Here is a 72089-nt window from a genome sequence, read left to right as displayed (position 1 = left end):
CCAAGCCACATGCACTCCCTTTAATTAATTCATCCTAGCTGTCAAAGCACATGCACATTCACCCTAATCATTCACATACACAACCTGCACATTCTCCTTGCATTTCAGCCATTCCACATGCATTCATCATCATCACTCTAGCTTTAATTCACATGCACATTCAACATTCCAGAAATTCTCCCATGCCGTGCACATTCTCCTTTCATTTCTGTCAAAGCACATGCACTCCCACCCTTTAATCACATGCATAAATCAGCCACATGCATCTCCCATCACCATTTCAGATTTCCACCAAGTTCCTAGCTGTCATGTTCCCTCTTCTTCACCTATAAATAAGCATCCATTGCATTCATTCATATTCACTCTTCCATTTCAGAATGTAGACATCAAACCACCCTTGCCGTGCTCTCCCTTACAATCCAAACACCATCCTTCCATTTTCACCACTCCCCAAACCATTCACACCATCAAACTATCCTTAGACCTTGTGCTACAATGAAGAGGAAGATAAGAGGGCCTAAACGTTCATACAATTCAAGTTTGAGTTGTTGGAATGTTTAGGTGTTTCTTTGATTTCAATGTTTAAATTCAATTCTCTTTGTTTTGTACGTATGAGGAATGGAAGAGAAGAGTGCCTAAACGTTCATACAATTCAAGTTTGAGTTGTTGGAATGTTTAGGTGTTTCTTTGATTTCAAAGTTATGAGGAAATTCGAAATATATGTTTATGCTTGCATTTTGATTTGATTACTTCTAATTGCGTTTCATAAGTTGTGAATTCAATTTGTTTAACTATTTGATAGATAACTTATTTATGTATGTTTATTCAGAATGCGCGCTTAATTTTCATGCATGAATATGACGCTAGGATATAAGTGAGTTTCACCTAATCGTTACAAACTTATATTCACAAGTAGTGGAGGTTGCTTATAAACAATCGCGTTAAATGAATTCTTGGCAAGAGTTTCATGCAGTTCATAGTAACGAATGCTTCGTCAATGCTTATGGTTTTCAAAGAACGTAATGATTCTTGCTTGTATCTCTATTATGCAGTTCATATAGGGAACTTGTGGGGAATGTTTTGGGTTGTCGTATGCAATCATCCAATTCAATAACGTTAGGAAAATCTGAGGGTTAATTAGTGCAATTCACGGTTAACTTGGGGTGTTGAGAATTAATGGTTTATTGAAATGCAATTGGAAATCGTTTTATTATGCAAGTATAACATATGTGGAGATGAACCCCGTAGCTAACTTTCCATCCATTCAATTCCATCAATTTCGTTTGTACAATCTGTTTTGTTTCCAAGTTTCTGTTTTAGTTTTAAATTCGTCAAAACCAATCCCCCATTTATTTTAAAGTGTTAGATTAGTTAGAATTACATTTAGTTTGTGTTCTTAAGAGTCTTGAGTCAAGTCATAACTTAATTTCGTCCAAATTTGTGTTTGTACTCAAAACTACCCAGAAAGTGGTTTTTAGGCAGTTTTGAGTGTTTTGGGTGATGTTTGAGTCCTTTGGTTTGTTTTAGTGTTTTAAAGTTTAGTTTTACATTCTTTGAGTCTAGTTTAGTGTTTTATATTACGTTTTTACATTTTTGAAACAATTTCCAAGTGATTAACAATCCCTCCTAATCCCCGGTCCAGAATGATCCCTACTTATACTTATACTACAATTTGACAAAAAAGAGGGTTTAATTTGTGTGCGTATAAATCTCGCATCAAATTTTGGCGCCGTTGCCGGGGATTAGAAAATTTGCTAATCCTTTGGATTGTTTTATTTTCGTTTGTTTTTATTTTATTCCAGATTCTTAATCTTGTTTTGTTTCTTGTTCTAGGTACTAGTTTATGACTCGGAGTTCTCGTCCGATTCGTGAACATATCCTGGAGTGATTGGGTTCTTCGTCCGGCTGCAAGACGTAAAAGAAAGCGCTACTTGGGAGGCAACCCAATGCACTGAATAAAACAAAGCGTTTCATATAAAAAAATAAAAAAAATAAAAAATAAAATAAAATAATATTTATATATTAAATAAAATACTAAACATGGAGAAAGATGGAGCTTCACAAAGGTTGTTTACGTGAAGACCCACTACGAGGCGTCGGAGCGGAAGGCATCGGGGCGGAAGGCATCGGAGTGGGAGGCATCGGAGCTAGAGCATTCCAGGCCTCAATACTTGGCCAAACGCTGGATGACCCAGGAAAAAGGTGCCTCTGGAGATAAGCCGCAAGCCTTTGACGGTCACTTTGAATTCGACCCTCAGATTCTTGCAGCTCATCAAGCTTCCTCTTCATGCCCGACGAATAGTTATTTGCAAGCACATGCAAACTTCTATTCTCGTACTTAAGCTGCTGAATCTCTTGCTTAAGACGTTCCACCTCTGCCATCAATGATTCCACCTGACGGGAGCGGGCAAGCAGGCGTTGGCCCATGTTGGACACATAGCTCACACACTGAACACTAAGAGCGAGGGACTCTTGAACGGCCAACTCATCGGACCGTCTTGACAGCAACCTACTATCTTTTGGAGTGAGGAGGTTCCTAGCTACTATTGTAGCTGTTGTGGCGTCCTGCATCACGGAGTCTTCACCTGTAAGAGGACCGTTAGAAGATAAGAAAGAAGGGCGCCATACGTTACCTTGACGCGGAACGCCCGTATCACTGCTGAGACTCAATTCTAAGCTAAGGTTCGATGGTTTGCCATTTTTCAAAAGTGTTCAAAGAGAAGGAGCGGATGGAGTTAATTCTCAAAGGGCCGGAGTCGATTTTCAAGAATGGGAAATCTTCAGAGTGTGTATGTTGGCGGTGATCGATACCTCTATAAAAAGCCAAGGCGACGCGTCCACCGATTCAAAAAGCCGGAATTTCCGGCGTAAGTTAGGCGACGCTCTCTCGGCTTTTCAGAAAACGCGTTCAACTTTGTCAAAAGATCTCTGACAAAGCTGAAAACACATGGAGGCCATCATCGCAACTACACGTCTTTAGTCGACAAGCGCAAAGTTCGGCGATGCTTTCTCTGCTTTTCAGAAAACGCGTGCAGCTTTGTCAAAAGAGCCACATTCGCACTACTACGTGTCGTTCAGAAAGCGAAGGGGCGCCTGCTCAGAAATCGAAGGGGCGCCTCCTCAGAAATCGAAGGGGCGTCGTTCAGAAATCGAAGAGGCGCTACTATTTCAAAAAGCCGGATTTGCGGGATCAAAACGTTTGTCGACAAAGGTAAAAGAACAGTACCACCACTTGATATTATCTCTATATATGTCGACCTTCATCTTTTATGGCAAGGCAGACTTGAAGAAAATGCCCAACTCTTCCTCACCTCTGAGGGCGCACTCCCAGCAAAGCCTTTCGAATTACTCAATTTTTTCTTCTTCCCCAAAGATGATACCAGATGCCTGGAGTACAGATGACCCAGGAGGAAACGCTAGATTGAAGCATGTGCTGATTCATTCATCGCTTCTTCAAAAGCAAAGGTATCTCATATCATCAAGGTCAAAAGCAAAAGTATCTCATATCATGCTCTTTCCCTGTCTTTTTCTTTGTCCTTGTTCTTACTTGCATGGCAAAGTGAAAGAAGCAATCAGCCGGCACTTGGAGTCAGTCTTCCGAGTTGGAGCCAACTGCCTGGAATCTATTCCTGATTGCTTACCTAGCGTTGCTCTCGAGTAGTCATCTTCAACGGTTGATACACTTCCAGAGAAGGGACCACTTTTGCAAAAGGGAGCGAGTAAGGCAAGTGAAAATGATACATTGAAGCATGTAGAGACAAGCAAATGCTAAGCTATCCTCTAACCCTCTTCAATACGAATTGGAGAGATTGAACAAAGAAACAGACAAAAAGAGTAAGCCCAGACCTTCGGGGGAGACCAAAAGAATCCTGCTGCCTAGTTCAAGAGTAACACAAAGGAAAATCAACGATGAGCGGAAACCAGTTCAAGAGTAAGCCTGTGGAATCACCAAGATCATGCCTCAATACAATCACCAAGGAGAAGAGGGAATATACACTCCATAACCAGATTTGCGTCCCTAAACTCTTCTCTTTGTTAGTTACATTCTGCCATGTTTAGTATGTTTAGTTGCTTTTTGTGTGTTTACTTATGTTTTGTGTGAATCTATGCTTAAAACATTGAGGACAATGTTTGATTTAAGTGTGGGGGGGGGGGGGGGGTAACTAAGTATGTTGATGCAAATTCGTTGAATTTTATCACCCATACCTTCAAATGTTGTTCCTTGCTGTTTTAAGGTGTTTTTAAGTTGTTTTAGAGTGTTTTAGTATGTTTTGTTTTTATAACTCCGAAAATCACAATAAAAATTTGAAAAACATGTTTTGAAAAGCCTAAAAAGAGTGTTTTGAGTCGTTTTTGTGTGTTTGTGTCTTAGGGTACCTTCCAACACAATGATAAGGATTTGGTTTGTAATTGCATGACTGTTAAAAATAGTTATAAACATAGAGAAAAGTTTGATTTACTCTTGGTATATGCTTGGTTATGGTTATAATGTATGACTTCACATGCAATCATAAAAGAAAAATTCGTTTTTGTAACATGCTTGAAGGAAGGAACTCAAACAAACGCTACAACCCTGTGAGACTCGAGCCATTACCTTCTTTGGAGAGTTATATTCTGTGATTCTTTGTTTTCTAAAGTTGTTGCATGATCTCATTATTCCTTGCTTGGTTGCTACTTAGAATGCAATTGTATCATGATAGAACTAAATGCTAGAACTTATATCCGTTTCATTCAAAGCATGACATTGAATTGCATAACATATATCAAGATGAAGTTGTGTAGTTGCCACCATAGCCAAATAGCCTTATTTCCCATATTTCGTATATGTTGTAAGTTTTAACCCCGTTGAGCCTTGTTTAGCCTTTATTCTTTATTTACCCATATTATCCTTACCTAGCCTAGTGTAGGACAGTCCACACCCTTGTTCTTAAATGATAGTGAGCATGACTTAAATGAATTCCTTTTGAGTACATTATGAAAGAAAATAAGTGTGGGGGAGAATGTTTTGTTCTTAAGCATTTATGTATGTTTTGAGAGTCAAAAGAAAAGAAAAAAATTGTGAAAAACATATGAAAAAGAAAAACAGAAAAGAAAAGAAAGAAAGAAAGAAAAAAGAGCTTGTTCTTCCTTTTTGTTCAAAAGTTGAGTTTTCATTCAAAAGTGAATTCTAAGTTAATTCAAATGCTTTGCTCGCTATTTCTTTAAGAACCTTTGTTTTCCATATCCCTTCTTTGTTAGCCAAACACCTTTAGCCCCGTTACACCCCGTTGACTTCTATCTTGATCGTTATGTGTTCAATAATGTGGAGTTTGGAATTGATATGAGCTTATGGAATCACTGGTTCTCATTCTAAGTAGTAGCATTCCATTCATGAGATCATATTCATGTCATTATCGTAAATCCAGAAAATGCTTTCTTTGTTATAACATATGTGAGATACTAGTCTTTCATGTTTACATCAATCTCTCACATATAACTAGTGTAGGGTGTGTAGTCAGAAAATCTGTGTGAAAATAGAGTGCATTCTAGTAAGGAATTGAGGAAATTCTCTAAGGCATGTTACTACATTCAAATCATGGTTTTAAATGCTTAATTGTGAACTAGTATGTGGTGACTATGATTAAGAATGTACTTAAGTGTAAAGATGGCTAAAATCTGTGGGAATAATGATTTTTAACTTGTTATGTGCATTGGAAATCTGTGAGACGATTGTTGGAAGGTGTGGGTGGTGTTTTGTTCGTTTTGTCTAGTTTCGTGTTCTTTTGTTGTTTTGTTTTGCTCGAGGACTAGCAAAAGATATGTGTGGGGGTATTTGATAGGAGCATATTCATGCGACTTAAATGGCTTGTTCTTGTGCATTTACGTTATGTTTCTTTAGTTATTTTAGTACTTTAAGCTATTTTCGTGTGTTTGTAGGACCATAGGGCTAAAGGAGCAAAAAGATGCATTTTGGAGACTTTTGGAGCACTTTTGGGCTAAGGATGGATAGCTTATGCTTGGAGCCAAAGTGTTGGACGAAATTGAAGACCTAATTGAAGACCAAAGTGTTGGAACCTTGTTCTCTTTAGTTCTAGGACATTTAAACCTTTCCTATATCCATTGCACATGCATTCCTTTAATCCACATTCATCACCACTTCAACACATGAATCCATAATCATTTCTCCAACCTTGCCGTGCACATCATCATAAACAATCATGCACTCCACATGCATTTCCACCCTTACAAGACCCTAAACATATCATCCACACAAATCTGCCATCATTCACACAAACACTACCCATGCCGTGCATCCCCTCACCAAGTAATCATTCAACATTTCAGAAATGAAGCCATTCCACATGCATATTCAACCTAGTTGTCATTCCACTTCATTGCACATGCATCTTCATAAATCAACACATGCATTCACATGCTTTCACAACCTAATCCACATGCAATTGCATCACCCATTCACCACCAGAAATCACTCATTGCCGTGCACATTCCACATGCATTCATCAACATATCTAGTTGTCACTCACATGCATTTCCTTCATCATTTCCAACCCACATGTCCCTTTAATCATTCACACATACACCCATTCACCACCGGAAATCATCCTTGCCGTGAGTTCCCATCAGATTTCCATCATATTCACATGCATTCCATCCTTTAAAACATTGCACATGCATCCATAATCATTCATTCCAGCCAAGCCACATGCACTCCCTTTAATTAATTCATCCTAGCTGTCAAAGCACATGCACATTCACCCTAATCATTCACATACACAACCTGCACATTCTCCTTGCATTTCAGCCATTCCACATGCATTCATCATCATCACTCTAGCTTTAATTCACATGCACATTCAACATTCCAGAAATTCTACCATGCCGTGCACATTTTCCTTTCATTTCTGTCAAAGCACATGCACTCCCACCCTTTAATCACATGCATAAATCAGCCACATGCATCTCCCATCACCATTTCAGATTTCCGCCAAGTTCCTAGCTGTCATGTTCCCTCTTCTTCACCTATAAATAAGCATCCATTGCATTCATTCATATTCACTCTTCCATTTCAGAATGTAGACATCAAACCACCCTTGCCGTGCTCTCCCTTACAATCCAAACACCATCCTTCCATTTTCACCACTCCCCAAACCATTCACACCATCAAACTATCCTTAGACCTTGTGCTACAACGAAGAGGAAGATAAGAGGGCCTAAACGTTCATACAATTCAAGTTTGAGTTGTTGGAATGTTTAGGTGTTTCTTTGATTTCAATGTTTAAATTCAATTCTCTTTGTTTTGTACGTATGAGGAATGGAAGAGAAGAGTGCCTAAACGTTCATACAATTCAAGTTTGAGTTGTTGGAATGTTTAGGTGTTTCTTTGATTTCAAAGTTATGAGGAAATTCGAAATATATGTTTATGCTTGCATTTTGATTTGATTACTTCTAATTGCGTTTCATAAGTTGTGAATTCAATTTGTTTAACTATTTGATAGATAACTTATTTATGTATGTTTATTCAGAATGCGCGCTTAATTTTCATGCATGAATATGACGCTAGGATATAAGTGAGTTTCACCTAATCGTTACAAACTTATATTCACAAGTAGTGGAGGTTGCTTATAAACAATCGCGTTAAATGAATTCTTGGCAAGAGTTTCATGCAGTTCATAGTAACGAATGCTTCGTCAATGCTTATGGTTTTCAAAGAACGTAATGATTCTTGCTTGTATCTCTATTATGCAGTTCATATAGGGAACTTGTGGGGAATGTTTTGGGTTGTCGTATGCAATCATCCAATTCAATAACGTTAGGAAAATCTGAGGGTTAATTAGTGCAATTCACGGTTAACTTGGGGTGTTGAGAATTAATGGTTTATTGAAATGCAATAGGAAATCGTTTTATTATGCAAGTATAACATATGTGGAGATGAACCCCGTAGCTAACTTTCCATCCATTCAATTCCATCAATTTTGTTTGTACAATCTGTTTTGTTTCCAAGTTTCTGTTTTAGTTTTAAATTCGTCAAAACCAATCCCCCATTTATTTTAAAGTGTTAGATTAGTTAGAATTACATTTAGTTTGTGTTCTTAAGAGTCTTGAGTCAAGTCATAACTTAATTTCGTCCAAATTTGTGTTTGTACTCAAAACTGCCCAGAAAGTGGTTTGTAGGCAGTTTTGAGTGTTTTGGGTGATGTTTGAGTCTTTTGGTTTGTTTTAGTGTTTTAAAGTTTAGTTTTACATTCTTTGAGTCTAGTTTAGTGTTTTATATTACGTTTTTACGTTTTTGAAACAGTTTCCAAGTGATTAACAATCCCTCCTAATCCCCGGTCCAAAACGATCCCTACTTATACTTATACTACAATTTGACAAAAAAGAGGGTTTAATTTGAGTGCGTGTAAATCTCGCATCAATAAACTATACACTGAATATCCAGATATAGATTAGTCAGGTTGCCCTAGTGTAACTAGGTGCATGATGGCTTGTGTTAGGATTCCTAGAAATAACCATATTGGTATCTTTCAAGGCTTAGCTAACTGAAGGATTTTTGGTCTCTTGGCCTAATCCGCAGGGAACCAGGCCTCAGAGACGGATGAGGCATATTACCTAGTACGCCTTATGGACAGCTGCCCTGGAACCTTAAAACTGCCACTGAGTGCACTAAGGTAGCGTACAGTTTCCAGAAGACTGCCTACGGCTTGCCCTTTGAGCAGTAAGCCGCGTTAAACTTATAAAATCGCACATTTTTGTAAAAGGTTAAACGATTAGCATGCGTATACGAAGCTTTATCTACTATCAACATGTTATGCAGTCGATAAGCTTCATTTCTGCAAAGCGCGAAATGATCATTCAGATCTACACTAATTCCTAAAGTGTTGTGATATTGGCTACGCAACCCACTGAATTGGTTACATAAAGAGCAAGGAGTTCTTTTGAACCTTTGCCTATGAAATTCCATACAACCGTGTACTTTTCATGTAGGCCAAATATCTCAAAAGATTGAAGAAAGCTAAAGTTAATAGCAAAGTGGTCACAAGGACTCGTCTGCTTCTGTAATTAAAGCGTACGGCTGCTGACCTTATGGCTAACAAGTTTACAAATGTTCTACACCAAAACCTATGACTATATAGGCTACGGGGCCTATTTGCTTATAGAAAAGTAGCACGCCTGCCGTTGGTCTAAAGGTCAAAGGTTGGGTGTAAACAAAAGAAATGAAGATGAAGAAAAATGAAGAAAACAAGTTCATTAAATTTTCTAGCAAAATTTATAGACAAATAGCAAAGGCCAATAGAGTTCAAGCAAAGGCAAAAAGCAACAAGGAAAACAAAGAAAATCTTAAAGGCTACTTAGAAGGTTACTCTTCAGTAGCTTGGACATCCCACTATTACTCGATCGCCATACCTTCAGTAGCCACCACACTCTCAACAACGACAATATCCAACGCTTCACCTCCAACTGCCTTAGCCTGGGCAATGACTTCTCCGATTACTTCACCAATAGAAATAAAGAAGGTCTCCAAGTCTTTCTCAGCAAACTCAAAGTCAGACGATCTACCAAAGAGATGATCTACATAAACCAGCTTATAGAAATTGGCTTGACTCTAAACAAGTGAAGCTCCGAGTCTAGCCTTCTAACCCTTTAGCCGTTCATTATCCTCAAGCAGGCCAACACAGACGCGTTGCAGCTTATCTACTTCATTCTTTAAATTTTCATTGATCTTTAGCGCACTTTGGAGTTCCAACACTTTGGGTTCAAGCCTATCAACAATCTTCTTAAAGTGGATCACTTGATTATAAGTAGTAATCAACTCTTCATCCTTTGTGTAAGCAACAGAACGAAGCTTAGAAGTGACACGTTCAAGATCTTGAATCTGAGGTATGTAACGACCAATCTCATTCTTTGTACTTTCATACTTAACTTGGATCACGTTAAGTCTAGTCTTCAAGTCAATGATCTCCTCGCCAGCGGTCTCAAGTTGCAGAGAAGTGGGGGTAGAGATATTGGACCCCTTCAAAACGACGAGCTCAGACTCCAACTTTTTGATCTTCTTGGTAGAAGAATAAACTTCAGCTGCCATTTCCATTACCATCACCATGGCAGCCTTGGTATCCTCTTGGTCAAGGAATATAGACTCGGCTACCAGAATCGTCGTTTTCTGCATCATGGCAAACATAGCAGTCTTCCTATACTAGGTCTTATGCTTCGCAAAGGAACTTAGGCAAACAACCCCTCTGATGTCATCAATAAGTTTGGCACACGCATCCATGTCTTTAAGCAGATCAGGCTTCAAAAGTGCATAGATCTTAGCATACTCTCCAGAAGCAGGCTTAGTAGATTTCTCGCAACTGCCCATACGAGTAGTCTCTTTTTTCTCAGCAGGTGAATTAGTCCTAGCAACAAAATGAGTAAGCTTTGGCACCACTTTAGTAACAAAGTCCACCTTATCACTCTTCATAGTAGTAAGCATCTCTAAAGATGTACTGGACTTAGCTTTCAACGGACGTCTTAACACAGACTTCGGCACTGAGGGCACGCCGAAACTTCTACACTGAGCAATCATGACAGCAATCATACTAACTATCTTTGGCATGGCAGACGTCATAGGGTCAGATCTAGCAGCCTCATTTTTTTCCCCTTGGAAGAAGTCGGGTCAATCACAAATCTCTAGGCAGCAGGCGAACCCTCACGAGTAGCGGAGAAAGCCTTCAGTTTTTTCTCAACCGACATCTCTTAAGCAAGCAGGGAAGATCTTTTCTTTCCACCTTCATTCATAGCAGGCTCCACGATAACGATCAAAAGAACCAATGCATCCGCCTTAATCCTCTTTATCTCTTCTATAAGGGGCAACCCACATTTCTCTTAGCGAAGATGATCGATCAACCAATGCCATTCACGGTACTCAGTAGGATACCTAAACCAACATGCACTTTCTTCATATTTGGAGAAGTCATGAGAGTTGAGCCAAATTCTGAATCTACATATATAGAGGAAGACAATCAACAAATCAGATAACAGCTTAGCAAAATCACAAAGCAACCTAAAGACCAAGTAGTCTACTTACTGGTGATGAAAATCGTCAGAACACGCATATTAGAGGAAGAATCAGACACCCACTCTCTACTTATCTCCAAAGTCTGCTTGGCCCAATCAAGATCTCCCTTCTTCAAATGATCCAATAACCTATGGCGGGATCGTAGCTGCCCAACTCCATCAACATGGTCTATGTCAAAGAAGTAACAGAATTTGTTGACGGTCAGATCCAAGTAAAAAATTTGGCTTATATTTAGGAATCTCACTATCAAGCAGACCGTATTTGGAGAACACTGAGTAGGGGCACACTTTATGGAGCAAAGAACTTCTTAGAAGAAATGCATCATGGGAAAAGTAAATCCCAGCACAAAGTAGTAAGGGTGAAACTTGATAGCTTTTTGAATCCCACTACATGGCTCATGGCTACTCCGTTCCTTGACACACTTCACACGCATCCCAGATGGAATGGTGTACCTGTGTGCTTCAAGGTAATCTCTAAATAAGTCATCGAAATTAATTTTGAAGTGAGCAGCCTTGAAGTATCCCACTTTACTCAAATACCTACCTTGACAATACAACAGCGGCACACTATAATCACTCTTGTGCCTTGAAGAAGACATGCTCGAAGAAATTCTACAAAGATGCAAGGAAGAGTTGTTAGATGGCCCAAAACCGCAAGAGCCCAGCAACCGCCCTAGGCCCTATAGCCTGGCCCATCTCTTTCTTGGCCCACAGACCTCATAACCCAATCTAGTTGGAAGGGGGTTGGCGCCTCAAAACCTCATTCTCTCACTCTCTCACCTCTTGCATAGGCCAAGCCTAATGGCCCGTGAACCTAGCCAAGGAAGGAAGCCCGAGCCTCGCTTCCTATCTCCAACACGGGCCCAGGAACAATGGTCCAGACCCAAACGCCCCAACAACCTAGCCCAAGCCAGCCATACGCCGAGCCCTAAGCTCGTATCGCCAGCCTTCGGCCCAAGCTGAGCCACCACCGCACCAAGCCACCCACGACAACAATGTCGTGGCCTCCCCAAGCCACCCATGAAAACAATGTCGTGGCTTCTCCAAGCCATTTTTGACACTTCCTCGACCTTTATTGAGCCAACTTTCATGCCCCAAGGCTCCAAAAAAATTAAGAAGACAAGGAAAATTAATTTTCTTACCTTGGTGTGGTGTGAAGACAAAAAAAGCAACAAAATGCGGTCTTTTGCACGAGCAAGTGAAAAAGATTGCTAGGGGAGGGGGAACAAATATCCTCTAACTTTCTCTCTCTTCTAAGGTAGAATAAATTGCTCTCTAAAGTTGATTTAATCGTCAACTTAAGGTAGACTTAAATAGACTTGGAAGTAATTTATTTCCCTTTCCTGGAAGAATCTAATTTCCAATTAAAGTGGGAATCTACATCAAAATAGGAAACAATCTTATGTTTCCTAAAGCAAAGGAAGATCTCTACACCTGATGCCCTTTCCTGCGAGTAGTCCAACAGGTGTGGGGGCATTTGTGGAGCTAAAAAATAATCAAGAAAATTATCGAGGTGACACGTGGACTTTTGGGTAAAAAGGACAAAATTACACTCGAGGCACACCGGGATTCCCACGTTCATGCAACGGATAATAACGGCTCAATCAAGGAAGAGTCAAAGGTGATCAAAATGGTATTTATTCAAATCCCTCTCATCACTCCTCATCAAATCCTTATTCAAAAGGTAACTCCCAAATTTCGTATTTAAATTAGGATTAATTGCCATGTTAATTGCAAGATATTATTTCACATAATATCTTGCAATTATTCACCCAATTACTCCATATAGGGCCGGCCACTCCCCCATAAATAGCCCTATTATCCCACTAAAAAGCTAAGTCATTTGCTACCCATAAACTCCTAAACACATTCTTTTCAGAATTCTAACTTTGGCATCGGAGATTCTTCGGCCAAAGCCCCCCCTTCATCGTGGACGCGTGAGATTTTTGGCCTTAATCTTAGGTGTTATTATTTTTCATATGCATTTTCGTCAAATGAGAAGACGACGAAAATTGCATCCACATAAACACTTGTAAGTATTTGTGCTACACTCCTCGCCTTGCTCTAAACTCTAAAGTATGGTCTTTTATTAATTGTAAGAGTAGATGTCATTCATTAATCAGCTAAACAAATCAACCGCTAATTAAGGACAGAAAGTCTACATTATATTTATGCTTTCAGATTAGAAGGATTAATTAAGTGTCAAATTGATACAAATGAAGGTTCTCGGTTGCCTATAAAAGCCCTTGCATGCTTTCACTATGACCTACACAGAAAAACCTGAAGCGAAGAAGAAAGATGGTAAGATATAGATCCCAAAGTATGAATGGTTGATGATCTGTGGGTGCAGGAGGAAAGTTTTTGGCTGTAGAGATCTGGAGTCAAATGGCTTTGAGAAGGGGATGCAAATACTAAGCTTTTTCACCAATCTACAATGCAACGCAGACAGAGGAATCAGGTTATCAAAATTAAGGATGGAGATAGAAGTTGGGTGAAGCATCCTTGTCATGTCCGCAAATTGATGGAGGATCATTTCATACAAACTTTCACTTCTGAGGGGTTTCGAAATTAGGGTTCGTTGTTGGACGGCATTAATCCAAGTGTGTCAAAGGAAATGAATGAGACTCTTTTGATGCCAGTTTCTGAGATTGAAATTAAGGAAGCGGCTTTGAAGATGGGAAGTCTAAAAGCTCTTGGTCCGGACGACTTCCAAGGGATTTTTTATCAATCCTTTTGGGAGTATATTCACGAGGATGTCAATGTGTTGGTAAGTGCTCTAATGCAAGGCATGATTTCCCCAATCTCGATTAATGCTACCCATATTGTGTTGATTCCGAAGGTTCCCCACCCGGAGTCGGTGTCGCAGTTCAGACCTATTAGTCTTTGTAATCACTTTTTCAAGGTTTTGTCAAAAGTTTTGGCAAATCGGTTGAAAGTTATTTTGCCAAATCTTATATCTCCTTCTCAGAATGCGTTTGTGACGGGTAGACAAATTCAAGACAATATTGGGATTGCTCATAAGATGTTCCACTTTCTGAAAGGGAGGACAGCAAAAAGTAAGTTTGAATTGGGTATTAAGCTTGATATGCAAAAAGCCTATGATAGAGTGGAATGGGATTTTCTTGATGCGGTCATGGAGAGAATGGGTTTTTGTAGTATGTGGAGAAAGCTTATCATGGGTTGCGTATCTTCTGTCAAATTTGATGACCTCATAAATAGGCAGTCTGGCGAAAAATTTTCTCTTTCTCATGGTCTCAGGCAAAGAGATCTTTTGTCTCCCTATCTATTTATTTTGGTTGGGGAGGTCCTCTCGAGAGTGATCCAGGAAGCGGTTGAGGCTAAGAGGTTGGAAGGGGTGCGTCTTGGCTTCTCAGGGCCAACCATTTCGCACATGTTTTTTGCGGATCACACTCTGTTATTTCTAAAAGCAGATGTTAAAAATTGCAGAAACTTAGTTAATATTCGTGAACGATATTGTGATGTTTCTGGGCAAAAAGTCTATCTTCAGAAATCTAGTGTCTATTTAGTAGCGAAAGTGCCAAATGTGATTGCTAACGATTTGGGTTGCATTCTTGGGATGCCAGTGGTGGATAATTTTGGAACGTATTTGGGTGTTCCTACCATTTGGGGTCATTTGAAGAAGCGTGGTCTTGCTTACGTGAAGGGGCGTATCTTGGGGAAGTTACAAGGATGGAAACAAAATACTTTGTCTAAAGCCGGAAGAGAAGTTCTTATTAAGGCTGTGGTCGAGACTATTCCTGCTTATCCTATGAGTATTTTTAAATTTCCCATGGTTGTTTGCCAGGAATTAAATGCCATGGTTTCTAATTTCTGGTGGGGCAGCACGGGTGATAAACGGAAAATTCATTGGGTTTCTAAAGAGGTCTTTGGCCTTGCTAAGGATTTGGGTGGTTTGGGCTTCAGGAACTTTCAAGATTTCAATGACGCCTTACTTGCCAAGCAGTGTTGGAGGTTAATCGTGGAGCCAAATTCGCTTTGGGCTCAAGTTATTAAGGCCCGGTACTACCCGAATTGTACGTTTTGGGAAGCTAAGTAGGGGAGCAAGGCCTCATGGGCTTGGTATAGTCTCTTCGCAGGCAGGGAGTTGTTGAGGAGTGGCTCCCATTGGCATATTATGGGCGGAGAGGAGGTGCGTGTCTGGGTGGATAAATGGCTGCCTTCTTTACCTGGTGGGCACCCTGTTCCAATTGGTGAGGTAGCAGTTACAAAAAATTTGCAGGTTTGTTCTCTTATTGGCTCTTCTTCCCGTGAATGAGAGATTGATATTCTGCATCTGTTTCTATCTCAGGAGGATCAACAGGTTATTAAAGAAACCTTGATTGAAGACCGTTCGGGGAAAGATCGTCTTGTTTAGGCTGATTCCAGGAATGGGAAATATTCGGTTAAGGCGGGATACCGATGGCTTCAATTGAGGTCTTTAGATGTTAGAGACCATCGACTACCTGGAGCTCATTTGGTCTCGAAGGAATTATGGAAATTAATTTGGCGGTTGGTGGTGCCTCCTAAAATTTGTCATTTCTTATGGTTATGGGTGCACCAAGGCCTACCAACTAAAGCTATTCTTTTTTTCTAGGAGGTTATCCCCATCCCCTACTTGTCCTCTTTGTCTTTGCGATAATGAAATGGTTGAGCATGTGTTTCTGGGGTGTCCGTGGGTGGAGGTTCTTTGGTTTGGTGGAGCCCTTAATTACAAAGTTGACAGAGATGGTATCCCTTCATAGGTTCTTTGGTTACAGGTAGTCATGTCTAATTGGGGGACCTCGGTTAACCGTAATTGGTTTCAGCCTTATATTGCCTTCACATGTTGGTTTATCTGGAAAGCCCGATGCGATTTTGTATTCAATAAAGTCTCTATAAATCCCTCTAAGGTGTTGTTTGCTCTGTCTAATGCGTATAGAGCTTTTGTTCTTGGGAGGAAGGAGTTGGAACATCACTGTTCTCCGATTGGTGCTCCGGTTGCTTTGGGTTCACGGTGGTGTCCTCCTCTTGCTCTTTTTATAAAGGTTAATGTGGATGCTAGCTGGTCCAAAGTATCTAGATTGGGTTTTGCGGGGGTGGTTGCTATGAAGGCAGGAGGGTGTTTTTTGGTTGCTGCGAGATACCCTTTTAAGGCCTCATTTTCTATAGTGGCTGAGGCTTTGGCTCTTTTATGAGGCTGCGAGTTGGGTGTTTCTTTGGGTGTTAATTCCGTCATTTTCGAATCTGATTTTCTTGAAGCGATTTCTTGTCTCAGAAGTCCTATTAATAATGGCAGTTGGGAGGCTTTCCCTATCTTGGATTGGGTTCTTCGGTTGAGTGGGGCTTTCTAAGTCTGTCGCTAGTCTTGGGTGCCAAGATCAGCCAATTGTGCAGCGAATGTTCTTGTATCGGCTGGTATTATGGAGATGTGCGATTGGGTTTGGGTCGATAGGCCTCCATCTTTGTTAGTCCATGTCTTGTGTAACGACGGTCTTCCTTGTCCTCATTAACTGTGTTTTGGTGGTGTTCGGGGTGACTTTTTTACTTTGTGGAAGTGTCTGTAGTTTGTATCCCTATTCACTTCTTTGGTCTTGGTTGGCTCTCTCTTTGTGTTTGCCTTTGGTAGGCTCTCTTGTCCCTGTTTGGCTTCTTTGCCCTGGAATGTGAATTCCTAGTTCTCAAAAAAGAAAAAAAAAAAAAAAGTATGTATCCTTACCTTGTTATTGCCTACTTTGGGGGCTTTTAGGGCATGCAACAAAAGCTTGTCGTGACAAACAGGAAGTTGATATGGAAGTTGGTAGGGACGTGAGGGATTGGGATGATGCTTTGGCGTATCAGGGCTTGGATGTAGTGGTGGACCTTCGCGGTAAAGCATTGAGATTGAACACTCAGGGTGGGGAATCAGGTCCTGCAACTGGGGGTCGAGTTAGTCCAGGACGGAGGAGGAGTGTACGTAGGAGTGACTGGGATGGTTTGAATAGGAATGGTGGGTCTTCTACAACATCAAATAATGAGATTACACCTACTTCTAGGGACGGTAGAGATCAATATGGTGGCAAAATGGGTAGTTGTATAGATGACGGAATGGGGAATATGAGCAGATCTTCAAGTGAGGATAGGGGAAATTTGCATAATCAAGCACCACAGGGTAATAACCTTGCTACACAAATCCATGCTCAACAAATGGAAGAAGAGAAAGTAAGAAGAGCTCGAAATAAGGCATTTGAAGAAGGTTTAATCGGTCTCCGCGGGGGGGGTGGGGGGGGAAGGGGTGTGATCATGGATGAAGCAATTGATGTGGTCTTTCATGCAATGCCGGTTGAGGATAGCCACATTAACTATGTTTGTGTATCGCAAGAGAATGGAAAGGAAATTGACCTAAATATTGTGGTACAATTTGGGTATAATGGGAAGAATGACTTGGGAGGCAAGGGATGGACTCGGTAATGCATGTCGCGTGTCTTAGAGTGACAAAAGGGGATTTGATTTGGTTCCTATTATTGAGGCAGTAATGAAGAACCAAAAAGGACGGAAAAGACCAAATTATGAGGTGGAATATGACGAACCTGTTGAATGTTTTGAACCTCAAAGAAACCAACCCAAACAATCATCGTCGTTTTATGAGGTGGAGGAGACCAGCCTTAAAGGGTCTCCCAAGTCCCCATGAAGCTTATGTGCTGGAACTGTCAGGGTATCAGGGGTGACCTGACAGTTGATGATTTGCTGGAACATAATAGGCTCCATACCCCTGACATAGTGATTTTGTTGGAGACTAAAAACAGGAGTCATCGCTATGTTTATTTGAAGAGGAGGCTTGGATGGAATTTATGCATGTTGTTGAACCAAGGGGAATTGCTGGTGGTATGTGCATTTTTTTGAGGAATTATGATCATGTTCTATTGGTGAAATATGCTGATTTTTCATTGAGGTTTGCGATGGGTAAAGGAATGAGCATTGGAGATTGTTTGCAATTTACGCGAGTACGGATAACAATAAAATGAAGGAGCAATGGGGAATGCTATCTCGTCGGATTGAGGTTGCAGGGGATAAAGGCCTGCTTATTGGGGAGTTTAATGACATAATTGATGATTCGGAGAAAGAATGAGGGAATCGTAGGTCTGTCGCAAGTCGAAGAAATTTATGTGATTTTACTGTCAACAACAGGCTCTTTGACTTGGGCTTTACAGGGTACCCATTTACTTGGAGGAATAAAAGGGATGAAGGCCCTATCTAGCAACGTTTGGACCGTGGGTTAGCAACATGTGGTTGGGTTGATGTGTATCCTGAGGCGAAAATTCTTCATGAAGTCTTAGAGTCTGATCATTCCATGCTTATTTTGGACACAAAGCCATTGGTCTCGATTAGGAAGCGACAATTTATTTATGACCCACGGTGGAACAAGGTGGAGGAATGTCGTGGGGTTATAAAGAAAAATTGGAGCCGTGGGTTTGTGGGTTCTCATGCTTTTAGGGTTACGGAAAAATTGAAATGGGTTCATTGTGGATTGCAAGAATGGAGGAAATGTAATGAGTGTAATTTAAAACTTCGTATTGATATGTTGAAGAAAGACCTACAGCAAGCTTATAAAACTCCAGCATTTGCAAATGCTAATGTTCGCCATAAGGAGGTGGAGCTTAAGGCGGTGCTCAAGGAGGAAGAGATATATTGGAGGCTTAAATCACGCACTCAATGGATTCAGGTGGGGGACAAAAACACTAAATTGTTCCATGCTCAGATGGTGAAACGTCGTAGATGTAATAAAATTATGGGTTTGGAAGATGATCAAGGTGTGTGGTAGTGGATGCGATCGCAGTTGGCTATTTTCAAAAACTTTTCATGTCTTGCAGCCCGTGTGGAGTTCTGGATATTACGAATTGTGTTGAGACTAGGCTTTCGAAGGCGGCTCGAAGCAATATTATGCGGCCGGTATTGGAGGAGGAGGTGCGGCAGATTGTTTTCCAAATACCAGTTGACAAGTCACCTGGACTAGATGGCTTTACAGAAGGCTTTTACCATGAATATTAGGATATTGTAAGGAAGGATGTTGTGAATTCGGTGAAGGCATTTTGGTTTTCTGGGAAACTATTATGGAAATTGAACCACACCCACCTGGTTCTTATTCCCAAGGTGGCTAGTTCGCGAATGATGTCACAGTTATGACCGATATCTTTGTGTAATGTGGTTTACAAGGTGATTGCCAAGCTCTTAACAAATCGTATGAAGATGGCTATGCGTCAACTTATTAGTGCAAACCATTCGGCCTTTGTGGCTGGGAGACAATTTCAGGATAATTTATTGGTGGTGCATGAGATTTTACATTCTCTTAATCAAACCCGAGAGGGTGATGAAGCTTCGGTGGCAATGAAGCTGGATATGGCGAAGGCTCATGATCGTGTGGAATGGAGTTTTTTATTGGTGATGATGAAAGCTATGGGCTTCCCAAGTGAGTTTTGTCAACGAATCGAGGAATGCATCACTACGATGTCTTATAGTGTTTTGGTTAATAGAGCATCTACTGGATATATTCAACCACATAGAGGTCTGCGGCAAAGAGATCCTATGTCTCCGTTCCTTTTCTTGATTTGTGCTGAGGGGTTTTTGGCATTGCTACGCCGGAAGGAGGAGCAGGGAGTGTTACACGGTGTGCAGGTGGCACCTGGTGCAGTGCCTCTAACACATCTTTTCTTTGCAGACGATGCGGTTATTTTTTGTAGGGTTGAGGAGGAAGAGGTTCATGTGGTGTTGGGCGTGTTGCAGTGTTATACAGAAGCTTCAGGTCAAATTATAAATAGGGAGAAGAGCTCGTTGTACTTTGGGGCTAATTGCCCGCAGAAACGGAGGAAACAACTTGCTAGGTGTGCTAATATTATGGGACAAGATGACTTTGGCAAGTACTTGGGGATTACAGCTGACTTTGGTGCATCCAAGAAGACGGTGTTTGAGGGGTTTCGTGAGGCTTTAGAAGGGAGAATCAATGGCTGGGCTGAGCAATTCTTGTCCCCTGCAGGTAAAGAGATTCTTGTTAAAGCAGTAGCAATGGCACTGCCAAACTATGCCATGTTTTTAAGCTCCCGGTGGGCCTCTGTAAGGAGTTGGAAACGACTATTGCTAAATTTTGGTGGCGGGGGAATAAGGAAAAAGGTGGAATGCATTGGGTCTCATGGCAGAATATGAAGCGGAGTAAGAAGACTGTTGGGTTAGGGTTCAGGGATTTATTGGCGTTCAACCTAGCTTATCTCGCAAAAATTGGGTGGCGGCTTATGCTTAATCCGGATACTTTATTAGGCCAAATTCTTAAAGCGAAATATTTCCCGGATTGAACTTTTATAGAGGCTAAACTTTGGACACGTTCTTCCTGGGGGTGGAAAGGAATTTTTCAGGGGAGAAGGGTTTTGGAGAGAGGCTTAAGGTGGAGGGTGGGTGACGGCAAGAGTATCAGGGTCCGCCCGGACCCTTGGCTTCCGAGACCCCATACTTTTAAAGTTCGATCGCAACATGGTGACATGGCATTGATGGTGGCGGACTTGATCAATGCCAACGTGGGGGTTGGGAAGACGGATGTGGGCACATCGTTTTACGTGAACACATTTATTTCACTAACTTCATACCTAAGAATGCACCTCTGACAACCCTCTTAGGCCCATCCAACCTAATTGAAGGATACGGTAAGGCACATATAATGTTGTCCAATAGTACAATCTTGACCATTGATGAGGCTCTTTATTCTCCAAATTTCGGAAGAACGTTGTTGAGCTTTAAGGAAATTAAAGATAACAATTACCACACTGAAACCCACGTAGAAAACAGAGTTGAATTTATGTGCATAACTTCCTACGAATATGGCTAGAAACGTATTCTAGAAAAGATGGAGCATATCCCGAGTGGTTTGTATACTACGACCATACGCTCTACAGAAAGCCATTATGTGGCCGGCCCTACCTTTGGGACCACGCATGAAATTACACTTTGGCATGATCATTTGGGACATCCTAGATGAATAGCGATGCATCGTATCCTCAAATCATCACACGAGCATCCATTAACCCAAAGTTTAGGTTCGATTCAAGGAATCGCATGTTAAACATCTTCTATGGGAAAACTTATTACTTAGCCTTCTTATAACAAGATTCATTCGAGTCCTCCCATTTTTCTACAATGGATTTAAAGGGACATTTGTGGACCGATTCACCCTCCATACGGACCATTTAGATATTTTATGGTTTTGGTTTATGCTTCCACACGTTGGTCACACGTGTGCTTGTTATCCGCAAGGAACACTACATTCTCCAAACTGTTAGCTCAGATTATCAAGCTCAGGGCTCACCACCCTGATTATCCGATCAAGTCTATTCGATTAGATAATGCTGGAGAATTCACATCTAAAACTTTTGATGACTATTGCATGTCGATTGGGGTTGAAGTTGAACATCTAGTACCCCATGTTCACACCCAAAATGGCCTGGCAAAGGCATTCATTAAGCACTTACAAATGATTGCTCGATCGTTGGTCATACGTACCAAGCTCTCGATCGCTGCTTAGGGCCATGCAATATTGCACGCAGCCATGTTGGTCCTCTTGAGGCTTGTTGCGACCCAACCTTATAGCGCCATTAAGTTAGTTATTGGATACGAACCTGACATGTCGTATCTATGCATTTTTGGTTATGCGATCTATGTGCCGATTTTGCAACCCTTACATACAAAAATAGGGCATTAGCGAAGGATGGGAATCTATGTCAGATATAATTCTCCTTTAATTATTCGTTACTTAAAACCTTTGATAGATGATCTGTTTACTACTCGTGTATTGTCACGTCTATGAAACAGTATTCCTGTTGTTAAGGGGAGATAAAAACGTTAACATTCCTGAAGAAAGACGCGAATTATCATTGACGACTATCATTGACGACTCTCACTTTGTCTCATTTAGATCACTGCACCGCCTAATCTAAAACTAAAGTGCAGTGCATATTAGATATTTAGATCATAACTCAAAGCATGCCAGATGCTTTCACCGATCTAGCATGCTTGACAAGATCACATATTCCAGCCTTGAATGCACCTGCAAAGATGGATGTACCAAATGTATGACAAACTTCCCTATTGGCGGCTCGGGATGCCAATCTTGGTGATCCACGTACAATAGCAGCTAGCCAATCATCTGCCCCTACACAAAAGCGAGGTAGACCTCTAGGTTCAAATGATTCACACCCCCAGAAAAGGAAACCCACGACACAGACACCTAAAGAGCCTACCGTGAATCTAACTGTCGCTTATTCATTCTATCCAACTTATGAGGAAATTCTAGATTACGAAAGCGTCCTTGAAGAGACGAATCCTCCTCCTAAGAATCATGAGATTTCGGTCTATCATGCTAGCTTAGATGATGTGTGGTGTAGAAATAAGATGATCGTCGACGATTTTTTAGCATATACAGTAGCTACTGAGATCATGTTGAGCGATGACATTGAACCGCGTTCTGTTGGTGAAAGTCGACGTAGAACCAATTGGTCAAACTGGAAACAAGCAATCCAAGTTGAACTTGATTCGCTTACGAAATGTAAGATGTTTGGACCTGTAGCTCCTACTCCTCCACATGTGAAGCCCATTCGCTACAAGTGGGTTTTCGTTCGTTACAAAGCTCTTCTTGTTTTACAAGGCTTTTCACAATGCCCTGGGATTGAATATGACGAAACTTATTCACCCATTATGGATGTGATTACTTTTCGATACCTTATCAGTTTGGTAGTTTCCAAAAAACTGAGTATGCAGATGATGGACGTAGTAACTGCGTCTCTATGAGGATCTTGATATAGAAATTTATATGAAAGTTCCTGAAAGACTTACATTGATTGGTTCACATATTTCCAAACCCTAGAACACGTTCTCAATTCGGCTAAGGCGTTAACTTTACGGTTTGAAGCAATCTGGAAGAATGTGGTATAACCGTCTTAGTGAGTATTTGACTAGTCAAGGATATGTGAACAACGAACTATGCCCTTCTGTGTTCATTAAGACGTCACATTCTGGTTTTGCGATAGTTGCAGTATATGTCAATGACATGAACCTTATTGGAACTCCTGAAGAGCTTTCGCGAGAACTGTCGCGCACCTGAGGTCAGAATTTGAGATAAAAGATCTAGGAAAGACTCGATACTGCCTCGGTCTCGAGATAGAGCACATTTGGATGGAATCTTAGTACATCAAACGAACTACACCTAGAAGATGTTATGCCGCTTTAACAAGGATAAAGCGTAGCCTTTGAGTACTCTTATGGTCGTTCGATCGCTAGATGCAAAACGAGATCCCTTCCGTCTAAAGAATGATGATGAAGAGATTTTGGAGCCGGAAGTTCTTTATCTAAATGTGATAGGCGCTTTATTATACTTAGCTCAATGCACTATACCCGACATCTCTTTTGCTGTTAAGATTTTGGCAAGATACAGTAATGCACCAACACGCAGACACTAGACTGGCGTGAAAGACATCTTTCGTTATCTTAAGAGTACTATGGATTTGGGCTTGTTCTATCCCTTCGGATCCTCAAGTGATGTCACACCTTCTGCTTCTCGAGTCGATTCTTGCCTTATTGGTTATGCCGACGCATGATACTTATTTGATCCGCACAAGGCACGTTCTCAAACGGGTTATGTCTTTACCGTTGGAAGCACAGCAATCTTTTGGAGGTCAAGTAAACAGACCTTAGTTGCCACTTCGTCTAACCATGTTGAAATTATCGCCTTACATGAAGCAACTCGGGAATGCTTTTGGTTGAGAGCAGTAGTGGGCCATATTCGAAGCTCATGCGATTTTTACCCTGCTATAAATGTCCCTACGACGATCTTTGAAGACAACGCAGCATGCATCGAATAGCTCAAGAAGGTTTACATCAAAGGAGACAATACCAAGCACATTGCGTGACGTGATGTGATAGAAACTAAACACACAAATTAAACCCTATAATTGTAGTATGTGTAAGTATGGATCGTTCTAGGCCGGGGATTAGAAGGGATACTAACCTACTCAAATTAGACTCAAAAACACTAAACTAGACTCTAATGACTTAAAACAAACTAGAATGACTCAAAACAGAAACTAAGGATTACTTTGGATGAATTCTAACTTAACTTTGACTCAAAACACTAAAAGAAACAAATTAAAATAGGTTCTAACTAAGTAAACACGAAATATTAAAGGGGGAATTGGTTTTGACAAAATTAAAGTAAAAACAAACAGATTTAAAGACTCTAAACAACTTGACGAAATTGGGTGTTTAAATGGGTGAATGGCTAGCTAGAGGGTTCATCTCCACACATAACACATATGCATACATATTGATTTCCAATTATTATTCCAATAAACCATGAATGACAATGCCCCAGATTAACCGTGAACATCACTAATTAACCCTCAGATTTTCCTTAAGTCATTGAATTGGATGGATAACGCATCGGCAACCAAATTATTCTTCAATAGTTCCCTACATGAACAGCATAATAGAGATACATATCAAAGATCATTAAGTTCTACGAAAATCATAAGCATTGGTAAGGCATTCGTAACTATGAACTGCATGATACTCCTGCCATGGATTTACTTAACACGATTGTGACTAGCAACCTCCACTACTTATAAATATAAGTTCATAACGATTAGGTGAAATTCCTTTATATTTTAGCATCAAATCCATGCATGCAAACTAAGTAAGCCTCCTTAATCAACATACAAGAATAAGTTATTAATCAAACAGATAAGTAAATCGCATTCATGTTTTACGAAACAATAACTGGAGGAAATCAATTCATATCACATATATGTTCATGGCTTTGAATCCACCTCTAGCTAAAATGAGTTTAGTTCCTCATGTTCGCACTTAAACAAAGATAACTTAAATTAAACATTGAAAGCAAAATATAGAATACACGTAAGAACATTCCAGCACTCTAAGCTTGAATGGCAGGGCACGGCTCCAAGGGTCTCCTCTAATTTCTCCTTGCAAGGTTGCGGCACTAGAGGGATTTGTGTGTATGATGGATGTGTGGTGTGAATTGTGTTGAGAGATGGGTCCTGAATGAATGTTACGGCACCAAGTATTTAAAGGGAGAAGGGAAGGCACGGCATAGGCTGAGAAGGAGGGGAATTAGGACTCCAAATCAACAAAGAACAAGGAAACTCTCAATCACCAGGGAGGAAAAGGAATGATCCTTGCGGCAGGAAACGTGGCTTCTAGAAGGGAAACATGCAGCATACTTTTAGGGATAAGGATAGGGCTTCTAGAAACCTGATATTTAGGTGTTCTAATGTCATTTAGATGTCCTCCTTGTAGCTGGAATTAAGGTAGCAAAAGATTAGGTTAGGATAAGATAAGATAAGGTTGGATAAGGTTTGGATAAGATAAGGTAATTTGGATAATGTTTCCTTTTTCTTAGTTGATTCCTTATCTTCCAAATCTTTGATTTAATTCTTCCAGATGTTAATCACATTCCTAGCCTCTCTTGAACTTCAAATTCATCCATCCACCTTACTCCATGCATGTGTTATCCATTCCAAGCCCAAAACTACTCTAAAATGCTCCAAATTGCACTTTCTTGCCAACTTAGTCATTTGAACCTGAAAACACACGAACATAGTCTAAAACACTCCAATAAGTAGAAATTAGCTATGTAAATGCAAGAAAATAAGCTAACTAAGTCGCATAAATATGCTCCTATCATGAAGTTCTTCCTTTCACATCAACAACAAGAGCATCAGAAGATTGAAGTCACGCAAATCCGTTCACAATACAATTTGGCCGACCTCTTCACCAAATCACTACCTAAGGCGATGTTTCAGAAGCTTGTTCAAGGAATTGGTATGCTTAAACTTTTTGAGTTGTAACATTGTTATTTCTCTTTGGAATTGTGTCAAACTCAGGGGGAGTATCCTGAAGAATACTTGCTTTATCTTAATGTACTCTTTTTCCTTACGATTAGGAGCATTTTTTTCCTCACTGGGTTTTTGCTACCTGACTAGGTTTTAATGAGGCACCCACCTTGGGTTGGTCATATCCCTAACGACGTCCCGTAGATGTTTCTTTTGACTTTGTACGCGTTTTTCCTTAGACTATGGATTTTGTCCCTACTCGGGGTTTTTGCCATAGCCTTAGGGTTTTTAGTGAGATTTACTACTTTACGCAAGTTCCTACCTTATTGAGAATAAGCGTTGTTCCTTAGAATCAGTGCCGACGAGTCGACTTCCTCAACTTCTGCATGATGCTAAATCTACCTTGAGTATTTACACACTCAAGGGGGTGTTGTGAACTTTCCTAGTTTAAGTGTGATTGTGTAAATCCTAGATTAGATTTGATTCTAGTTATTATTTCCTATATGGACTTGTATTCCTTGGGGATGAAGGATTTATTCTCTCCTTTTACTACTATAAATAAAGGCACTACGTAGGGAGGATAACACATCCTCAATACACAATTCCTCTACAATTCTACAAACACATCTCTCATCTCTCTCTACTCTTGCCGCCGGCCCCCTTCTCCTTGTCAGATAAAATAGGCTACAACATTTTAAACTTTATCAATTGCATTCTCATTTCAACCTTCTCACTTCTTCTCATGTCACATTTACTCCACTAGCACTCAAAAACCAAAAACATATTACTTTTAGTTGGCAAATTAAAATTTTAATTATACTAACAAGGGGAAAATTAGTATAACTTTGACAACGTTAACTTTTGAGTGTTAGTAGAGTACATATAACATTAGGAGATGGTTCTAGAACCCTCCAAAATCGCTTGTTCAGATGTTTTAACAGGAAACCATGTTGAATCCAATGGTTTCTAAATGCTATCGATTCAAGAACAATTTCAATCCCGAGATTTATCAATGTCTTCAACAAAAGAACTAGTAATTCATTTGAAAGAGCCAGAGAGACTGCAGCACAATGAAAATGCTTCTCCGGTGCCTACAACATTTTGTTTCTCAAAAGATTTCGCGTTAGAGCATGCTTCATGTGTTTAAAATCTTAAAGAAAGAAATTACGTCGCATTTGGAATCATTACTTACAATGACTCAATGACTCAATGACAATGGTTAGGATATCGCGAAACAAACAATACAAACTCTTTAAGATCCACGCCGGGATCTTATTATTTTTCCACATACTCAACAAGTCGAGAAAAAGGGAGTATGGTAACTACGAAAGAAACCATGGGCGGAAAATCAGCGGTAAAGGCTTTCAGATCTGAGGTTCTCAGCAATCTCGGTCTCCCAACGATCTCCATTCTCAAGCAGCTTTTCCTTGTCGTAAAGAAGCTCCTGCAAACAAAGGCAGAAACAAATGCTTGGATCAGTTGTTACCCAAAATAAGAAAAATAAAGATGAAAACATAGGATTAGTTGCACTGAGTCAATAGAAAGAATTCTCATTAACCTCATGAGTCTCTGTTGAGAATTCAAAGTTTGGTCCTTCGACAATGGCATCAACGGGACATGCCTCTTGACAGAATCCACAGTAGATGCACTTTGTCATGTCAATGTCATACCTGAAAGACTAGATAACTGTGAGGAGAATAACAAGAGGGAAAGGAACGGGGAGGGGAAGAAGGGAGAATGATTCTTCACCTTGTAGTCCTACGGCTACCATCTTCTCGTTCCTCAGCCTCAATTGTTATTGCTTGTGCAGGACAGATCTGAGAAAAAATAGAATAAAATAAAATAAATCTTCTTTGTAAGTTAAAATGCTACATTCAGCTGCTCCTGCTCAAACCATATAACATTAACATAACATCTGAACCTAGCCTGTTTAGGATTTGCACACTGAAATGATTCTGCAAATTCTATGAGAGATTGAATTACATCCAAAGCAAGAGACTAAACACAAGTGCAGAAGCAGACCATATATATAGATATAAGTTTGAAAGCAGAATAATCTGATACGTTACATGTGCGCATAAAAAAGATCAGCAAATTCAAAAAAAACACAACCCAACAATTACAAGTTTTATACAAAACACCTTCAAGAGCTCAATTGGAGAAGAAAAATAAATAAATAAATAAAAACCCTCATCCATCCCCTTGTCATGCTCTAATTGATTGTTAGCTGAGAAATCCTTCCTCCATTACCAAGTCAGTTGGGTTTTCTCTAAAGTATTGGGTTTGACGTGTTTATCTCTATAATGTAAACTTATCAAGGGCTTACATGTGAAAAGTCCAAAAAATATATCAAAACCTAAAAGCAAATAGACATGGGGTGTGTGGATAGCACACCCCAAATTACTTCTCACACACCCCTTGTTAATTTCTGTTCGTTGATCTTCTTTAATTCATCCGATCCGATGGCCGAAAATCAGAAGGGTGTGTGAGAAGTAAAATGGGCTGTGTGGATATCACACCCCTTAGACATAAATGAGACACAACTGCCAAACAAAGCCAAAAATTCAATATAGTTTTCTAAACGTGACCCAGAGGCAGCGTTGTCTGTCTTCTAAGCTCCAGGTATTGCCCAAGATGCCAAAAGCAGCTCAAGGAATACATATCACAAAAATAAAAAGCAAAACCGAAACAATTATACTGATTTTTAAAACAGTTTTAGCAGGCGGGAGCTTTCACCGTCATATTCTAAATTTATAAGTTGTCTTAAATTCATATTTGACAACCAAGAATACCAAAGAAAGGTTTCAACTCTTACAGCTTCACAAAGCTTGCATGCAATGCAACGCTCTTCTCCCGTAGGATATCGCCGTAGGGCATGTTCACCACGAAAACGAGGACTCAAAGGGCCCTTCTCAAAAGGATAATTGATCTGCAAAATGAAAGATAGTAGTCATAATTTGGCAGAAAAAGAAGAAAAAACAAACTTGGTAATGTGTGATGGAAGATACTTACAGTAACTTTTTTCTCAAAAAAGTACTTAAGCGTAAGCATCAGACCTCGAACCATTTCAGTGAGGAACAATGTGTTTATGCTTCGATCAAAAACTGAAGTAATTATCAAAATGAGGCCATTATTTCAGATGGCAGAACAATATTGTAACATGAAATTAAGAACAAACATACTGTTATCTTTTTTCTTTGACGGGAAGGGGGATTACCAGAACTCCAGTCCTTGGAAATCTCCTTTGCGAGTTGCTCTCTTTCCTCATCCTCTGAAGTTGGCATATATAAGTACAAAAGTATTCTCAAAAATAATATTACAACATGATGAATCACCTAACACAAACATGATATAGATAGAAGTTTTATCTTGAATAATCATTATTCCAACACTATGTGACCCTACAGAATAGCGAACCTTTTATGGTTGAGAAGTGTTGTGAACTGGATCGCAGTCCATAGTAGGAAGAACTCTGCAATGCTTGGCCTGGTACAACCTAAACAGTAACCAAACAATAGACCGGTAAAATCTTGTGTCATCCAATAGCTAAAATAGAATATAAAACAGGTATACATAAACCCAAATAGTCTGATAACGCTATCCCTACAATTATGCTGAAATGATAAAATATATGAAAGTGTTTCCTAAACAAGGAAGACGTAATTTAGACTCATTTCATTTGAAAATTGAGAAAAAGAAAGCAGATGAAAGAATTGAAGGAGAGAACCTAAGACAAGGAATTGTTTCTGACTGTTTCCTAAACAATTGACATATCAAAGATACTGATGGGGATAAAGCATAACGATCAGTTCATTTATTTTGGAAGGTGCAGAAACTAGTATATGGAAAACCCAAATTCAAATAGATAAACAGTTTTTTTATTGTTACTGAAATACTGGAATGAGAATCATTGAATTCCACTAACTCCTAAAAACCCATCTCCTGCAATAAATTCCTAAAACCCCATTCCAAGAAACAAACATACTCTAAATCTCAATAACCCAGAATTTCCCTATTCTCCTTTCACTAGCCCCACAATCCCCTCTAATTCTCAGAGCAAATGACATCGCAAGGCATACTCAATTCTTCGATTTTTTTTATGTCCGTTCCTCTACCCGTAATTATACACCTCCCATGCGAAAAAATAAGGTCATAAACCACTCTAAATCTTTCCCATGTGAAAACAAATAATAGTTCCAAAACTATCAATACAATAAATAAATAAAATTCAGATTTTCAATCATTTTCAATCGAAAAATCTAAGAAACCAAAGCAAATAGCTCAGTTCTGCTCAAACAAATAGATTAACAGTACTATGCTCCTGATCCAACAAATTTGGAAGGAGTAAAAAAGTTGGGAAATTTAACTTCGATATGTCTCTAAAGGTGAGCATCATGACGGGAGCTTTGGATTTTTAATTTTCTCAGAAACCAAACGGAGGATTAGACAAAGGGAGCTAGCGCAGAGGATAAACTCACGAGCTGTCTGGCGCGGAGAGCCTGGAGAGATTTCCGAGCAAAGATCGCAGCCATGGCCGGTGATGGTTGAGTCGATGGGTCGTCTTCTGCGCGACTCGGGTTCGATTGGGAATGGCCACCTAAGCGCTGCGCTTTGTCGGGGAATGACCAAAGTGAAACATCCAAACCGTTTGATGACTATTTCGTTTTCAATTGGTTTTTTTTTTTTTTTAAGCAACCAAATAAATTTTCAGTTTAAAAAAAAATAAAAGTAAAAATTGAAAACGAAATGATTATCAAACAACGCCTCTTAGCTATACTCCTAAAATTAAGGTGAGTGGATTATGATATGTAACCATAATGGTGTGGTCCAATGGTTGGGGTCGAATTTCAGACCCGTATTCCACAGGAATATCTTGGGGTCGATTTCTAACACTGGTGAATCACACGATAATGAACAGGGAAGGTTGAAATATCTTTGTGAGTCTTTATGGCTTCTAAAAAGATGGTCTGCATGAAACTACGGGGCTGATCTCTTTTTTGAAAAAAAAAACAAAAAATAAAAAGAAAAACAAAAAAAAAAAAAAGGAAAAGAAAAGAAAGAAAGAAAGAGATTATTAATGTCAAGTTTTTCTGAAATGTACGTGTCTACATTACCCTCCGCATAATATATCATCAACTCAAGTGATGTAGGAGTTTGTTTCTATTAGAGCTTAATTAACTCCTAAGTCCTAACCCTCATATTTTCTCATTTATTATAACTAGTAAGATAACAAGGTTTCTCGATGGTGGGGTAGATGCAACCACGTAATCACAATTATATTCAAAATTAGAAATATGATGGTAAGGCTGCTCTAGGTTTTCTGTTTAGAAATTGTTTAGGACAAACTAACCTTGCAAGTTCTTTTTCTATTGGTATCTCGAACGTCTTATTGGCTGAAGCTTTAGCGTTAAAACAAACATTTATTCCAAGATTTTAATCTAAATTCTTCAACAAAAAGCACAAGTACGCTGCTGAATTCAATCTACTATCCAAAATATCTGGTATTTACTAAGATAAATTCCCAATATCATATTTCAACATACTTTTAAAGAAGCAAACATGGCAATTGACGCTTTCGCCGACTTATGATATAAATATAATCACTCTTGTATTTGGTTTAATAAGTTTCCTAAGGAAGTCATACTTAAGATCAATTTTGATATGTATAGTTTAAAGACCCGTCAAAGATCTTCTTTGTAATTTTTATGTTTTTAAAAATAAAATAAAAAAAGAGTATCTCAATGGGGATATTATTGGTTCTCCAAAAAAAATATTATACACTCATTCGTATACATATTTTTATTGTAGTTTTATAAACTTGAGTATAGTTTTGGAGTGCGACAATACTCTTTCTTAATGTGATTGCATTTTACTAATTAGTTATTTGTTAAATTTTATATATGTTGTTCTTGAGAATTTTTTTCTAAGAAACCGCATTTTGTAAGCCGCATGTGAACCACCTCGTGGAGACGTAAATTATCCACATCCAATAGGAAAATGATAAGTGGACAATATGCTTAATATAACGGTTTCATCTTTGACGTTGTGAGTAGATCACAAAATTACCTAACAGTTTTACCTTTTTTCATAGTGTTCATCAATTAGGTTAACTATATTTGTTCTCTTGCAGGTGGAATTTCCTCAAATCAACCGTATATGAAATTTGCAATCACACAATTCACATGTAGAGTTGTTGAGTTTTAAGCTTAAATTTGGCTTGTTATGCAATCAAGTCAAGTTAGCTTGATAAATTTAAATCAAGCAAACTGTGTACATCCAAATAATTTTAACTTCACTCACTCGTGTGCTGACTTTTATTTTTAAATAAAACGATATTTTAAACTACTCTAATCTACAAAAAAAACAAAAAAAAAAAAATATTCAAATACATGGAGGCGGAGCCACCACCCACAACATCAACCAACTATCCAATGACCCAAGGCCCATAATGATTTGACCCGGCCCATCAGGCCTAACTGAAGAAGAAAGAGCGGCGTTTAGTGGGAAAGCGAAACCCAGCTCAACGGCCTCGTTTCACAACGCCTCAGAAACGAGTAGGGTTAAGCTAACTGCTCTCTCTCTCTCTCTCTCTCTCTCTCTCTCTCTCTCTTCCCCCGAACAAGAAATGGCCTCCTTCTGCAGATCAGCTCTAATGGCGGGCTCAAGGTCCATTGCTCGCTCAAGAGCCCTCACCCAAACCTCCCTCAACTCCCTAAACCCCGCAGCCATGGCGTCCCCATTTGCTTCCACGACCAGAACAATTCCTTGCGCTACAAGGTACAGCCTTCTCAATCCCTCCAGGCTCCAACTCATCCAATTTTAACAATTTCTGTGGCTTCAGAAACCCAATTTTAACAAATTATTGTTGTTGTGATTTGTATAGGTTCATTTCGGTACTGGGATGCATGGAATCGATGATGCCGCTTCACAGTGCCATTGCTTCTGCTCGGCTCAAGTCCAACATTGCCGTCGATTCCACCTGCTGGAGCTCCCTTTCTCTTGGTAACCTACTTACCCACATTTTCTATTTGTCATTAATTTTTACTTGTTGGTTTTTTTTCCAAACTCGGGTCATTATGGTTCTAGTCTCTAACCAACTTAATTGTTAGACTGAAATCTTGTTTGTTTGAATATTTTGATCGAGATCCCATAAATTCAAATAATATTTTTAAAATATAGTAAATACTTAAAAAATCAATTTTAGAGTAATATTGTTCTTCACAAAAATTATAGCAAAAAAATAATGTACAGACATAATTATTAAAATATTTTAAAAAATAACTATTGATATATTTTATGTCACATCTCGGCCCGAGCCCCACCACATCTTGGGCTCGACTCCACCGTAGCACAATATTGTCCGCTTTGAGCCCCGACCACGCCCTCACGGTTTTGTTTCTGGGAACTCACACGAGAACTTCCCAGTAGGTCATCCATCCTAGGAATGCTCTCGCCTGAACTCGCTTAACTTCAGACTTCCGATGAACTCCGAAGCCAGTGAGCTCCCAAAAGGCCTCGTCCTAGGTAGAGATGGGAATATACATATAAGGGGATTTGGATCCTCTCCGGATCCCCTCCATAATTAAATATTTTTTTCACAAAACGAGATTACTTTACTTTTAAAAATATAAAAAGCATTTAATTGTGGCCGCACGATCTTTGATGAACAGTCATTGTGCCTTGATCCACTCCCCTGAGCGAGAGGATCCAAATCCCGTATAAGGCTTACAGGATCCACTTCCCCGGACGATGTGGGATGTAACATAATTAGCATGGGTGCATTTAGCAAATTAAAAATGGGTACAAATACAAATAAAAGCTTAAAAATATGGGCACAAAAAGGAATTAATACGAGTACAAATTAAAACTGAAAAGAAAATTGGTACAAATTAAGAAAAAGGTTGCAAATTAAAAATGGGTACAAACAAAAAATAAAAATATATGATACAAAATTTAGCCATAAATATAAATATACCAAATGTAATGTTTCTAACATTAAATGAATATATTTAGAGATAAAAGATATTTTATTATTGAAATAATTAATGATGTTTATTAAAATCTAAGGACATAGATAAAAAAATTGAAAATGAATAAGGTTTTAATCAATGGAGTAGGAAAAATAGGGATGGAACCTAATTTTTCCCTTTTTTTTTTTTTTTTTTTTTTTATCTGTGTTTTTTTGGAGTGGGTGTTTAATTTTGTTAGTTGTACCTATAGCTATATCGGTAACGGGATGCAGGGGAGTGTTTGGTAGTCCTTTATTTTGTGTGAAATAAATTGGGATGTCCTGGCCTTTTGGAATGGTTGAGTAAACAAATGAAGACCTAAATGTCAGCAAAGTTAACGAAGCTGTCCCTTTTCTTCAGTAGCCTTCTTTTTGCTCATTAATTTCGAGAATCAAAACTCGGGTCAGTCAAATTTGGATAATAATTCAAGTTCCCAATGCACAGATGTGATTGATGCATTCTGTTAATCAACGAATAGCTCTTAAGCTAGTCGTTTCTTGTCTAGTGGCGCACTGATTACCTCTTCTTTCTGCATTGGGTGTCTATTTCTGACTCATTTTTTCTACATCGTGGTATAGTTCTTGCTTCACCGTTGTGACAAAGGCCTGCTGGCCATGTGAGGTAATCAGTGCATAGGGTTTCCCTTCCGAGTCATGTTTTGACATTTTGGACACTGTATTGCGTACGTAGCTTATGCCAGCTCGGTTAATTCCAGCTATTTAGTTGTTGCTGTTAAACTTCCGTTAGATTGTTGAACATGAGTAATGCATGGAATTGCAGTTTCTTACTGTGGTATAAATGATCCATATCGATGCATTGATTTTTCTTTGCAACTTTCTGTGGTGTTAGTATATATTGTTTTCATGGGTGGCTATTGCGTATATTTTGTAATGTGAATGCGAAACAGTTAGATTACTGTACCCATGAAAAAACTATGGGTAAATTACATTTTAATATTTTATCCCCTCAGGTTTGGTTGCAATTGCAACATCATAAAACATCTTTAAAACATTTCAATCTCATACATTAGTTACTATTTCCCTTCATTTCATACAACCATTAGAAAATTTGTTAAGTTAACTGTTAAGTGGTTGCGAGCGCGGAGCCTACACACTCTTCTTCAACATGTTATATCCTACTCACCAGTAATCAATTTGGTTTTTTCTTTGTCGGTAGAATTTCTTCATCTAGTGATCTTCCTATTTCTTCATTGATCATTTTAGAGGCTGCAGTTCCTCGGTGACAAAGGCTCCATGCTCCGGTCATTTCAAGCTTTCAACCAAATTGGCTCGCATATTGGTTCCTCCATCCTTTGTTCTTTTCCTTTTCCCATTGCTTTCTGGCAATTGCATTGTGTAAATTACATTAGGCGTTCCTAAAAAATAGTTCCACTGTCTTGAATGTTTACATGCTAGTGTGCACACTGACATTTACTCCAGTACCTTTCTAAGGTAGACGACCTAGGACACTTGCTGTGTTTTTTGGTCAATCACACAGTTTGTGTGTGTAATTGATTTCCGGCTGCTCGAATAACGCTAAATTTGGAATTTTTCCTCTCCTTCAATGTAGGACTTAGGGGTAGTTAAAATCAGGAGTTTACAAAAGAATAGTTCTTCATGGGTTTCAAAGTGACCAATGACTGATAGAGAGAAATAAGGTTTTCTTCCAGGTTGTTCTAAGTTCTATCCACATTAGTGGCTCTTGTACTCTATGACCGTTGCCAGTTATTTACCAAGTACAAAATGTCGACACGATGATGGCTGGAGAAGAACATCTATTTGTACCGACCATTTCGGAATGATGCAAATTTGCTTAATTACCTTATTCATTCTGTTATTACTGCATGGTCTAATCACCTGTGATATGTAATAGTCTCCAATAAAACCTAATAATCAGGGTTAAAGCACCTCCGCCTAAACTACTCAAACTTCTGTTACTTAAATTGTGTGTGATAATTTTACCTGTGCTTCTTTAGTAGATAGCCATAGCATGATTTTGTTGAATGAGTTCAAGATCGGCTAATGATAAATTATTCTTGGATAGGGCTTCTCGACCGAAGCTGAACATGAACCGAAATTAACCAAGCAACCTTCCCCCTGTTCGACCAAGTTGTACTGTACTGCTCTCCTTCTTCCTTGCGTGCCAATGGCATATAAATTGCTATTTGTTATTCGATTTCTGCAATCAATTTGGTGTTTGCTTATACTGTGGCAGACGCTTTGATTGCCATGGCGCGCGATGTAATGCTTGGCCTGAAGAGTTAATGGACTATCAACCTAGAAGCATAGGAATGTTGCATTCAGTTTGTATGGTTACTAGTACAGGGCCTGTACCTGTTAGGTTCATGTGATACATGTGATGTATGAGCTTATTTGGGTTTGAGGGCCTTCAGACCATGCTGATTAATAAAGGGTAGATTAGTTTTTAGAAGTCTGAATTATGTTTTCTTTTCTGTCATTGGAAGTGTTACGGCATATTCCGTTCTCCTTCTGTCTTGTAAAGGCGGAAAGAATGGCCTTCTAGCATATATATTAGATTACGGAATCTGTGGTGCATAGAGAAAATGTGTCAATATTATTGCTGCTAACAAAACGCAGTGGCGTGTTATCAACGAACAGATTTTTAATAATATTGATGATCGTCCTTTTTGCGTTTGTCATTGCCACTCCTGTTCACAGAATCTACTAATTGAAAACTTAATTTGAAAATCATACTTCAACCTCGACGTTTTTGAGATACCCCTAATAACCCACGAAACAATATGTGCTTTGCCCCGTGGATCTATTTCAGTGGGAACTTGATGGGTCGATCCACTTACACATCTTGTTTTTCCTAGTCATTTGGCAATCAAAAATTCATGATTACCCGCCCACTATTGAATTTTATATAAAAAAAACGAGCGACTACGAATTTCATGATCACCTATCCATCAAGAGAACATTTCTGTGAAAAAAAAAAAAAAAAATTGAAGGGAAATACCCAAAAATGGGACAATTTCTTAATCTTGGGATAAAAATAGGACATTTCGAATATGCACACGTTATGCACAACAAGCGGACAAAAATAAGATTTTTCTTACACCTTGAAATGACCAAATTGTCATCTCATATAAATGGGTTATCCAGAAATTCCAGCCTTCATTTCTCATTTTGCAGAAAGAGAAACACAGAGGAGAGAGAGAGAGAAAATCCCTTGCCCAATTCCAATTCGAATAAACCTAACCCAGCCATCTTCTTTATCCAAGAGCTCTTTCTCTAACCCATCCATCTTCTTCATCCAAGCTCTCTCTTTCTTTCTCTCTCTACATTTCAAATATGCACAAGAGCTCTCTCTCTAACCCACCCATCTTTGATTTTTACCTTTTCATTTGTAGGTCTTGTGAATTGGGTTTGCTTAGTTTTGCTTTTTGATTGATGGATTTTTGGAGTTGAAGTGATTGGTTTGGTGTTTCTTGGAGGAGACCCAAATCCTTCATTTTTTATTTTTTATTTTTTTTTATTATTTCTCTGATTTATATGGGGGTTTTTATTTCTTTTGTCTTTTCTCTCCCTATGCTCCCTCTCTCGATTCAAATTTACAAGCACTAAAATAGGGTTTGGCTTTTACTACAATTAAACGAAAAAACGTATTAAAGGTCAGTTGCCTTTTGGAAAAGAGATAAATTTGAGGGAAATTAGAGAAGTTAGAGTGGAAAGAAGGAAGATAAAAGGATATGGACGAAATTGTTTCGCGTACTCATTCACTCTCTTCGTATTGAGCTTGCTTATACATTGTATGTACACGACTTGCACACAAGCTCAATCTAAAAGTTTGTCAAATTTGTGAAATTTTTTCTATAATGTGCATGTGCTGTGCATATGGTTTGCATGGCTACATCTTAATATGAGAAGCAGGAATGTTCACTAGTTATGATGCACGTATGCTGTGCCCCGAAATTTTGGTGAGTATGACTACAACTTAGTTGGCCTCAGCAAAAATAAAATAAAATATTAAGAAAAAGCTTAGAGGACGTTAATGATCATGCATGTCTATGAAATAAGGACAAGGAGTATCATGTTTTCCACGTGCACGATTAAGTAGTGATTGATGTAGGTAACAAGACTTTTCAAACTGCCACTGTAACCTTATATACGTAACAATTATGTTTTTGTTGTATCCACTATACCAATAGGTTGTTGGTAAAGTTTCTTATTAATGCGAAAAGAAGCTCGTTACTTGATCTCCAGTTCTATGCATATCATGTGCATGTACTATACATATGATGTGCATATAGTGTACATGATGGTGATGTCGCAAGTGATGACGTCATTTTTCTAATTTCGAAAAGAGAGCTGTGAGCTTTGAATTTTTGGGTTGGCTCAGATCTGTGAGCATATCATGTACATGTCGTGTACATACAGTGAGCAAATCTGGAAAAAAATTCATCCAACAAAATACCATCATTTAATGACAATGCTTTGTTCCCACACTCGATGCGAGTCTAGTGGTGGTGGTCTTGAGCCTCGGTTGTATGCCGTGTTGCCGAAAAATGGCCGGGAAACTCACGACCTATTTGAGTTTTGATCCCAACGATCGGGGATGTGATTCGTGACAAGGCTAGGTGTTTTGGAATCGTGAGGACGAAATGAAATTGGTGGTGGCTTCGATTTGGACGGTGTTGGTTGGGATGACACTGCACCATGTGTGCAAAGTGAGAAGGGGAGAGAGTGCGTGAGGGAGAAAGTGAGAGAAGAGAGAGGAAGGGAGATAGAGAGAAAGAAATCAGAAAATTGGAGGAAATAACCCTTTATATGTGGATATTTTAGTAATTTCGGTTTTGTGCATAGTGTGCATAGCTTGTGCATGATCGGTTTGTCATATTTTTGTCTCAAGATTAAGAAATTGTCCCATTTTGGGGTATTTCCCAAAAATGAAAGATATTAGCATACATGTTACAAAGCAACATGTCATGTAAGCCAAAACTCGACATACTCAATTGTGCGGTAAAACTTGCTTTTGTAATGTTGGGAGATCGTATTATTATGCCGCATTTTGTAACACCTCTCTATAAACTGGGAATAGCTTATTTGGCATAGAAGTATCGTTGTGTGGTGCTCTGTGCTAGTGAAACAAAAACATTTGAGCAAAGACTTATAAACGTGTTTTTATTTCATTGACATAAAATACTGTCGTGCAAACATTTGGGTCATGTAAACTTTGTTCAGTGAAACTTTTGAAAGAAAAAGTTGTGGAAATCCAAAGGCCTATGGTTTGCCGTCATGGGATATTATAGATCCTCCAATAGGTTCACGAATAATAAAATAAAGTTTTGGACGTCCCTCTGATTACGTTGGCTTCGTGAACGAACTTGCATGCTCTCTCTCTCTCTCTCTCTCTCTCTCTCTCTCTCTCTCTTCCAGGATAAGATCCGATGATCATCCGGGGAATATCCAATACAGTGCGACCCCACTTGTAATAAACAAAACGAAAAATTTATATCTTCTCAATCCCAAATCCTCAATTACAAAAGTAAATGAAAAAATAAAGAGAAACCCATTGTTGTTTCTCAAATTTGAGGAGTTGGGTTGGTCTTAGACTCTTAGCTCTCTGTTTTCGTCCTGATTCGATGACCTTCTGATTTGCTTTGCCTGCCCACTAATTTCTGTGTATTTGTAGTGGAGCATATAATTTTAAGATATTTGTGGTGTGTGGTGAGTTTTCCTGTATTAAATTAGTGTTGGTGATTAGTGGTTACGCACAGTTTGACTGCTTATTACATGGCGTGGCAAGTGTGTCGTTGATCGCATGTCGTTTTTTTAATGATCTTTTTTATGGTTATGACGGCGATGATAGGCGGATCTGGTAATTGGTCTGTTCGTTTTGTTGGGATCTGGGAAGTATGGTCACTAGTTTTGCTTTTGCAGGCTGATTGACCAGTTTTATTGGGTTTACTACTTTTTTTTAGTGAATTTCAGACTTGTATAATTCCGTTCAACATTTTGGAGTCGAAAAAAAGCTGCTTTTAGCTATATCGCTCTGCTTGTAAGTAGTCAAAGTTCAATCCTTTGGCTTTGTCATCTCTTGTTATGAATCTCGTTTTGATTTCGATGTGATTTTTAACTAACCTGAGATCCAAAGAATTTCTCCATTTTCTCTAATATTTTCAAGACTCGTGGTTTTTTCTTCTTATTTTCTCCAATATATTTTCCCCATCTTATCCTTTCTCTTACGATTTTATCCTTTTGTTTTCGGTTTGGTTTGTTTTCTTATTCCTGCTCCTCTTGCTCTGTAATCAATAGCTGCTTGATCCTCAGTTGAGTTCTTGCAGAAAAACTTGCTTTTAGGATGGTTCTGTTCTTATTTTGCTTTGATTTGATTTCATTTTACCTTTCTCGGAGTTTCGGCTAATTAGATTTCTAGTGTAGTATCCATTCTTATGGGTTTAATTTGATTTCATTGATATGCATGCAGGTTCTTTATGCTCAGAAGTTTATTACATCTATATGGGCTATCTTCATTCATCAGCTCAACTGCGGTGGTGAGGTGGAAGGAGGATTTGATCGAGGAAAATTGAAACGTTGAGGATCATGGGTAATCTGTATGAGGCATCAAACGGCCACATTGTTGCGAGACAATCCAAGGTGTCACTACCCTGGCTTGATGTAAGAGTCTTTTATGTTAGAATTAGCAAATGTGAGATCGATGATTCCGCTCCCAAGTTCCTCACAGTAAATCACTTTCCATTGGATCCTGATACCCTTCTTGAAGTTAATGGTGTTAGAACTAGCATCTATTCAGATGGGGCGACAACCCTTCTCCGAAGGGATCGCTTAGATAAGAAGTCTGAAGAAGCCACTTTTGTGAGCACTGACAGCATAAGGATGACTGGAAGTGTGAAGTTTGAGGTTTTCGACATGGATGTTGTCGTGCTATCTGGGGTTCTAGAACTATGTGATAGTAATGGTTTTGTTGGGGAAACAGATCGTCATGGTCAGAGATGGAGCATGAGTTGTGAATCAGATGTAGTTGCAAGCACTGGCTTCTTTAAAGGAAGGCAATTCATGGGGCCAGAGTCTACTTCACCTTCGATTGAGGTATACATCGCAGGGTCCTTCTCGGGCACTCCAATAATTTTGACAAAGACTTTGCAGCTCGGTCTTTGGAAGAAGCATGCGAGGAAAGGGTTGTTGGATTCCATACCAGAGTATGAGGCAACCGAAGACCAGAAAAACAATCCTCCTCCTAGGTTTGCTTTTCAGGTACCTACTTCCGATCGAGTGTTTTTCATGCTTTATGTATTTTCAAATTTGAGTTTGAGTTGCCTTGCTCTCTGTTGCATATTGCTCGGTGATCCTGCGCTTCACCTGTGAAACTTTCTTATTGCAAAATCACCGAAAAAGTATATAAATTGTTCCATGTTAGATCCGCTGGCTAGAAAACGATTCTTGTAGTGGCACAGGCTCATGTTGTGAAGCTGCAGGTCAACAGAACAAAACTCATTTTTATCATGTTACATGTTCTTGAGTTGCTTATGATACTCCTGCGTTTTTGGCTTTCAGCAGATTATCCGAACCCAAAACTCGCTGGTCAATCAATAATTGATCAAAAGGGAACCGCTACTATGTTGACGAAATAAAATCATCTCTTGTCTACTTATCTTTTGAGGCCATATTGCATATTATGCATAGCATTTCTGTGCAGCAGTGTTTATTTGCTATTATATGGTGCAAATCATCAACAGACCTCCCACATGGCGTGCTCTTGTTTTAAGGCCTCCTTTGGTGTCTAGGATTCGACTGGAATGGATTACTAACCCGATTCAGGGTGTGTAAAAAAGTTAAGAAATGGATTCCACCCTCCAAATGTTGTCTGCGTTGAAGTTAGAAGATGGATTTGTCATACACTAAATGCATCCATTTTCTCATTCAGCATACATTAAATGTACGAGTTATCTATTCCAATCCAATCATCGACACCAAACAAGACCTAAGGGTATTTGATGATGAGATATTAGCATTTTACACACCTTTTCTTCGCTTTAATCACTGTGTACTCAGGTTATTTGGTCAGTTGATTAATTAACTTGGTCTAATTTGGTTTTAGCTGCCAATCTGGATGGTTATTTATTTCAAAATTTCTTCGTCTGATCATATTTCGTTTTGTTTGAACTGGCAGGAGTCGGAGTACTCAGACTACAAACCGGAGAATGGAGAAAATCACATGTACTCTAGGACGGCATATTTAGAAGTTGAAGACGGAGAGCTTTCATGGTTCAATGCTGGTGTGAGAGTTGGTGTCGGGATCGGCTTGAGCATCTGCGTCGGAGTAGGGATTGGAGTCGGGTTGCTGGTCCGAACCTACCAAGGCAGTACCCGCAACTTTCGACGCCGGCCTCTCTAATTCTACTCTAATATTTCATTTCCCCTGATTGTAAATATACAAGCTACCATGAAGGAAGAAGTAACGAGTAATATCGTTGTCGATACAAGGTGTCCAGCCTTTCTGGTTTTCTGTCCTGTAAATACTTCTGACATATGGCTTCTCCAGGGAAAAAAAAACGACTGCAGCAATGTAGGATTGAATACAAAAACATCCTTATATACAGAAGAAACAAAACTGTATCGACACACATAAGCAACACTGAAGCGTTTTAGGCTTCGTTATGTTGGTTAGTCCGAAAATTCTGAAATCCATAATTCCGTATACACATCAGATTGTAGTAAGTTCATAACAACCAGATTCGGTTCGTATGTTTTTTCAGGATCCAGATATACATCCACTCGAACTCTGATCACCGTTAATCTATCAAAAGCAGTAATATATACTTAGTGCGAAGTTTTGGCTTACCGGGAAAAGCTAATATGCACAATGCTAGATACAGCTAAACATCCACAAGGGCAAGAGTCCAACACGGCACTAGTTCATCTATTAACAAAAGACAAACCCCTCATGATTCTAACAGAAGATTCTGAGCTTGAGAGGTACTTGATTCTGCCACGTGATTCTAACAAAGATTCTGAAGTTGAGGGGGATGAGTCGCACGGCGGAACCAGGTGTTGAATGCCGTGACCAGGTGAGGACAGTCCTCCACATTCCTGGTAGAGAAGCTGAGGCACTGCTGCAGCAACTCCTGTGAATCTGACATGGGCAGTGTCGAGATTATTCTGAGGAATATCTCTTCCAGATCCAAGTACAGTGGTTTGTTACTAGATGTCAGAGGGGAAGTATTGGTATCTTTACAAACAATCAGAACCGGAAGCCAATCTTTGACAAGCTTCTTCCGAACCTGAAAAACACATTATAAATATCAGCCTTAGGTTACCTCATCTGTCCGGGCCATGAGTTTTGTAACAGTAAAGGAAAAATAAATTGTTTCGTCTAATCCCCTGGGCACCTAACAAACAAGAATGAGAGTAAGATCGGTTACATTGTGTTGTTAACCATGCAGCATTATCCAAGTAATAGGATGTTCAAAAATTGGAAACACGTTTGTATAAAGCATTTGGAAAAGATAAATCAAAGGAAAACATAACTGCAGCTCCATTTGGGGATAACCACTCGCACATGAAAACAATACAGCAAAGTTCTTGCCCATACACACTTCAGTACGAGGCAACTTACAATGTATTTTACGCTAGAAGAGAAAAGAACAAATATGAGAGAAAGCAGATGAGTGTGTTATTCAATTGTTCTTTTTTTTTTTTTTTTGGCTGGATAGGAACTAGGACATAAATGGAGAGAAAACCTTCAAGACAACTGCTGGCATCTGTGAAAAATTTAAAATCGAACAACACATAAAATCTCCTTTACAAGTGAAAAATGACCCCAAATCAAGGCTTTAAGACTCTTCTAAACTCTCCATTTCTCTCCACATTTAACCATCCAAACGGAAAGGAAAAAAATTCAAGCTTCCCTCCACCTTTCTTCTTCCTTTCTATTTCCCTCAATACGAACATAAGATTACAAGTTTACATAACCGTTTATAGACTAGTGTTTGCTGCTGGTTCTGTCAATACTAAAAGATTCACGGTTCAGGTGTTCAGCAGAAATACTCACAGAGCACTGAAATTGCACTCAATAATCCCACTTTCCAAATGTTTGAAGAAAATCAACATCAGAGTTCATCAGCTCCCACCTGTCGTGATAATCTAATTTGGAAACTACCGCTCAGCTTCTCTTCTGTTCTAAATTGCCAACGTTGTTCAACTTACCAGTAATTTGAAAACTACCGCGAAAACGTAAACAGAAGAGCTCAAATGAGGAACAGGCCCCATAAAAATTATGGCTTCCAATACTCTAATCGAGCAATGCACCATATGGACCAATCAATAACCTAATGTAGAACTAACAGAACCACCTTTATATTCCAACAAAGAACTTCAATTACTAGATATGCAGCTACTCTAACAGGAAAGATGACATGGGAATAGTACCTGAGCATCGACCAAAATGGTTCCAGCAGCGACGGCGTTTGCAAGCCTCGAAGTGCAGCGAAGCAGGATGCTAGGTAGCCCTGGCACAATATTTCTCCATGCATCATCCCGAAAAGCCCTCTGCAAATCAGCAGCGAATGCAGGCTGCTCACTCCACTCCCTTACAGCCGAGTCCGCGACTCGGAGCTCGATCATCCTCTCCACGAGCCACACCAGGTGCTTCCCATTGGTCATTGCGGTGTGGAGGTTGAGCCTCTGGATGGCCTCGGTCTCGTCGTGGTCGCCGCGGACTCCAGGACTCGTGTACTCCTCCATGGACTCCTTGACGACCTTGAAGGTGGTCTGAAATGCCCGATCCAGAACTCGCTCCACCAGGTCTCTGGACCCAAACTCCCGCAGCAGCTTTGCGACGAAGGCCTTGACGAACGCCATGCTCGGGTTGTGAGTCAATGCGAGGATGAGACCGTACAGCATCTCCTCGCTCGAATCGGGGGTTCCAGAAACCCTAGCGATGAGATCTTTGGCTTCGTCTTCGCTCAGGTGAGGGATTAGGGCGAGCACTCGAGCTTCATCGTCTTGGGTCCAGGGGACGGCCTCCAGGAATCGGAGGCAGAATCGAACGCAATCCTCGAAGATAAGCTCCGAAGCAACCGGGAGGAGGTCGAGCGCCGTCGACACGGTGGTTACGGTGGAGGCGAGGTCGGGGGTGTAGAGGAGTTGGAGGAGGGAAATGCGAGCATCCATGGCGCCCGGGGTCGGCGGGACCCGCAGGCTGATGTGGCGGACAGCGTCGTCTTGGGCGTGGGGGTGCTGCCATCGGTCGGATAAGAGGGCAGCGAAGTACTTGCAGCGGCGGAGGGCATGGGCGTGGAGGTGGAGAACGACATCGTCCTGAGGCTCGGTGGTGGCGGGGGATAGAGATAACGACGTCGCAGAGGGGTCTAAGGGTGAGGGATCGACGAAGAGGCGGAGAATGACGTCGGCGGAGGAAGGGTCGTCGAAGGAGTAGGGGGTGGATGGGTTGGGTTTCAGAGTCGGGCTCGGGATGGGGTTGGGATCGGGATGGGTGGGTCTTCTGGCATGGGAGTCGATGATGACGGCGACGCAAGGACGGCTGGAGCTGCTGGCGGTGGCGGAGCTGGCGGGGTGTACGGCGCGATGCCGTTTTTTGGAGCCGGTGCCGGTGACCATATCGGGATTTGGGTGATTCGAGAATTGGGAGCGAGAGTCTAGATTTCTCATTCTTAGGGCGAAGGAAATGGAGGATAAGGATGGGCGCGGCGGCACACGTGGAATTCCGTGAATTTTTTGGATGTACTTAATTTGGATTTTGGAAGATTTTAATGAATTTATTTTACATGACAAATGGTTTTTAAAATCAATTAATTTGGTTTTTTTTTTTTTTTTTTTACTTTCATTGCCAAATGCCAATGTACAATTAATAATTTTAATAGTACGCGCGTTTTTTTTTCCTAAAAAAAATAGATAATTGGTGGCAAATCATGATTACCTATTTTTTTTAAAATTCGAGAAGATTTATACAGACCTTTCAACCTTCCACAGAGGCATTTCAACATTCCTGATCACAAATTTAGAATATATACAAAATTCATTATAAAGGAAATCTATAACAAAATCTTATCACCATACACATCAAACTTTAAAGCAGATCCCCAAGGATATTGGCGGCGAAACCTCCACAACCATATTTGCTTGGGGATAGATGTGAGTAATACTGCTATGAGGAATTTGTTGAAGAAGATGCCCAATGTCGTATACAACTAAAGCAGATCTCCAAGGATATGAACTTGTTTCTCATAAATAATAATTTTGGAATCTCCGTTGATATTAACCTTTGAAAAACGCATATGTACTACCTAATACAACAAATGTTGAAGAGCCATAGCTTTAGCCTGCATGATAGAAGAATAACCAAGGGAAAATGATCCAACTATAATATTGTGACCATTTAAATTTCTAACTAAAGCAGCCTCACCGTTAGCTTTGACACTACCATCAAAGTTGTATCTCACCAGATGGCATTTTTGCTCACCATCACAAATTATGGTATATGCTCATCATCCTTTTTAAATCTTGACACCTGTCATTTACTATAATCATGGTTAAGCTCAACATTTTTTATTGTCCAGTTGCTTTTATGAGGAGAAAAAAATCCATCTTTTAATTACTTACTTTTAATTTTGTCATTACTTTTTGCCCATCCTTTATATTTTTATAGACATCGAAATTTTGGCGAATTAAATGTTTGCCAACACTTTAAGTTTCGACATGCTAAGGGCATACATGGCATGCGCCATGTGTCACACAAATTCGACACATGGATGTGACTCATCAAAATCAAATAAGTCATCAAGAAAGACACGTGTCAACGCTTGGCGACAATGAGTTATTTGATTTTAATTTAATTAAATCAATATTAATTGATGGAGACAAACCACTAACCGGCCCACAAATCGAGTCTTGATTCTTTCGTCAACTAATCAAGCTCATAATGAAGGCTAAATCCATTTGTAGGCAAGGCTTGGAGAGTCTATGAAGCTCTAAGACAAAGAAAGGGTCCAGAAATCATTTCTCGTCCAGACGCTAAAGTTTTGAAATTCTGAAGCTCTCAAGCACTCAAACCCCTAAACACTCAACCACTTAAGAAGACTCGAAAAACCCTCAGCATTCTTCGTCAAACTTGTGAAGAACCACCAAGCACCCCTACACGTGTCGGTTCCTCCATTACCAAGAGCCAAAACCTTGCGATATCCATTTATCCAAGATCAAGTTATTGCGACCCTTGGATCAACAACCCATCTACATATTTTGGATATCGAATCAAAGGATTCAAGTTGTAAAAAGATTGTAACTCTAAATTTACATTAATACCAATATTCTTTATACATGTGTTCTTGTTTCATTTTCTATAGGATTCTTGTGTTTACAATTTCATAGAAAATTTTCTTTTTGGAATTCAAACAGACCCACCGCACAAGAATTGAAGACTCATTTTTTTTTTATAAAGCCTTTAGTGACATTTTCAAACTAAAGAACTTGCAATTTGTCTTCAAGTAGGAAAAGATAAGCAAATCCTCCTTTATTTCTTTATCTGTCTTATGCATCAGCATGCTGCAATTTGTCTCCAAATAAGACTAATACGAAGCTATTGCGCGTTATGAGCTCCTAAAACCAATCACCAATTATAGCCTACAGTAGAAACAATAGTATTAATTTAATGACCATCAACTCATATTATCAAATCTTCGATCACATGTAGCTTTTTTTCTTCTTTTTTTTCTCTGTTTTTTCTTTCCTTCTGTTTTGCCTTTTCAATATTTGGTATGTGGGTCTATGTTTTTCTAAGGTTAAGTATGATATCTAAAATAAATAAATAAATACAAATCACATATGCAAATAGTACTGTTAGACTACTTAAGATTCACTTCGAAAGGCCCTGCTTATTTCCACAAGTCTTTGTATCTTATGTATGTGCTCGTGTTTTGGTATTTTTGTAGTTTCTTTTTAAATGCACTATGGTGTCAATTTAAATCAATATCAAATAATTCAATGCTTATATAGGTTTTCTCATGGAACGTCATGAGAATGAGTTTCATACCCCATATGAATTTCATATCCCATCTTTCAGTGATGATGAAGAACAGTTTGATTGTATACACGTGGATTCGAATTTTGAACACTTTGAAGTCTTGGATCAAAATGTGGTTTCAGCTCATGTGCTCTGATGTGTTGCAGCATGGGCAGCAAGCACGCCACCTTTACAACATTTGTTTATTGCATGCGTGTGTGTAAAATGTATATAAAACAACCAACTGCCATTGCAGCAGAAAATGAATAACACAACCAAATATTAAACTTAATATGGTATCAGAGCACAGGTAATCCTTTGCTCTGCTCTGCCTTCACTCTTTCGCTGCTATACTGTGAACAGCGACATCTGTTACTGCAGCAACCAGTGCACTGCAAGCTGCACACTCGCTGCCTTGCCGTCGCAAAGCTGCTACACAACCATCGTCGCTGCTCTACCTGTCACAGCCATTAAGCACAGCCGCAGAGCACAGCCAAGCACAGCCACTGCACACTGCCTGCCGACATGGCAACTGACTCTTCCAGCAAACACACCAAATACGAAGATCCCAGCGATCCTCTTTATCTTCATCACTCTGATCAGCCTGGAGCGATCCTCGTCACACACCTTTTGAATGACGAAAATTACTCCACTTGGAGCCGAGCCATGGCCATGGCCCTCAATGCCAAGAACAAGGAAGGATTCATCAATGGATCCATTAAAAGGCCCGAGTTTGCATCCCCAAGTGAATTCCAACAGTGGACTCGTTGCAACAACCTCGTGAAATCCTGGCTGCTCAACTCTGTCTCGAAAGATATCGGAGCAAGTGTCATCTACAACAATGTTGCAGCTGATATTTGGAATGAGTTGAAGGAACGTTTCTCTCACACAAACAGTGTACATCTCTTCCATATTGAACAAGAGATACATGGAAGTGTTCAAGGAAATTTGAACATTGGTGCATATTATACCAAACTGAAAAGTTTTTGGGATGAACGTGATGCCATGTGCACTTTCCCAACCTGTACATGTGGAGCTGCAAAAGAATTAATGCAGTTTCAGCAAAGTCAGAAAACCATGAAGTTTCTCATGGGCCTCAATGAATCCTACGCTGCGGTTCGTGGGCAACTTTTACTTATGGATCCCCTCCCTGTTGTCAACAAAGCTTTCTCACTTATTATTCAAGATGAGAAGCAAAGAACAGTTTCAATGCATGCTCCTGAAAGGTCCTCAGTCACCGATACCGCAGCTTTCGCCGTGCGGGATAACATGCGAAACTCTAGTAGGAAATTTTCTCCAAGAAATTCCCATCTAAAATGTGGTCGTTGTGATGCAACTGGACACACTTCAGATACCTGTCGTGCACACCTCAAGTGCGAATACTGTAATTGGAGAGGTCACACCATTGATCAATGCCGCAAACTGAAAAAGGGGAAAGACAACAGCAATAGGGGAGATTATCAGGATCGCAGGGGTTCCAATTACAAGGCTAATCATGTTGATACCCAGCCAACGCCTCCAGCAACATCTCCTTCGTCCTACAGCCTCACTTCCGAGCAATATCATAATCTGTTTGCACTCCTTGATAAGAGTCAATCCAACTCCACATCTAATCATGTTGGTACCACCTCTACTATGAATAACTTGTCAGGTAGAGTTTTTTTGTGCTTCTGCTCTCAATAAGGGAAGGGACTGGATTTTCGATACAGGCGCGACATACCACATGGTCTGCTCACCAAGCTTAATGACCACAAGTGTTCCGGTATACAATCGACAAGTGCACTTACCCAATCATGCACTTGCCGATGTCACACATATTGGCACAGTTCATCTCTCGAATGATCTCACCCTTCACAACGTGCTTTGTGTTCCATCATTTAAACTGAATTTAATTTCTGTCAGCAAACTCACTAATACCTCATCTTGCTTTGTCATCTTCACTGATAAAATGTGTCTACTTCAGGGCCAACGATCGGGGAAGATGATTGGGACGGGAACTAAACGAGAAGGACTCTACTACCTTGATAATGTGATGAAAACCAGGTGCAATTCAGTGTTAATTGTTGCCTCTTCTTCTTCTCAGCTTTGGCATCAACGCCTTGGCCATCTTTCCAACAAGACCTTACGGCATCTCTCTACTTGCATTAAAAATTTGAATTTTTGTAGCATTGATGATTGTTTGATCTGTCCATTAGCCAAACAAACACGTGCTCCTTTTCCTTTGAGTTCTATCACCACAAAGGCTCCTTTTGAGTTAATTCATGTTGACATTTGGGGAGGTTACCATGTTCCCACTATCACAGGGGCATAATATTTCTTAACTATTGTGGATGATTTCTCAAGATGCACATGGGTTTATTTAATGAATCACAAATCAGATGCACGATCTTATCTCATCACTTTCATCCACCTTGTTGAAACACAATTTTCCAGACAAGTCAAGGTTCTTCGTAGTGATAACGGTCCAGAATTTTCTATGACCCAATTTTTTTCAGATAAGGGGATTCTCCATCAAACAAGTTGTGTCTCTACTCCCCAACAAAACGGGGTAGCAGAGCGCAAACACCGCCACTTACTCAATGTTGCTAGAGCCTTACTTTTTCAATCTCATCTTCCTAAGAAATTTTGGGGTGATGCAATCCTCACTGCCACTTATCTCATAAATCGGACTCCAACTCCTCTTCTTCAAGGCAAATCACCCTATGAAATACTTCACCACAAACAGCCAGCGTATGCACATTTGCGAGTGTTTGGTTGCTTATGTTTTTCTTCCACCCACCACCATCGTCCCACAAAATTTGATGCAAGAGCCACACGGTGTCTTTTTCTTGGGTATCCATATGGCACAAAGGGATATCGAGTTTACGACCTTCACATGGGTAAAATCTTTATCTCCCGTGATGTTATTTTCCATGAACATGTGTTCCCTTTTTCATTTTCTGCTGCAGTTTCACCACTTGTGTTTCCACATACTCAAGATACTGCCTATGATGATCCCATCATTCATCCGTCCATTCTACTGGAGCAGGATTTCGTCGATCCATCCTCTTCTTCACCGGTGAGTCCTGTTTCGGTTTCATCTCCTTTTCTTTCCACCTCACCACCTCGTCTTAAACGACCCACTCATGCACCTGGTTATCTTCAACAATATCACATCGACATCAACCTCCCTTCTCGGTCCGTCCCTTCATCTCACTCGGCGTTGACCAAAGTACCAGGTACTCTTTACCCTTTGTCTGATGTCCTCACATACGATCGTTTATCTGCTCGACATCGTGCCTTCACCACTTCCATTTCAGCTGCCATAAAACCCAGCTCATTCTCACAGGCTATACGCGACCCTCACTGGCGTTTCTCTATGGAAGAAGAACTGGCAGCCCTTGCTGCGAATAGGACATGGTCTCTGCAACCATTGCCCCCTGGCAAGAAGCCGGTTGGATGTAAATGGGTTTACAAAATCAAATTTCGATCCGATGGATCCATTGAGAGATATAAAGCACGCTTGGTTGCCAAAGGTTATAGCCAAATTGAAGGCTTAGACTATCGAGAAACCTTTGCTCCGGTTGCAAAATTGACTACAGTTCGTCTACTCCTTGCTGTTGCCTCGGTCCAACAATGGCACCTCCACCAGCTTGATGTTAATAACGCTTTCCTCCATGGTGATCTTGAAGAAGATGTCTACATGTCCTTGCCTCCTGGTTTCGGACGAAAGGGGGAGACACGAGTTTGTAAACTTCATAAATCTTTGTATGGGCTTAAGCAAGCCTCTCGTCAATGGTTTATCAAACTCTCTTGTGCTCTTAGAAAAGCCGGTTATCAACAATCCAAGGCAGATTATTCATTGTTCGTCCGAAACCATGATGGTAAATTCACTGCCCTCCTTGTCTATGTTGATGATATTATCTTGGCAGGAAATAACATACAAGTAATTGAAGATACCAAGTCTTTTCTTATGAACCAATTCAAGTTGAAAGACCTTGGCCAATTAAGATATTTCTTGGGCATTGAAATTGCTCGCTCTAGCAAGGGGATCACCCTCTCACAGCGAAAATATGCCCTTGAAATACTTGAGGATGCAGGTCATCTTGGCGCAAAACCAGCCACCTCTCCTATAGAGCAAAACTTATCACTCAGAAAGGACGAAGGACAATGGGTTACTGATCCTTCCTCTTATCGACGACTTGTTGGGAGACTAATCTACCTGACAATCACGCGCCCTGATTTGGTGTATGCTGTCCATATTCTTAGTCAATTTATGGAGAAGCCTCGAACTCCACACTTGGAGGCAGCCCAGCGAGTTTTACGATACGTTAAGCACACACCAGGGCAAGGTATTTTTCTTTCTGCAAGAAGTCCAATTCAATTGAATGCTTTTTGTGATGCGGATTGGGCCAGATGTCGAGACACACGACGTTCTACCACCGGATACTGTGTATTTCTTGGAGAATCCTTGATCTCCTGGAAAAGCAAGAAACAAAATACTGTGTCACGTTCTAGTGCAGAGGCGGAGTATCGTTCAATGGCAGCAACTTGTTGTGAAGTCACTTGGTTGAAATCTGTTCTACAAGACTTGGGTATCAAACATAAACGTCCAGTCAAGTTATATTGTGATAATCAAGCGGCACTTCACATCGCTTCGAATCCGGTCTTTCACGAAAGAACCAAACACATAGAAATTGACTGCCATCTTGTACGAGAAAGGGTTCAAAGTGGAATGATCGAGACATCTCACATCTCAACCATGAAACAACCAGCCGACATCTTCACAAAGCCACTGAGCTTATACCAGTTTACGACTTTGCTTTGCAAGTTAGGAATAATCAACATTCATTCCAAACTTGAGAGGGAGTGTTGAGAGAACTTGCCCCACTAACCTGGACAGAAGGAATACTGCACGTGGGTACAATATTCCTTGTCAGCAGACTACCACATGGTTTCAGCTCATGTGCTCTGATGTGTTGCAGCATGGGCAGCAAGCACGCCACCTTTACAACATTTGTTTATTGCATGCGTGTGTGTAAGATGTATATAAAACAACCAACTGCCATTGCAGCAGAAAATGAATAACACAACCAAATATTAAACTTAATACTTCTGTTTTGCCTTTTCAATATTTGGTATGTGGGTCTATGTTTTTCTAAGGTTAAGTATGATATCTAAAATAAATAAATAAATACAAATCGCATATGCAAATAGTACTGTTAGACTAATTGAGATTCACTTCGAAAGGCCCTGCTTATTTCCACAAGTCTTTGTATCTTATGTATGTGCTCGTGTTTTGGTATTTTTGTAGTTTCTTTTTAAATGCACTATGGTGTCAATTTAAATCAATATCAAATAATTTGATGCTTATATAGGTTTTCTCATGGAACGTCATGAGAATGAGTTTCATACCCCATATGAGTTTCATATCCCATCTTTCAGTGATGATGAAGAACAATTTGATTATATACACTTGGATTCGAATTTCGAACACTTTGAAGTCTTGGATCAAAATGAGGAAAAAGTAGAACTTCCAAGCAAAGGTTGTGAGATTCCAACCCTTGGAATGACTTTTGATAATGATGATGAAGCATATCATTATTACAATTCATACGCTAGAAGTGTTGGATTTTGCCTGAGAAAGAATAGAAAAAATAAAGACATGCAAGGTGTACTATGGAAAAGACAATTTTGTTGTTCTTGCAAACGTTTTTATAAAGAAAGAAAACTACGATAAAGAAAAGAGAGGAAAGAAGATGCAGATGCAAGGCAATGCTTGATCAAGTTGTTGTACCTTGTAACATTTGGAAGAAATTTTTTTGGAACGATATCTTTGCTTTCCTTTTTTGGCTAAGAAAGAAATTTATTAAAGAAAAAGCCTCTAGTGCAACTAGTTTCAATACAATCCAACTTTTGATGAATATTCATCCAATTTAACTTTCGATAATTTTGTTTCGATGAGTTTCTTTAAAAGAAAATTTTTGGACCTCAAAAGTATTGTAATCTGTTACTCAAAGTATGACTATCCATGTTGGGTGATGATATTGAGGATACAGTTTGATATGGTTTGCATATTTATGGGTGTTTTTGCTTACATTATAAACTGTGATGTATGTTCGCCATTACTTTCAAGCCTTGACATATGTCCACTAACATAATCATAGTTAGATGATTTAGTTTTAATTAAAGTAGGGAGTATTTTTGTTCACCACCCTAAACTTTGACATATACTCACCATACATCGTAAACTTAGGCGTTTATTTATTTTTATTTAGATTTCAAAAAACAGAGGTGTAACATCCCACATCGCCTAGGGGAGCGATCCTTATATGTATATTCCAATCCCTACCTAGCACGAGGCCTTTTGGGAGCTCACTGGCTTCGGGTTCCGTAGGAACTCCGAAGTTAAGCGAGAATGGGGCTAGAGCAATCCCATGATGGGTGACCCACTGGGAAGTTGCTCGTGAGTTCCCAAAAACAAAACCGTGAGGGAATGGTAAGCCCAAAGCGGACAATATCGTGCTACGATGGTGGAGCGGGCCCAGGAAGTGATCCGCCCCTGGCCGGGATGTGACAAATTGGTATTAGAGCCTAACCCTGGCCGTGGTGTGCCGACGAGGACATCGGGCCCCTAAGGGGGGTGGATTGTAACATCCCACATCGCCCAGGGGAGCGATCCTTATATGTATATTCTAATCCCTACCTAGCACGAGGCCTTTTGGGAGGTCACTGGCTTCAGGTTCCGTAGGAACTCCGAAGTTAAGCGAGAAGGGAGCTAGAGCAATCCCATGATGGGTGACCCACTGGGAAGTTGCTCGTGAGTTCCCAAAAACAAAACCGTGAGGGAATGGTAAGCCCAAAGCGGACAATATCGTGCTATGGTGGTGGAGCGGGCCCGGGAAGTGATCCGCCCCGGACCGGGATGTGACAAGAGGTATAGAAATTTCTCATATGTTTAAAAATTAAATTTCAAAATCTTTGTAACCAATATCTCCAAGACAACATATATGGAACATATGAACAACTGGATTTAGAGCCATGGAGAAGAAAAGCTACAGGGCCACATGAATATTGAAATGCTTACAAACAGATTTAGATCTAAAATGACTATTTTTTTTTTTTTTCAATAAATCCATCATTCAAGGTAAATATGCAGAAAAAAAATGTTCTCAAATATGGCCGAGTAGCCTCCTCCTGACATGTATTTTTGCTACCACAAGTACCACTGGCGAATAAGGAATAACGATGCAAAGTATCAAACAAAGTGGTGGGGGCATCATTCATGGACAAGGAGTTGAAAAACGTACTTGGAAATTAATTGGGTTTTTAATACATTGAATGAATAGCATTTTAGTAGAGGTTTGGAAATTCTTTATTGGCACGCAGCTTAGTCGACTCAAACAAGGTGTTGTACAACTGCTTCATGATTTTGTATGTTATTAATACCTTGTGTGCATGTAGTTTATTGGAATTGTATTTTGAATTTTAAACATTGTCTTATTTCATGGATGAATCAAGGGTCCAAGTCAACCACTGACAGTAATAGTGGCAGTCTTCACAGTCATCTTCTTGAGCACATGCACAGCTGAACTTGAAGGCGAAAATATGATGAAATCTAGTTCATGTTTCACTCCAGAAACGAGGGTTATTTTCACAAGTTGCAGTTGTATGAGTAGGCAATTCTGATTGTCGTCCATACGTACTTCACTTCTCCCACAACAACCTAATCCTTTTTTAGTGAGTACACAAGTCAATATCATCAGAGACTAGAATTTATCATCAAACGTTCTCTAAACTCTAGTGAAGAGTTTGTTTGTCTTTCATAATTGAACACCAGGATATGCATGCATCCACAAAATACATAGAATAAAACTCACCAAATTTTATACTTCTTGTAGAGCGGGGAAGTTTCTCAGAAAGCATATGGTAATCAAATTCTTATTTCCATTTTTTGAAGCTTATGTGCATAGACAAAAATTTCAGGTACCCATACGGTTGGGGAAGCTTTCCTAGCAAAACACCAACAAAGAAATACTAAAGCCATGAAGATGTAGAAAATAGCAAAATGTAAGTATCTTGTCAAGTTTCGATGGCCATAAAAGCTGACTATTCATAGAAATTAAAAAGAAAAAGAAAAGAGAAGAAGGAAGATGTGGATGCAAGGCAATGCTTGAATAAGTTGTAACTTGTAGCATTTAAAGCATATTTTTTTCTAACAATATCTTTGCTTTTTTTTTTTTTTTTTTTTTTTGCTAAGAAATAAATTTACTAAAAGAAAAAGCTTCTAATACAACTAGTTCCAATACACTCATTTTTTTTATTAGTTTCATTTAATTTAGCTTTAGATGAATATTAATTTAATTTAGCTTTAGACAATTTTCTTTTGATGAGTTTCATCATCTAAAAGAAAACTTTTTGAATCTCAAAAATATTAAAATTTGTTGCTCAAAGTATGACTATCAATGTTGGGCGGTGATATTGAGGACATAGTTTGATATGATTTGCATATTTATGGGTGTTTTTTTTCCTTTTTCTAATTTATGAAATTCTAATGCATTTTGCTTTAAATGATGTCAAATGGTTGTTGCTCAAGAGATTTTTCAATGTCTGGAAAACGGGCACTACGCTAAATATATGACACAAAAAGTATGGGCAAAATTACAAGTGGTAAATAGATAGATTCTCTCTCCCCATAAAAGTAGCAAAACAATAAAAAATGTTAAGCTTAACCATGGTTATAGTAGAGAACTGGTGTCAAGATTTGAAATGGAGGGTGAGCATACACCACATTTGTAGTGATGAGCTCACCTTCATAAACCATGGTGTATGCTCACTACCACCTTCAAAGTGTGACATTTATCCATTAACATAACCATAGTTAAATGGTTTAGTTTTTAACAATTAATGCAATTGTTGGAGGACCACTTAGAGAATTAAAAATAAACAAAAATTTTGAAAATCTCCTGGAATAACCAAAATGTGCATTAACTCTATCTTTTTCTTTGTGATTGATTGCACTTATTCCTCCATCCTTTTCATCGTCCTTACATTTCTAGCTCCAGGTTTAATCAACTAAATTGGACAAACATTTTTACTCTCTATTTTCTTCAATAAATCCACCATTAAAGGTAGATTTGCAGAAGAAATGCTCTCAAATATGGCCGGGTAGCCTTCTTCTAAACATGTATTTTTGCTACCACATGTACCACCTTCGTGCCAGTGACCATTGCAAATAAGGAATACTGATGTAGACTTTAAAACAAAGTGGTGAAGGCGTCATTCATGAACAAGGCAGTGATAAACATACTTGGAAATTAATTAGGTTTCAATACATTGGATGAATAACATTTTAGTCGAGGTTTACAAATTCCATATTGGCATCTCAGCCGACTCAGACAAGGTGTTGTTCAACTACTTCATGATTTTGTATGTTATTAATACCTTGTGTGTAGGTAGTTTATTCAAATGATATTTTGAATTTTAAACATTGTCTTGTTTCATGGATGAATCAAGGGTCCAAGTAGATCTCTGCATTCTCCAAGATGCACCTAGAGAGCACTTTTTTACTAGTTCTGATAGACCATTGACAATAGTAGTGACAGTCTGCACAATCATCTTCTTGAGCATAGCTGAACTTGAAAGCAAAAATCCGATGAAACCTAGTTCGATTTTCACTCCAGAGAAAAAGGTTATTTTTGCAACTCACAGTTATATGAGTAGGCAATTCTAGTTGTCGTCTAAGGCGTACTTCACTTCTCCTTCAACAGCCTAATCCTATTTGCATGACTACACAAGTTAATATCATGAGAGACTTGAATTTAGCATCAAATATTCTCTAAATTCTAAGCTACAATTTCTTTTAGTGAAGAGTTAGGTTGTCATTTGTAATTGAACACCAGGATATACATGCATTGATAGAATATATAGAATAAAACTCACCAAATTTTCTAGTTCTTGTTGAGCAGGGAAGTTTCTCATAAGGCATATGGCAGTTAAATTCTCCTTCCCATCATTGAAGCTTATGTGTATAGACAAAAAATTTAGGTATCAATGCGGTTGGGGCAGCTTTCCTGGCAAAACTCCAACAAAGAAATACTAGAGCCATAAAGATGCAGAAAATAGCAGAATGTAAGTATCCTGTCAAATTCCAATGGCCATAAAAGCTGACTATTCATAGTTAGTATAGTTAGTATGAAACAAAAAAATTCCATTTCCCTTAGTAAGCGATTTTCAATACGAAGCCTTCAAATACGAGGTAGATGAACAAAAAACTTAGCAAATTGCTACCACTTCCTGCACTCCGTCTTTGATCATTTACAACCCGAACAATCAAAGTTGAAGTCAAACAAGTACCAGTGTCGATTAATTCTAAGGTATTAAGAAGACTAACATCCTCAAGCACCTTTAAAGTGAAGGTAAGAAAGATTCAGTGCATCAATCTTGAGATGTGTAAAACCATCACAGTCGACCAGTGCTAACATCCACAGAAGAGATAGTAAACAATCAAATTCTAAAGCACATTTTGGTCCATGGAAACATTCCGCATATAAAGAGTCTTCAAATTCCTGAATCGTTTGAATGTGGACGGAAGTTCCGCAGACAATTTTGTAAAACTAACCAAATCAGATCTTGACAAGAAAACAAACATGAAGGATGTTGTAGAGATTCCCTCTATATTTGATTAAAAGCTGCAACTCCATGACAAAGTTTCTTGATAAATATAGAATCGATCAATCAATATCTCTACTGGCTTGATGTGCTATAATAGTTCCTTCAAACTTGTATATGGGACCAATGGGACCAAAGTGTACATGATCAACAACGCCTGCAATGGTTGTATGGTTTTGACCTGAGGTGCACCAGCACCAATCATCAAACACAAGATGAGTAAGCATAGCCCATTTATTCTTCCACTTGCTTGATAAAACGCTTGTCCACACTGCCTTCCTAACTGGAAAATATGACAAAATTTCATCCTAAAATCTCTTGGTAAGTTGTTAATTCTGTCCAGCTCTATCCTTATATCAATCGAAACTTGAGTGGTACTCTTTTCATCTCCGATATTTCACAACTGCTTGTCAAAATTCATAAGTTCATGCAAACATTAAAAGACATTTTACATTATTGTGACCTATTTAAACAAGAAGAACATCTCTACTTGATCAGATTAAATTCAATTCGAGATAAGTGTTACATGGGAGTTTCAATTTAGTAGGATCGCATTGTACTACGTGACCTATTAAACAAGAACTATCCAAAGCCATACGTGAAATTAAGACCAAAAGTGAAACCTTAAATAAAAGGAGATGATTACCTTGGGTAGCAGGTAGCAAAGTAAGCATATTGGCCATATTAGTGTTGCTAAAATTTGCAAAAGCTAACACTGTCGCTACAAAGAAAAAAAAAAAAAAAAAAAAACCCCTTTCTAGACGAAATTTATTTGTTGGGCAAAATAGGGTTTCGTCGTCTACTTTTTGCCCAACGAATATTTGTTGAATTTTATTGTGCAAACAACATCACTACAGAGTTTAGTGGATGAATACTAAAAAGTCATCGGCGAACTGTATTTGCCTGAGGAGAATATTTCATTTAGCAAATGTGTGTTGACCAAGTTTCCCTAACGAATCAATCTTGCCCGATGCCATTATTTTGTGGTAATGGTGTCGGGTTTCCATAAATAAAAAATTTAAAATATTTTACTAGCTGAAAGTATTCGTTGGGCAAACTTTTTAATTTTTTTATTTTAAATCTGTCTTATATTAGTTTGAAAGAATCACAACATTAAAAAAAATAAATTAATTATATAAAAATAAAATATTCATACAAATGTATATAAAAGGTTCTAAACTAACTACAACTACTGGGGTGGCTGGTCAGATGACAACTGAAGGTGGCTTGGAGGATCATGAAGGCAAATGCCAAAGGTTTTAGAGTTGTGCCATAAAGCCAAATCCATAATATTGGATATTATGTAACAACTCCTTATTAATTAATAAATAAATGGACAAGATTTATTGGGTTTGGATTTATATTATACAGATAATATACTATGAATGAGTCCCTAGAATTTAAGGTATGGAAGCAATGTCCTAAACGAGATTAAGGTAAACTTGCATTCCAGTCACTTAGTCCTTAAATAAAGTTCCTAACCATTTGGAAAGTAAACTTGACATTGATTATCCAGAAAGGCCGGTGTATATCGCATTATGTTAGTATGGACTCGGGCCACGTGTGTTGGACACGTGATGCATATACATGTGCTTGTCTGTTGAATAAGTTCACTAAACATTAACCACACATGAAGCTTAAACATATGGATGCTTACCAGATGTCAAACATTGCAAAACTTCTGGTTGTAGTATGCAAATAATTCTTTAACCTGAGGCATCATACGTATCTCATGCTTACATATATGAACTTTGATTTCACCTCAAAGCCCTCATTGGTTTGTAGGGCACGATAGTGTGATACTCGGGTTCATATGTATGAGTATGAATGAGATATCCATCGAAGCCATTTAAAGATCCATCTCTAAAACATTTGGCCTAAGTACTTGTTGATCAAGTTATCCTAGCGAGTACATCGGCGTGGCTATTTACTCTTTTAGGTATCTGTGTAATTTCATACTTTTCGAATCTTTCCAGGAGTGTTTAACCTTGTTTAGGTAGAGCCCCATTGTAGGATGGTGGGCAGCGTAATCCCTTGTGACCCGATTAACTATAAGCATCGAGTCACAATGAATCAGTAGTTCTCTTACATGGAGCTCTTCTGCGACTATGAGTCCTACCAAGAGTGTCTCATACTCTACTTCGTTGTTGCTTAAGAGCCTGTTTGAGTATGGAGCCATTTAGCCCCTGCAATACCATTCATGCACCAACTTCCTGTATATTTGACGATCCTTCTACATAAAGTTTCCAAAGGCAGGGGTTTTCTGGAACGCTTTGGGAGCCTGTTGCATTTGTAGCATATTGGGCTGCCAATGTGAATTTTGCCACAAAGTCCACCAGTGCTTGAGCCTTAATTGACATCCTAGGTCGATAAACTATCTCGTGTTGTCCTAGTTTGATAGCTCATTAGGTAACTCTGGACAAGGTGTCAGGGTTGTGCAAGGTGGATCGGAATGGGTACTTAATCATGTAAACGACTCTAAACGACTGGAATTATGCTCGAAGTTTCCTAGCTGCTGTTACCAATGCCAAGATGAGTTTTTCCATTTTTTGATATTTTGTCTCTGGTTTGAGAAGAGCTTTTGATATATAATATACCAGTTTCTGCTCCCCTAAGTCTTTTCATATGAAAACTACACTCACCGCACAACCGGATACGGCCAGTTATAAGTACAAGTCTTCTCTATCAATTGGTTTTGGCAACAATGAGGGTTTAGAAAGGTATTCTTTAAGTTTCATAAAGGCTTCTCGAATTCGTCAGTCTAGAGCAATCCCTTGCTTTTCTTTATCACCTTAAAGAACGGTTTGCCCTTGTTGATGGATCATGAAAGGAACCTGCTAAAGGTTGTCGATCATCTTGTTAGGCTTTGTATTTCCTTCATGGTTCTGGGTGACTTCATTTCTATGATAGTGTTTATAGAATGATTGAAATTGCATCCTCTTTATTGCATCGCATGGAAATCCATCATTGTAATCACACGTTAAAAAGATAAATTGTAAAGTTTAGTCTTAAGTGTTTAGCTTTCCATGTCAAGTATTGTATTTGTGTATCACATGCTTAATATAGTTTTAGACTACATTTTTTTATTATGGGATGCTGCTACTAGGATTAAACATTCAAGGACATGGCTCACCTCACTTCAAAAGGTTTAGTCATGCATGTGCAATTCACGTCTATATTATTCGTGCATTCTGTTTAGTGTTGTTGTCTAGTCAGAACTGCTCACTGATTTCCAGTTGGCTGGGCACGCAAAATAAGAGTTGTCCACATGGGCTTCCTGACTACTTTATGTTGATAGTCAAATCTCAGCCCTTAATTTTTTCTTATCAGTTCGTAGTATGATAAGTGTCCTTGGTAAGTGAAAAACAAACTGAAGCTTTTGGGGTTAAGATCCCTAATTAGGGTTCTTGGTTCTTTGGGGCTTTTGAGTTTCAAGTCTGTCTAGAAAGAAGTTAGAGAGAAAGAGCAGTTATGTTTCTACCTTATTCCTTCTCCTTATTTATGAAACCCTAGTTGCAAAACCAAGTTCATGCCTTAAACATCCAATCATTGTATACTAGAGTTGCATTGTTTTAAGGTTTTGCAATAAATTCTTGGTCTGGTTTTAAGCTTCAAATCCGGTTTTAGACCAAGCTTTTGATTCAAGTTAGATTCTTCCCTCAACTATTTGACTGGAGAATCTAACTGGTCATTTGAATCAAGATTTCATGTGCATATCATAAAACTATATCATATCATTGATCGTGTTGATCTCGGTGCCACAAGGTGATGAGCTCAGGAAGAGTTGCTAATCGTGAAGACTGATGGAGTTCATCTCGTGTAAGGCAAGGTTGCACAAAGGTAAAGTTGCTCCATATATAGGGATCTAAGAAATAAGCTTGTGTGATCTTTGTATGACCTTTGTTTACACTAGTTGATTGGTCTCAGTGGAGAGTCCCCAGAAGTTAGTTTTATTGTGTCACACATCTCACATACACATATATGATACATATATCTATTGAACATTTAAATGGTATATGCTCACAATCTTGCCCACTTGATACATTAATAACTTGCAATGAAATGATGCCTTACTGACCAGGATAGTTTTTGGGAATTTAAATTGGTAATTGAATCTTCGATGTATTGACTAAGAAATCTATCTTAGTTGACTAGTGGGCTTGACTAGTCAGTTTAGCGAATTATAATTTTTAGATATAGGATATTCCACCTGGTACCAATTTCATAATTAAAACAAGTAAATTGAACCAGATCTGTTCTTTTCTCTTGTCCATTGGATTTGTTTAGAGTACTACTGACTTTTCTCGTTTTATATTTTAGCGTCTCACTTATACTATATTTTTTCTTCTTTACGTGGATGATATTGTTGTCACTGGAAATTTTGATGTGATATATAATAGCACACTCAAATTAAACCCTCTTTTTGACAATTGTAGTATAGATATAAGTAGGGATCGTTCTAGGCCGGGGATTAGGAGGGAATGCTAATCTAATGAAAACTGACTCAAAGATACAAAAATATGCTTTAAAACACTTAAACAAACTCAAAAGACTCTTAACTAAACTTATATGACTCAAAACAAACTTAAAAGACTCTAAACAACACAAAACAATCAAAAAGACTCAAACTAGACTCTAGGACTCAATTTGGACGAAAATAGAATTGGTTTTGACTCAAAACACTCAAAAACACTAATTAGGACAGATTTGACACAACTAAATAAAGGGGATTGGGTTTTTGACTAATTTAAGATAAAAACAAGTAACTAAAAGACTTGAATAGGATTTGGACGAATTTGGGAAAAACGATGGATGATTAGATAGCTAGAGGATTCTTCTCCACACATGACACACTTGCATACAAATTGATTTCCAGTTGCTTTTCCGATAAACCATGAACCTCAATACCCCAGATTAACCGTGACATCACTAATTAACCCTCAGATTTTCCTTAAGTTATTGGATTGGATGACATCATACGACAACCCAAAGCATTCTTCAAAAGTCCCCTACATGACATCATAATAGAGATACAATCAAAGATCATTACGTTCTATGAAAATCATAAGTATTGACAAAGCACTTGTAACTATGACATCATGATACTCATGTTAGGAATTTACTTAACATGATTGTGAAAACAACCTTAACTACTTGTGAATATAAGTTTGTAACGATTATGTGAAACTCCCTTATATTCTAGCACCAAATTCAAGCATGCAAATTAAGTGTGCACCCTTAATCAACAAACAAGAATAAGTTATCCATCAAACGGTTAAGTAAATTGCATTCACAATTTATGAAATCACAACTGGAATTAATCAATTCATATTGCAAATATAATCATGGTTTCAAAGTCTCCCCTAGCCAAAACAAAATTAGTTCCTCATGTTTACAACAAAACAAAGAGAATATAAATTAAACATTGAAAACAAAGATTGAATACACCTAGAAACGCTCCAGGTGGCTCCTTCTTCCTTCTTTGCTGCCAACAATGAGGATTTGTGTGAATTTAGGCTCTTGAGGTGTGGTGGATGGTGTGGTGTGAATTTGTGGTAGATGGTGGTGGTTTTTGAGTGTTGTGGCATCAAGTATTCATAGGGTGAAGGGGAGGCACGAATTTGGGCTGAAAAGGAGAGGAATTAGGACTCCAAATCACCAAAGAACAAGGATACTTTCAATTAGATTCCAAGGAGGACAAGGAATGGTCCTTGTGGCAGATTCTAGAACTTCTAGAAGGGTTACATGTGGCATAAACTTAATGCACGAAAATAGGGCTTCTAGAACTTGAAATAGGTGTTTAAATGTGTAGCTAATCCTCTCTAATTAGCTAGATTTAAGTCCTAACCTGATTTGGATAGGGTAAGATAGGATAATGTTAGAGTTAGGAAAGGATAAGGTTGGTTAGGATAGGATAAGATAAGGTTGGATAAGGTTCCTTATTTCTTGCTATTTCCTTATCTTCTTTGCATTTGGACTTCTTTCTCCAGATTTTTAGCCTTTCCTAGCCCTTCTTGACTTCAATTTCGTCCATCCTCTTTGCTCCATGGTTAAGCTATCCAATCCATGCCCAAAACTGCTCCATTTAGCTTCAAAATGCCCTTTCTTGCTCCTTTTTCCATTAGGACCTAAAAACATACGAAAATAGCTTAAAAGACTAAAATAAATAGTAATTAACTCGCTAAATGAAAGGAAACAACATAACTAAGTAGCATAAATATGCTTCTATTAGGCGTTTTTCTGCTTTTGTCAGTAAGTTTGTTGATTTCCTTCGCCAACAGTTTGATATTAAGGATTTTAGCCCCTTCAATTATTTTCTGGTATTATAGGTTACTCGTTACTCCACTGGTTTTCATGTTATGGTCTCCTCTAAACTGGCCTTGACTCCAATTGCTGCCAAGGTTGCTCTCACTACTACATATGGCTTTCTGCTTGGTTCTTCCATTGTGAAATTGGTACCAGGCGGAATATCCTGTATATAAAAATTATAATCTGCTGGACTTACTAGTCAAGCCTGCTAGTTAACTAAGATAGATTTGTTAGTTAATAAATCAAGAATTCAATCACCAATTTCAATTCCCAAAAACTATTCTAGTCAGCAAGGTCATAGTTCATTGCAAGTTATTAATGTGTCAAGTAAGCATGACTGTGCGCACATACCATTTAAATGTTTAAGAGATATATGTACCGTTTATGTGTATGTGAGATGTGTGACACAAATAAATAACTTTGAACACAAGATGTTTTTGGCCAAAAAAGACTCTCCACTGAGTTCAGTCCACTAATGTAAACAAAATTCATACAAATACCACATAAGCTCAATTCCTAGATCCCTATCTACGGAGTAGCTTTACCTTTGTATAACCTTGTCTTACACGAGATGAACTCCTTTGGTCTTCACGAAGTGGTAGCTTCTCTTGAGCTCTTCACCTTGTGGCACCGAGATTAACTCAAATCAATGATATGCTATGTTGTTATGATACGCATATAAAGTCTGGATTCAAATGGCCAATTAGATTCTCCAGTCAAGCAATTGAAGGAAGAATCTAACTTGAATCCAAAAGCTTGGTCTAAAAACGAATTTCAAGCTTAAAACCAGACCAAGAACTTAATGCAAAACCTTAAAACAATACAACCCTAATATTCAATGATTGGGTGTTTAATGCATAAACTTGGTTTTGCACCTAGGGTTTCATAAATGAGGAGGAGGAAGAAGGTAATAAAATAAATGCTTTTTCTCTCTAACTTCTATCTAGATAGATTTTGAACTTGGAAACCCCAAAAAAACAAAGAAACCTAGTTGGGGATATTAACCCCAAAAGCTTCATTTTGTTTTTCACCTACCAAGGACACTTGTCGTACTACAAACTGATCAGAAAAGATTAAGGGTTGAGATCTGACTATCAGCAAAAAGCTATCAGGAAGCCCATGTGAGCATATCTTAATTTGTGTGCCCAGCCAACTGTAAATCAATAAGCAGTTCTGACTAAACAATAACACTAAATAGAATGCACCAAGAATATATACGTGAAATGCAGATGCATCACCAAACCTTTCGAAGTGAGGTGAGCCACATCCTTATTTAATCCCAATAATAGCATCCCATAGTCAGATAATGTTGTCTAAAACTAAATTGAGCATATGGTACACAAATACAATACTTGACAAGGAAAGCCAAACACTTAAAACTAGACTTTACAATCTCCCCATTTGGCTTTCCTTGACAAAATACCCAAGTCTAGAACTAATTTCACTCACCCACACTCAAGAGAAGAGCCAAGGAATGAATTATGCATATTAACCTACATATGAACAACTCTTGACAAGAACAAGTGAAATTTATCATGGTTAAGTATGAAACACAACGAAATTGTTCTCCCCCATTTTGTCATGGTAAGACAAAGACAAGGTAGAAAATGCACAGAATAGTTAAATTTGCTGCAAATACACAGAGAAGAACAACAAGAGCACATCAGATAAAGATATGCCCAAGCAAAGTGCAACAACAATTAGACTAATAACAAGTAGGCACAAAAAGATGCATGGGTTGTGATTGAACTCCCCCACAATGGAAACTCCCCCAGAAATGATGCTTGCTATATGAAAACAAGATTACCACACAAAATTATAGATTTGCACTGATAAACAACCAACAACATAACAACCAGAAGAGAATGAACTAAGATGTAGCTTGAATATCTATGCTTCCAAGATATATGTAATTTGAAGAACACAAAAAGTAGACGTGTAATGTAGTTCTCAATGGACAAATCTTCAAAGGCATACACAAACATTAATAATGAGATTAACACAAGCTCATAGTCCTGCAGTTATGTGTCAAGGTATGGGAGAAGGGATTTGGGATACCATCTTAAAATCATAGATCCAAGCACTTAACCAAAAAGGTCATGCCAATTTTAACCAAGCTTTTAAAAATTCATTCACCTTAAGAGATAACACTTCCTACATAATATAAACAAAGGACATGATGTGCAAAATAAGGTAAAAGCCTTGAATGAAGGGAGCACATTTTGTGATACTTTGAGTGAGACACCAATTGAGAGTTGCTAAGGTCATTTGAGAGAAGGTGTATAATTTATGAACCACCATTCTAAACTATAAAAAGATTAATGTCTGATCTAAGAAAGGGAATTTGAAACATTGACGCACCCCATGACATTGAAGGAAATGATACACTTGAACAGATTTTCTTCTTGATTGATGATAACATGTTTTATGAAGTAAACCCCCCTTTGTTGTTTTTTGAAGTTCCTATACTCCCTTTTTTTTTTTTTTTTTTTTTTTGATATTTTATTTTGGGGAAACACAAAAAGGAACAAGAGAAATGACACTTGGTTTAGATTATAGGGTAAGTAGAGTCACTACCAATCACATAGAACCAAAGCAAGTTTAACACCAAAATCACCCCAAGGTTTGGATGATGGAAACATGATTTTTCAAACGATCAAGACAATAGGGAGAATCTTTGACATCATAGTGAATAATTAACCAAGGATAATCCCAAAAATATCATGAATGTATGACAATTGAGATAAGCATATAGAGAGACAAAACGTAGGTATCTAATGAGCATGCTGACAAGACAAACATAACCTGGAAGCATAGCTATTCAAACAATTTAGTTCATAGCAGAAAGACCAATAGATCGTTGAAGATCTTCGTACTTTCGATTATCTAGGGCTTTAGTGAATATGTCAGTTAATTGTTTTTCAGTTAGCACAAAGTTTAGGGTAAGTATCTTACCTTCCACTAGATTTCTAATAAAGTGATCCCTAATGTTAATATGTTTAGTTCTCAAATGTTGAACAGGGTCTTAGAAATATCAATTGCACTCATGTTATCATAATAAAATAAAATAAAAATAAAAAGTGGATTGAGATATACTGTAGTCACTAAGCATTTGTTTCATCCACATTGGTTAAGTGCAACAACTCCCAATAGCCACATATTTTACCTCGGTAATAGACAAAGAGACACAATTTTGCTTCTTGTTGTTCCAAACTACCAAATTGTTCCTAACATAGAAAGTTCCCCTTAAGGTACTCTTTCGATCATCAATGGAATTAGCCCAATCATCATCACTGAGCCCAACCAGGTTTGTGTTTGTGTCATGAGTATATTGAAGTCCATAATTAGTGGTGCCACACACATACTTGATAATCCTCTTGACTGCTTGTAAGTGAGACTCATTGGGACAACTTTGAAACTGTGAACATATCTCAATAGCAAATGTGATGTCTGGTCTACTGGCAGTCAGATAGAGTAAGCTTTCAATCATGCTTCAATACAGAGTTTGGTCAACATCTTTGCCACTTGAGTCCTTATGAATTTTGGCACATGCTAGCAGCTTTTGAACCCTCAAGGCCAAACTTCTTCACAAAGTTCTTGGCATACTTTATTTGAGATAGGAATATGCCATCATTTTTTTGTTTCACTTGAAGTCCAAGAAAGTAGTTTGATTCACCAACCAAGCTCATCTCAAATTCACTTGTCCTCATATCGGTGAATTGTTTCACGATAGAATTAGAAGTAGACCTAACAACTATGTCATCCACATACACTTGAGCTATGTCATCCACATACACTTGAGCAATCACAACATGAAATTTAACCTTCTTAACAAACAAAGTTTTATCAACAGAGCCACGAGTATAACCATGAGTAAAAAGATGAGAAGATAACCTGTCATACCATGCACACGGAGTTGCTTAAGACCATAAAGAGCCTTCCTCAATTTGTAAACACCATTAGAATTGTAAGGATCTTCAAAACCTTTAGGTTGTTCTACAAAGACTTCTTCATTGAGATACCCATTAAGAAAGGTGGTTTTCACATCCATTTGAAATAACTTGAACTTCAAATGACAAGCAATATCACACATAAGTCTTACAGATTCAAGACGAGCAACTGGAGCGAAGGTTTCATCAAAGTTAACACCTTTAAGTTGAGAGTATCCTTAAGCAACAAGTCTGGCCTTATTTTTTATCACATTTCCTAACTCATTAGACTTGTTCTTGAAAATTCATTTAGTGCCAATAATATTTGTATTTGATGGACGATCGACAAGGGACCAGACTTTATTCCTCTCAAACTGATTTAGCTATTCCTGCATAGCCAAGATCCATTCTTCATCAAGGGACCAAACTTCATTCATCTCAAATTGATTCAGCTCTTTATGCATAGCCAAGATCCATTTTTCATCAGTTAAAGAATCTTTAATATTCTTGGGCTCAATCTTGGAGATATGGCAAACATTTGCAACTTCATCAGCTATTTGTCTTCGAGTTCTAACACCTTTGTCAATCGGACCCACAATGCCCTCATCCCGATGACTTCTGGGCCACTTCGGTTTAGCCTTGAATAGGACACGAGAATCTTAATCAGTGCTTGTTTCACTTTCATTGTCACTTTCTGACACCAGACTTGACTTAACAGAAGCATCACCGTTATCCTTAGTAGAGGGAAATAACACATCATCATTTTCAGCTGCCAAAGATGGAGGGACATCAGTGTCATCAATCTTGACATTTATGGACTTCATGATGGTCTTTGTCCTCATATTGTATACTTTATAAGTACGACTTGTGTTGGAGTACCCCAACAAGATTTCTTCATCACTCTTAATATCAAAATTTGCAAGATGTTCTCGATCAAGTACAATGTAGCAAACATTCCCAAAGACTTTGAAACACTTTTACCATTGGCTTTTTACCCCTCCAGAGTTCATAAGGTGTCACATTAGTGTCAAGTTTGATAAACATTTGATTTGAAATGTAGCAAGCGATGTTCATGGCCTCGGCCCAAAAGTGTTTTACCAAGTTTTTTCTGTTAAGTAACACCCTAGTAATCTCTATCAAAACACAATTTTTCCTTTCCACTACACCATTTTGTTGAGGGGTGATTGTAGCAGAAAATTCATGCTTGATGCTGTTTGTTGAACAAAAATCATCAAAGTGAGCATTCTCAAATTCGGTTCCATGATCAGTTCTGATTCTAACTAGAACAGATGGCTAGACATAGATTCATTCAACATTACTTTGTACACAGTGAGGAACTATTGAAAAGTATCAAATTTTTCCCTTAAAAAACATACCCAAGTGAGTCTAGAGTAGTCATACACAATCACCAAAATGTACTTTTTACCACTGAGAGATAAGGTATGAATTGGTCCAACAAGATCCATATGAATCAATTGAAGAGGCTTAGTTGTTCCAATGTCAGTCACTTTCTTGTGACCCACTCTAGATTACTTTGCAAATTAACATAATCTGCAAACATAGGAGTCTGAATAAGAAAGAGATGGCAGCCCCCTCACAATCTCATGTTTAGACAACTTCTTGAGGTCTTTGAAGTTCACATGCCCAAGTCTCTTATGCCACAATACACTGTTTCATCAATAACTTTGTGGCACTTGGAGTATTTAGCAACTTTAACGACATCAAGAATGTAGCAATTGTCTCCAGATCTCGGGTATACAAGCAATTTCTTGACATCACCTCTTCCTTTGATCTGGGACTTGTCCCAACTGCCAAACACAACACCACCACCAATAAAAGGAGAAAGATATGAGAAAGCCTCATTGTCTCTAGACATGTGACGAGAGCACCCACTATCAAGATACCAAACATTTAGTTTGCTAACAGATAGAGCATTTAGAACTACAAGGCACCTATTTAAGACCTTCTGAACCCACTTTGAACTTTGCTTAATATTTCCAAATGAAGAAGAATGAACGAGCTGAACAATTCTTTTGACTTCGATGACTAGACGATCCACCTGAACCTTTAGCACACTGGTCTTTCCAAAGTACATTTTTCTACATTTTGGACGAATGTGCCCCACTTCACCATAGTGATTACACATAAGAACAGATCTTGTCTTTGGACATGGTTTGACTTTATGAGATACATGCCTAGATTCTCTCACAAATTTTGTTTTGTGGGGATAGAACTTAAGCCACTTCCCACATACCCAAGACCCCTTTTGTCACTGTGTAGTTTTCTCAATACTTAGCATCTTGTCAAATTTTTTAGCCCCAATAGTAAGGCAAATAAATTTATCATTTGCCCTGTTCAGCTCAAGTAGCTGTTTCCAGTTAACCTCATGGTATATCACATTATTTGCCTTCAACACATGAATTTGATTCATCAAGTTTTCTTGAGAATCTAGCAAGTTTTGAACCTAAACTTCAAGAGTAGCAATAACATTATCTTTTTCAACTTTGTTATTGCATTAGAAACCTTCTCATTCAGCTCCTCAACATGGGCCTCAAGATAATCAATCTTTTCATCCAGTTTAGTTCTGACTAGACGAAGAGACTTGTTTTCTTTTTGTAACTCAGCAACTTTCTTAGTTAGCTCAACCTTCTCCACTTTTGTTGTACAAATCTCCTCAAAGAGAGTATCATACTCAATGCACAATTCATCGTAAGTCATCTTCTCATTGTCATTCAGTACAAAATCATCATCACTTAAAGACATTTCCTCAATTGGAGCAACAAAAGCAAAAACTTTTTCATCTTCTGACGACTCATTAGAATGCATATAACATTGATCATTGTTATCATTTCAAGTAACCATCATTTCCTTTTCATACTTTTGACCAAGAAGTTTGGTGTTAGCACGATCAGCAGCATGATGCCCATTTCCTCCACAAGCAAAGCAGGGACCAGATATCTTTGACCACACTTTGTCACTTCTTCTACCAGGCCCTTTGTGTTTCATTCGAGTAGCTAGTTTCTCCCGATTGGTTAACGATTCACCAAGCCACTTAGAATCCTTCCCATTATTTTTTGAGAATTCTTCTAAAATGCTTGACAAGCAGTGCAAGATCATCAATAGAGGATTTTCCACACAATGCACTTACAACTTCACTATTTTCAACACTTTGGAGGGCCAATTTTCCAACCAATTTTTCAAGCTTGATTTCATTTAAGTCCTGAAACTCTTGAATGACAGCCTTTTTTGCATGAAATCTCTTGGGTAAGAATCTCAAAAATCTTTTGAACAACAGTTGT

The 72089-nt window shown here is 38.8% G+C and overlaps 4 protein-coding genes and 1 pseudogene across 4 annotated transcripts; 2 read left to right on the top strand and 3 right to left on the bottom strand.

Annotated features, from left to right (window-relative positions):
* Window positions 1-26903: 26903 nt before the first annotated feature.
* Window positions 26904-30528, bottom strand: LOC137725377 (NADH dehydrogenase [ubiquinone] iron-sulfur protein 8, mitochondrial-like). Its single transcript, XM_068464038.1, has 8 exons — window positions 30371-30528; window positions 29310-29388; window positions 29110-29163; window positions 28905-28996; window positions 28708-28821; window positions 27642-27709; window positions 27451-27562; window positions 26904-27336 (listed from the first exon to the last, which is right to left on the bottom strand). Exons 1-8 carry the CDS (start codon window positions 30422-30424, stop codon window positions 27241-27243), a joined length of 669 nt encoding a protein of 222 aa, XP_068320139.1. The 5' UTR covers window positions 30425-30528; the 3' UTR covers window positions 26904-27240.
* A 1989-nt stretch (window positions 30529-32517) lies between these two features.
* LOC137724996 (uncharacterized) lies at window positions 32518-35144 on the top strand. Its single transcript, XM_068463616.1, has 3 exons — window positions 32518-32669; window positions 32776-32894; window positions 35125-35144. Exons 1-3 carry the CDS (start codon window positions 32518-32520, stop codon window positions 35142-35144), a joined length of 291 nt encoding a protein of 96 aa, XP_068319717.1.
* A 5213-nt stretch (window positions 35145-40357) lies between these two features.
* LOC137726692 (uncharacterized protein At1g01500-like) lies at window positions 40358-42419 on the top strand. Its single transcript, XM_068465629.1, has 2 exons — window positions 40358-41139; window positions 42056-42419. The coding sequence occupies exons 1-2, from the start codon at window positions 40468-40470 to the stop codon at window positions 42278-42280; spliced, it is 897 nt and encodes a 298-aa protein (XP_068321730.1). The 5' UTR covers window positions 40358-40467; the 3' UTR covers window positions 42281-42419.
* A 95-nt stretch (window positions 42420-42514) lies between these two features.
* LOC137726691 (BTB/POZ domain-containing protein At3g05675-like) lies at window positions 42515-45585 on the bottom strand. The gene is made up of 2 exons (XM_068465628.1): window positions 44314-45585; window positions 42515-43166 (listed from the first exon to the last, which is right to left on the bottom strand). Exons 1-2 carry the CDS (start codon window positions 45553-45555, stop codon window positions 42885-42887), a joined length of 1524 nt encoding a protein of 507 aa, XP_068321729.1. The 5' UTR covers window positions 45556-45585; the 3' UTR covers window positions 42515-42884.
* An 11779-nt stretch (window positions 45586-57364) lies between these two features.
* LOC137724995 (F-box/FBD/LRR-repeat protein At1g13570-like) lies at window positions 57365-59235 on the bottom strand (annotated as a pseudogene).
* Between the last annotated feature and the right edge of the window lie 12854 nt (window positions 59236-72089).

The sequence above is a fragment of the Pyrus communis genome, chromosome 2 (assembly GCF_963583255.1).
Source record: "Pyrus communis chromosome 2, drPyrComm1.1, whole genome shotgun sequence".
NCBI lineage: Eukaryota > Viridiplantae > Streptophyta > Magnoliopsida > Rosales > Rosaceae > Pyrus > Pyrus communis.
Note: the sequence above shows the minus strand (reverse complement) of the source record. Positions and strands in the feature narration are given on the sequence as shown.

Bases quoted from the DNA above. Each gene is read 5' to 3' on its own strand.
- LOC137725377 (XM_068464038.1), bottom strand. From the start codon at position 30,424: ATGGCTGCGATCTTTGCTCGGAAATCTCTCCAGGCTCTCCGCGCCAGA. The intron at 28,822-28,904 runs GTAAGTATCTTC...TTCATTTTGCAG, and splicing joins TTTTTGAGAAAAAAGTTACT to ATCAATTATCCTTTTGAGAA. The intron at 27,563-27,641 runs GTGAAGAATCAT...CTAGTCTTTCAG, and splicing joins GGTAGCCGTAGGACTACAAG to GTATGACATTGACATGACAA.
- LOC137724996 (XM_068463616.1), top strand. From the start codon at position 32,518: ATGGCCTCCTTCTGCAGATCAGCTCTAATGGCGGGCTCAAGGTCCATT. The intron at 32,670-32,775 runs GTACAGCCTTCT...TGATTTGTATAG, and splicing joins ACAATTCCTTGCGCTACAAG to GTTCATTTCGGTACTGGGAT. The intron at 32,895-35,124 runs GTAACCTACTTA...TGATCATTTTAG, and splicing joins CTGGAGCTCCCTTTCTCTTG to AGGCTGCAGTTCCTCGGTGA.
- LOC137726692 (XM_068465629.1), top strand. From the start codon at position 40,468: ATGGGTAATCTGTATGAGGCATCAAACGGCCACATTGTTGCGAGACAA. The intron at 41,140-42,055 runs GTACCTACTTCC...TTGAACTGGCAG, and splicing joins CTCCTAGGTTTGCTTTTCAG to GAGTCGGAGTACTCAGACTA.
- LOC137726691 (XM_068465628.1), bottom strand. From the start codon at position 45,555: ATGAGAAATCTAGACTCTCGCTCCCAATTCTCGAATCACCCAAATCCC. The intron at 43,167-44,313 runs GTACTATTCCCA...TGTGTTTTTCAG, and splicing joins CCATTTTGGTCGATGCTCAG to GTTCGGAAGAAGCTTGTCAA.